At 36.2% G+C, this 72,010-nt stretch overlaps 4 non-coding genes across 4 annotated transcripts; 1 reads left to right on the forward strand and 3 right to left on the reverse strand.

Annotated features, from left to right (window-relative positions):
* Positions 1-11,419: 11,419 nt before the first annotated feature.
* Positions 11,420-11,491, reverse strand: TRNAA-UGC (transfer RNA alanine (anticodon UGC)). Its single transcript has one exon. It is a non-coding gene; the product is annotated as a tRNA-Ala (tRNA).
* Positions 11,492-23,999: 12,508 nt separating this feature from the next.
* TRNAV-UAC (transfer RNA valine (anticodon UAC)) lies at positions 24,000-24,072 on the reverse strand. The gene has a single exon. It is a non-coding gene; the product is annotated as a tRNA-Val (tRNA).
* Positions 24,073-31,845: 7,773 nt separating this feature from the next.
* On the forward strand, positions 31,846-31,918 carry TRNAK-CUU (transfer RNA lysine (anticodon CUU)). The gene has a single exon. It is a non-coding gene; the product is annotated as a tRNA-Lys (tRNA).
* Positions 31,919-36,687: 4,769 nt separating this feature from the next.
* On the reverse strand, positions 36,688-36,760 carry TRNAF-GAA (transfer RNA phenylalanine (anticodon GAA)). Its single transcript has one exon. It is a non-coding gene; the product is annotated as a tRNA-Phe (tRNA).
* Between the last annotated feature and the right edge of the window lie 35,250 nt (positions 36,761-72,010).

Below are 72,010 nucleotides of genomic sequence, written 5' to 3' on the forward strand. Positions count from 1 at the left end.
AAGATAATAATTACATTCATATCCACTGCAAACGCTGTTTTTGTTCTACTTTGACTCTTATTTTAGTACTCAGGAGAGAATAATGTTTTATGTCTTAACTTTCACCATTCTTTTACATATGGAAAGATTCGTTTACGTATCTAAATATTCCATTAAGTATGGAGAGCAAAATGACAAACAAGCATGTGCTGGCATTAATACAGTTTCGAAATATTGTATCATTAAGTATTTCAATCAATGTTGCTTTTTTATATATAATTGGTAACAAGTCTTATTATATTTAAAAGAAGAAAAACACATCTGCAAGATTTTTCCCGATTGCAAAGGTTGGCTTCGAGGTTCGAACCTGGTTTACTTTTTCCCGAAGATACCCGAAGTTGGACTTAGAAAATTTTTGCCTCGAAACAGCAATAAAGAATGCGCTCAACCTTTTTGAGACAAGGTGTACCTAAGCAACATCGACAGCGTCACTATTCATCTGCGACCACGAAAACTATGATTTCGATACTAATATTGTTCATATTTGACTACTTTTACATGTCCCTTCCCCCCTTATTACGAATGACTTCAGTGTCTCGCCTCACTGGAGCAATTTCAACAAACTTAAGTATAGCTATAAACCACCACCTGTAAAATAAATGTGCGGGTGAGATTTTTCGGAGAGAAATTCATTAGCTACTTTTCCAAAGTGGTGGCTTTATTCGCTTCCCATGCAAAAGATTGCCAAAGAGCTCAACTTTATTTGCACCACTGTGCTATGAATATAGATTTTAATGGCATTTACTTTACTGAATGCTCGCTTAGGTGTTGCTCCCGTCACAGGAAAAATGAGATACCGTACTGTTATAAATGAGTAGGGATATAAACAAATACGGAAAACTATTAGCAATGACACCACTTGAAATGAGTTTTCGCAATATCATGGGGCAGTAGTTTATTCGAATGTGAAGGAAATCATTGCATAAATTGTCCCTTCCCCTCCTTAGAAGTCTAAGCTACAATACGTATATAATAATTTTGAATTAGAAATATATGCATCGAGTTTCATATCCTTAACTTTAAGGTGTCCTGAGTTAAGTAAATGAATAAACTTCCTGCTAACGAAAGAGTAAAGCTTTGGGCTTTAGTAGTATCGGGAGTGTAATTATTCATTTCAGCGACCCCAAAAGCTATTGAATAGACACTCATATCTTTCAATTAGGAATTTTTAATTTTCACCCCTCCCATTAAACCTCCATGCCGATAATGCTAAACTTTGATGTGAACGATATAGAGGGTATCATACATAATTCATGTACTCAAAAGCTATGGATTTAACATTAATATCGTTCATTTTCGAGTATTTTTACATGTTCCTGTGTCTCCCATAATAGAACTAGAGGTGATACGGGTTTCGATTCCCGTCAGGAGTCGTGTGGTTCTGGTTCCACGTTAAGTCGTAGATGCACGTCTTGTATAGAGTAGTAGCTGAAAGACACGCTGAACTCTATATCACCTCACCTCGTGAGATATTCTACGTTTGCATAATTTCTAAACCACTTTTCTTTCTTTCAATCTCTTCCTTCCTCTTAGGACACGCATAGGCTCAAACCCAAATATTCTTCACGGTTGGAGGACGCAAGGCTACTGTACCTACCCTTATGGGACTAGGTAGTGAGTTGCGCAGTTTGAGTAGCACGCACGAACAAACCACGCTTACATTTATTATATATAAATAATAAAATCTCACATTAGGACTTACTCTGCACGTCAAACTTTTAACATATGCGACTTTTTAAATTCTGTTCTTCTTCTTCTTCTTCTTCTTCTTCTGCTTTATTATTATTATTATTATTATTATTATTATTATTATTATTATTATTATTATTATTATTATTATTATTATTGCAATAGCTATATGAAGCAATTATATCGGCAAACTTGGTTAATACACACCATTCAGCAACCGGTAGTTGTAGAAATCAGGCTTTTCCAACAGAAGTTGTTAGCTCAATCGGTAGAGCGCTAAGCCATGGATTCAAGGTTTGCGAGTTCGAGTCTAGTCTGAGTCAAACGATTTTTTTCCTGATATAATTCTTGAAATGGAAATGTTTCTCTCTTCACCTTTATCTCATAATTCTGAATAGAAATGTTTGGATGTGAAAGAAAAAGTATACTAGAATATAAGAAAAGAAAGGTAAATTACATGATACCCTTTGCAATTTTTAACTATATTTTCACCTATCTAGGACGTCTCTAAAAAGTTCAGACTTCTAGACCTCCTTTTCGCTCTCTTATGTGTCCTTTAACTAATTTCTACAGTTACTTAGTGAATCACATATACATATATTACAGATGACGTATCTCTTTCTCTTCTCTCTACATCATGTCTGGAGATGAATGTTTTGACAATAGGTTACAAACACGATTTTAAAAATTAATACGATCTGCGATATCAGTGATACATATTGTGGTGTTTAACTTAACATATAAAACAATAAATAGAAAAACTGAGAATACGAATCTTTTCGTGCACTGATGCTTCAATAACAGTGAACTGATGCTTCAAATCTGTGTCTTTACTCCCTTCACCTATGTTAATTCCCTAGTCAAAATAAAAACTCTTCAAAATTAATCACAAATTCTTATACAACCATCCCTTCTTTGGAGTACTGCGCGGTCACATACCCGTCACTGCGATGTAAAGGCACTTATGGCGACGAGGATACAAAGATAATTTAGAAACACCGTCTGTCAGATTATGCAAGACGCAGCAAAATTTTAAATATAATGCAATAAAACTGTTCAACTTGTTACCTTTACATGTACGTAATTTGGAAAACAAGCAATTTGTTAAACACATTAGTAATATATTAATAGAGTATTGTATATATAGTATTACGGAATTTGAGGAATGCATTTGTAATCAATAAAATGTAAATAGCTGGTAAAAATGTGAGGGTAAAGTTCCGTAGACGACATACTTCCTTAAAGGATTCAAACATGGTAGCAGTAATCAACTAAACCTGCAATTACCTAATCTACTACTACTATCGCTACTGTTACCATTGCTATTGCTTCTACGGATCTTCACCCAAATTTGAAAGATGTAATTCAATAGAAGGCTTAATCCTAATAATGGTAATAATGGGCTTTTTGTTTATTGATATGTGGTAGTGCCAACAATGTAAATATGAAGTATATTTATTCTGTGAAGTATATATGTAGTAATACTTCTATGAAGTATATATGTAAATATGAAGTATGTAAATATGAAGAATGCAAATTGTGTTATAACTGTTAGTAATAGTTTCAATTAGTTATTAACTGTCAATTAGTAATAGCCATAGTTTCTTTTTTTGTTACATTTCAATAATTTTTACAATTTAAATACTATTCTGGACGAAGTCTATTGCAACTATGTTGTCTAATGACTAATAAAGTATTCTATTCTATTCTATTCTATTCTATTCTATTCTATTCTAAGCATCAAATGACTCAAAGATAGACGTTCTGAGCAGAAACAAGGCTTGTTCGTTGGGAAGTAAGCTCTTAAATTTTAAGTTCGTCTGTGCTATGGTGTTTTGGTATGAAGTTCTCTCTTCTATTAATGTTTTTAGTAATGTTTTCCAACAAGAATCAGTGGACATTTAGCAGGCAGTTGATATACTTAAGAAGGCCAAGTGTCATCTAGAGAAAATGCGAAGTGATAAATGTTTCCAGACTATTTTAGTTGATGCCAAAGTAGTTGCGGATGACCTGGACATTCAACCGCAATTCGAGAATGAATCAAATCTCCGACTCAGAAAAGTCAAACGACAATTTCTATACGAGTCAATTAGTGATCCACATTTTGTGTTGAAATGTGACTTCTTTTTCTGTACATTAGAAACGATTGTTTGTTCCCTGGATGAAAGATTTCAACAACAGAAGCAGCAGCGAAATATTCGGGTTTTTGTATAACATCCCTTCCATAACAGACAAAGAGTATTTACTGAAATGTAAGGATTTACAACTATCCTTAACAAAGATCACTGCGATATTGATGGTCTTCAGCTATATCAAAAACTCTTACCTTCATTTCTTGGTTCTGAAAGTAGGAGCAAAAAGTTGCAAGTACTTACATATACTTGCAAGAACTCGCTATTGGGCTATTTCCAAACGTAACTATTGCCTTAGGAATTTCGCTAACTATACCTATAAGCACTGGCGCAAATCCCGGGGGAATGAGGGGGACATGTCCCTTCCAATCGTGGAAGTGGAGGAGGACTGTTCCCCCAATAATCGATTTGAAATGTGTTTTTTGGGGGAGAAATGTGGTGATTTGTGTCCGATTGTCACAATGGAAAGTGAGATGAAATTGACTTCCCTCCAGAATAAGCCCCAAATCTGCCCGCCTCCCAATTTTGAAGACAACTCTGCTTCCCTGATCCTCCACAGCATTGTTTTTCAACTTCATAAATATTTTGAACATCGCTTAAAAAAAAAAAAAAAAATATGGGAACAGTCTTACCTGTCTCCCCCCCCCAATGTTAAAGACAGGTTTGCGCCGCTGCCTATAAGTAGAGGTCTGCGCGGATGCGGATATCCGCGGATATATCCGCGGGTATCCGCATCAAAAAGGGTATTTGCGGATATATATCTATTTTCTGTGCGGATAGCGGGTAAAGTTGCGGATAATGTTTCCTACATTTTTTTTCTACCTAAAAAAAAAATGCTGTGAATTTTCTGATAATGGTGAAAAGAGCACTAGTAACGTTCGTTTTGAATTAAAAGTTTTAAAACCAGTTGAAAAATACTAAAATCAAAATACTAGTGTGTTTGAAGCTTGTGACTCAGTGACAGCAAAAGGACAAAAAATGACACGAGAGAGTTGTCGTTTTATTGCTGTTTTCAATATTTTTAGCAGCCGTTTTGTAGGTGAATGACATCTCTGACCTAAACAGAAAGAAACGACAGGCCCCATTGCTACTCCTCAAGTACCGCTGTAAAAAAAGAAAAATAATTGCCGCCAAAGCCCCTCTGATAAAGCTGAAAATTTTCAGACCATTCGCCTTGAAGAGGAAGAAATGTCTTCAAATGAAGTTTTTTTAGCCTGAGAGGTCAGGAACCAAAACCCTAATTTAAAACACCGCATCCCCTTCCATAAACTGAAAACTGGTCAGCAGAATTATCTTTGCCTTTTGTGACAAACTGGAGAAGCGCGTAGGTCACCGAAATAGTAAACAAATCACATCATACGCTCATGTTTTTCTCTCCCTCTCTCTTATAAAAAAAAAAGGTTCCTTTGAAGTACAGCAGATACTGAATGCACATTTGCGACCCCCAGATTTCTCTCTTCGGAGATTTGCCGCGGACCTCAATGAACATTCCGAGGGATTGAAGTTTTATAACAGCAATTGTTTCTCTGTCTCCCTTTCTTCTTGTGTGTATGTGTATATGTATGTATGTTCTGGGCCTCTGGTAAAGAAAGAAAGAACAACCAATGCGTTGTTTCTCCTACCCTAAATGTGTCCAACAATGAGTGGGGCTGCAAAGAGAAGCAGTAAATTCTAAACTTCCTCTATTACCTCTTACCGAAATTAACGGTATAGACTTCCTATTTTTTTTTTATATTCGAAGTTATTGTCACTTCTAGTTTCAGTGAAAGCGTGGTCGTGAAAGCTTGAGTTGATTTTAACGTCCCGTTCAGCAGTGAGGCTATATGGGACGTGGACCTACTGATTAACGTGGAATCCGAATCACATGAGCTCCCGCCGGGAATTGAACCCGAGTCTCCCACGCCAAAGGCGCGTACGCTAACCGCTTAGCCACGAAGGAGCTTGGTCGTGACATATTTTTTAAATTTAGTGCAATTACTGGTGTTAGTGTCAGTTCGAGATATGTGGATGTGTTTGCGGTCCTGTGATTAATTTTTATTTCTTAATAACGATTATTTCTATTTCGCCTTTGTGTTTAGAACAAATGTCCCTTTTTTATGAGTAATGATGAAGTTTAAAAGCTTAGTGACGTGCTCTAAAATTAGTCGATTGAGGGGATATTACCTACGGGGCATTATTTTGGTCCGATATCTGCATTTGAAGCTCTTGGGTAAGTACATAAATCGTTCATTAATTTCTAATTTGTATCTGCACGGTTTATATTGCATTTTATTTATCGTAGCTGGTATTTGATCACGAGGAAACTGATATAATATATTGTTTCGTTTGATTCAGAAAACTACATGTATTATAGAATATGTAAGTTGTATATATTTGCTACCTCATTATCTGCGGATGCGGATGCGGATAGAGATATTGCGGATGCGGGTGCGGATGCGGATAGAGATGCTGCGGATGCGGTACGGATGCGGATGCGACATTTTGTATCCGCGCAGACCTCTACCTATAAGTGTAGCTTCAACAGAAAGAAGTTTCTCGATGTTGAAACTTATAAAGAACTACCTACGATCAACAGCAGGAGCGCCAGTTCAATCCCCCCCAGCTACTTGGAGGCGGTTTTTTTTGGGGGGGGGGAAGGAGTGGATTTCGGTCTTTGTGCCCATTGAGACTTTTGATCCACATGTTAAGAACTATCAACCAGTGAAGTTTCAACAATATTAACCGAAAGCCACTTTCCATAAGAAAAGTTCGAGGTCCTTTCTCTAAGTATTAACTGGAAAAGACAAGTTCTTACTCAGTTTCGTAAGTGATTATCTAGCTTGAATTTACAGAGTTCAAGAAGTTATCTTTTAAAAACAGATTTGTGTGAGGCAACGTAGCAAATGGAAACTCAGTAATACTAAGGGCACTGTGGATTCCTTGTCCGGGTGATATTTCTTCCTTGCGCCGGCCCTGGATATAGATAACTTGCAATGATATTTTATTATTCTTCCCAAAAGACCTGTTTTGACTTATCTCCACGAGCACTTAACCTCAATTTCACACTGCCTTATTCAACTTCAACTTCACTGATTCAGAAATATGGGTGAACTGATGATGAAGATAATTTAAACCACACACTAGGTCTATACTGAAAAAGTGCTTTCCTACCCGGTGGATCTACCTACCGGAAATCGGTTCCTGATGGGTGCGGGAATATTTTCTCGTTCCAATCCTGTTGTGAAGTTCGCTCTGTCTCATTAAAACTAGGAATGCAATGTATATACCCGATTGCAATGAAATGAGCTGAGCGAGCTTAAACTACGTAATCAGGAAGCGTTTTTCGGTGATTATTCCTCGATGGTACATCGGATTTTTGATTTCGACCTATGTTGTCACTCAGCACGACATACTCTATCAGCATGCTAAGTTTGGTTGAGATCGGCCAAACGGTCTAGGAGGAAGCGTTTTTCGGTGATTATTCCTCGATGGTACATCGGATTTTTGATTTCGACCTATGTTGTCACTCAGCACGACATACTCTATCAGCGTGCTAAGTTTGGTTGAGATCGGCCAAACGGTCTAGGAGGAAGCGTTTTTCGGTGATTATTCCTCGATGGTACATCGGATTTTTGATTTCGACCTATGTTGTCACTCAGCACGACATACTCTATCAGCGTGCTAAGTTTGGTTGAGATCGGCCAAACGGTCTAGGAGGAAGCGTTTTTCGGTGATTATTCCTCGATGGTACATCGGATTTTTGATTTCGACCTATGTTGTCACTCAGCACGACACTCTATCAGCGTGCTAAGTTTGGTTGAGATCGGCCAAACGGTCTAGGAGGAAGCGTTTTTCGGTGATTATTCCTCGATGGTACATCGGATTTTTGATTTCGACCTATGTTGTCACTCAGCACGACATACTCTATCAGCGTGCTAAGTTTGGTTGAGATCGGCCAAACGGTCTAGGAGGAAGCGTTTTTCGGTGATTATTCCTCGATGGTACATCGGATTTTTTATTTCGACCTATGTTGTCACTCAGCACGACATACTCTATCAGCGTGCTAAGTTTGGTTGAGATCGGCCGAACGGTCTAGGAGGAGTTCGCGGACAACCAAACGGCTAACCCGAGTATAAGAGCTTCGCTTCGCTCAGCTCAATGAATACCTGAGCTTACCTAGGAAGTAAAGAGACCCGAAGTGTAGTCATGACAACATCACTTCCATGCAGTGCTGAATTTTCGTGACCCGTGATCCGTCAGACCTTTGATCCATCAGACCCGGTGACTCGGACAGACCCATGACCCGGTATGAATCAGACAGATCCAGAGACGACAAAACATTACTATATATATGAATAGTATGTATAAGGCTGTTAATATAGTACTAATTATAACAAAATTATTTCCTCTCTCTCTTTCTCTCTCACTCTTCTCACTAAATATATAATTTTTTCTTGTTGTATGCGTCTGTGTCAAAACATTCCACTGAAAGATAACTACAAGGTTCATAAGAGTATGAAGGCGTGGAAATCACAGAAAAGAAACGCTACATGTTTTTTTTATGAAGGATCACAAAAAAAATGATTGACAGAGTAAAACATTTGTGTAGTGTATAGAGATGAAGCTGAACCCGACCAGTGTTTCATTAAATCTTTCTGTACAATCTATTATTTTTCAGTTGGCCTATAGTAGAAATACGAATAAAAATGAAATTATATTTAAAGTAGTCAAGGCTGGGAATCAAAGACGTGAATATTCGAGCTGCGATAGTCATCATCGTCATAGCTATTCTGCCATTTTTGGCACGCCACTTGCCACAACTGAGAAGCTTCTATGCTCCACAGTCTTCCGCTAACTTCTTCGTCTTGATTTCTTGACAGATGATTTTTCTGCTTTGATACCATCAATCAATTGTAGTCTCTTTCGCTCTCTTCCTCTCTTTCTTGCCACCATACCCTCTCCATCACGTATCTCATGATGCAGTTCCTTCTCAGCCAATGTCTCAACCAGATTCCATTCCTCTTCTCAATAATATCTAAAATTATTATTTTCTCTCCCACCATTTCTAATATCATCTCATTCGTTTTCCGCTCGATCCAGCTCTTTCCATTTTTCTCCACAGTCACATTTCGAAAGCTTCCAGTCATTTTTCATCATTTTTGCATAATGTCCATCTTTCTGCCCCATACAGTACAATACTGGACACGATGCATTTTTTTGAGTATTTTTCTCAACTCTTCAAGGTCCCACAAAATTACTTTTCTTTTGGTTGGAGCAGTAAAAATCATTATCACTAATTCACCATAAAATAGGCCTACATCTGAAATTTCCACTGCTTCCGGACCACCAGGTATGCTTGGTAGACGTCTGATCGGGCCGGAATTTTTAGTCCGGGCTCGACCCGGTCCGTAAGTTCATAATGTGAGGCCAGACCCGAGTCCGAAATATCTGTTAATATGTATTAGCATTTAGGCTTAAGCCCCGCCCGAGCTCGTGTGATAATCAAATGAACTCGAAATAAGCCCGAATTACAGAAACTTAATCATTAACGCAAAATTGTATTTTCATTTACAGCAATCAGAGGTTTAATTTTGCAGTTGTACTTTAAAAGTTCTCCAGAAAGAATGGACCAATAAATATCGTTGTATAGTATATTTACAAAGTTATGCCCGAAAAGGCCCGAGAAATATGCTTGTATATTTAAAAAATTAAGGCCCGAAGTGATATATGCTTTGTAAGCCCGAGTTCAGCCCGCGGGCTCGACCCGAGCCTGTGCATATCTCTACTGCTAGGTCGGCAGGTCAGCAGGCCCGTAACCAACCCAAAAGCAAGGGGGGAGCAGATCCAATCATATTATAGTTCATTTGCAAGCCTACCGCGAACATTTTACGGGGGTAGTAAAAATTTAGGGGGTCCCGGGCCCTCTAGACCAGCGTTTCCCAACCGGTGTGCCGTGAATGGGCTGCTGGTGTGCCGCGAGGAAATCGAAACAAATTGTTAATTCTATAGCAATCAAATTGCAAGACAAAGGAAAAATGTATATTTGTATTTCACATTACCATGAACCTCTACTATGAATCTACTACTTTAAGTTTCATACCATGTTACTTTTCTGTACATTTTTAATATTGAAAAAATTATTTGTTATCATTGTTATGACTATTATTGCTTCTTTATTGCTGCAGACTATTTCATAACTTTTAAAATATCATTTAATCCTTTCGACAAAGCAAACATGCATACAAATCACCTACATTTGTGTTTTAAAACTAAAAGAGATTTGTTTGTTCGTTCGTTATTTAATGATCTTTCTTCTTAGTGAAAAGTTCGATACAGTTTTCGAAAAAGAAAGCTTAGTTTTAAAAACCTGAGTCCAATATTTCATTGCAATTGTTTTCTATTTTTAAATAAGAATGAAAAATAAGCATAATGATTTACCACGGGAAGAAACCAGTGATCGAGCTTTCTTCTCTGTGAGGAGATGATCAGTAATCACAGAAAAAAATACCACAGTATTTTATATTTACAAATAATAATATCTATGAGTGTGCCGCGAGAATTCAAGTTACACCCGTAGTGTGCCGCAAGTTGAAAAAGGTTGGGAAACGCTGCTCTAGACCCTTCGTGGATACGAGCATGCAGGTCAGTCCGAGACTGAGAAGTGATGCTTAAACTCGGCAGGCTCGTAGCCAGACAAGGAGAGGGCGAGATCATATTTTTGGAGGGGGGCTAACGTGAGTTCACTACATTAATTCATGCATACTAACAAACAACTGAAAGTTTCAGGGGCACTGAAAGTAGTCGTAGAGGGCCTGAGCCACCCTAGCTATGGGCCTGAGACCTGTTTGACTCGGACAAATGTTGACCCCAATAACCCTGGTTACCCATAGAATCATTGCATCGATGAGTATGGAGGCTTTATGTGTCCACACACAGCCCTTGCACCTTCATGGCCTATCTCGCAAGAGAGTGGGGATGGGCGAACTTTACCTTCACCATACTTTGCGTACATGTTCGTTTATGCAAACCGCTTGTTATTAGATAAATTAAATTAATGCCAATATGCCCGTGCTTTGCCCTGACTCACCTGTTCAACCTACTTTGTTCTGAACTTTTAACTGTGTTAACTTGTGAAAATAGGTACAGCAATATGAGAATTTCTGAAGGGCAACCCATACATATACTATTATTCTATCTCAAAAGAATAGAAGCTATTTTTTTTTTTTTTTTTTAACCTGGCACGCCATTCATTTTTCATGCCTCCATCCTTTAAACTACAAAAACATGTCGAACATGTAACGTCTGTGATGTTTGCAAAAGCTAAATTGTAAATGACCATTATAAGTGACGCTTTATTCATAATTTCATATGTTATTTCTGTCACTCACTAGATTGAAACTTTGCTCGCCTTTCACGTCCGCGAAGTTACAAACTACTGCCCTAGATTTAGGTTTTGGACCTAATTTAAACCAAAGACTCATTTCCAGTTTCTTTGTTAACAGAGATGGTGTATAATTATCAAATACATACATAAGATACTTTCATTTTTAGCTGGAAAGAAAAATATAAAAGATGAAAAATGGAGATGCCGGGGATCGAACCCGGGGCCTTTCACATGCAAAGCGAACGCTCTACCACTGAGCTACATCCCCCACGACTGTTTCCATCTCCTGCAGAGGAGTCATTATGGCGGATATGTCGTTCTTTCCTATTGGTACTGCGGCGACAAAAAGAGTTAAAAAATGTTTCTAGGTTTATCGAATAATTCAATACTTAGAACACCGAAGAAGAATAAATTCCATTTTCAATATTACTCACACTAAGTTACTTTTATATTTGTATATATAAAGCATTATTATTACTAGTGACTTTTTTTTTAACCTAAACAATTACTGAAATCTTAAACCTGAAATCTCGAACTAATTAAAAACAAATGCAAAGTAATTTCTGAAAACAAATCTCTTGTTATTTTCTCTGTGCTATTACGTTTACGTTGAGTTTCTCATGATATGTTCAGGTCCTCCAGACTTTGAGATTTACCCCCTCCTCCTGCACACACACAGAAAAAAATTATTAAATCTATGATTGGTATACTAAAAGAAAACCATGTAGAAAAGCAAAAATGTTTGGAAATATTTCTTAAATATACAAACACAGTAATACAGTACGTGATAGAGACGCGATAGATTGCGTTTAAATTTTACGTTCCTTGTTTGAAACTTCAGCTGATAAAAAGTCAAGTGTCAGAAATCTTCATTTTCAAGACATAGGCCCTATATGTAGATCATTTACAAGCCGCTGTAAAAGCCTTCAAATTCTTTGCACCAGTAAGTGTGAATGACCAACATTGACATAAATTCAGCTCTAGGTTATGATGGACCAACGGCGCCGATTTTCCAAAATTTATGTGGGTGCATATCAATGGCGGGACATGTTAGCTTATAGGCCTATGTTTTCAGGGAAGTCTCGATATTTCATTGATTTATTTTTAGTTAAAATTTTTTATAAACAGTGTTATAAAGGGCTGTGCTGTGATCAAGTAAAATATACCGGTACGATAAGAATAAGTTGGACTGCCCTAGCTCAGTTGGTAGTACGGCTGACTTAAACGCAAGAGAAACGGGTTCAAACCCGGATCCAAACAAAATCTTGCGGGTGCATCGCACCCACAAGATTATTTGTGTGGGTGCCGGAACCCCGAAGCATCCACGTAGTCGGGGCGCATGTGATGGACTAAACCACATCTACTGTTAAATACAATTAATAGAATTATGACGCCACTATTATATTAAATCATCTCGGAGACTTATTTGGACCACTGTATGAGGATTTCTATTGAAGGAGAAATAGTATTCCAAAGAGAGGAATGTTTTAATGCAGGTTCTTTAGTTATATCCATGCAAAAGACAAAAGTAAGACCCCGCTTGGTTAAAGAAATGTCTTTGCAAGAGTTATTACCTACATGATAAGTAAAATAGCAATTATATTTTTTGCTAGATTTAAATCTCTGGTACATAAATTATCTGGTAATAAATTTAATAGATTATGTATTTGCAATAAAATGTAGATAACCATATAGATTCTATGCAGCCCGGTAACCAGCCCCAAAATGTAGGGGGAGCGGTAGAAGTTAGGGGGGACCCGATCCAAACATATTATATTTCATCACCATATTATAGTTCATTTGCAAGCCTATCGTGAAAATTTTAGGGGTCCAGTAAAAATTTAGGGGGGCGTCCTCCCTTGATCCCCTTGGATGCGGGCCTGATTATATATATAAAAGTTGCAAATAGTTTTGTGGCTGATTACTGTAATTTGACTTGTTGTAATGGAATGTTACTTTGTAAAGCTTTAGATATTAAGTCCAGTTCCAACTAAAATTGTTTTGTGTGCTATTCAATTTGAGATATCACGAGTGTGTTTTGGTGTGGTGAATTAGGTGTTTTGCATAATAATAAGATTTATTATTTATAGAATTGCCAGGAGGCGTCCTATAGTATATACGATTGTCCTGTATTTTACATTCAATTTTCGTATCCTGTATGAAGGTTGTGTTGGACCACATTTGTCCTGTAGTTACTGACTAGTTCCGGTAAAGGTAGTGAATTTGCTTATTGGATAAAAAGATCGAAGATATTTCAATCAAAAATATTCTTGTAGGCCTTATGTCTGGAGAACTACATATAATGTAGCCAAACCCAAACTATCACTTGACTCAGTATGATGTGCTTATTCCGTAGAAAATAAGAAAACTCTTTTTAGGGGCTGTTCAAAAATTTTGTGGACCCTGATCCAAAAACTAATTCTTGGCCAAGATCGCAATCTTTTGATCCATTTTTTATCATTCCTAAAATTCTTGCCCAAGATTCCTAAAATTATTTTGATCCATTTTTTAAAATCGTTCCAAAATTCTTGCTTGCTGAGAGATACCAAATCAGTAGATAAATAGCCTAATGAAGACCGTTGCTAAATATAGGCCTAATTGGTGTTAGAAAGGGCCTTTGATGTTCATAAATTAATTAAACAAAATGATCAAATAATTAAGTGTACTGCTTTCTTTTTTTTTTCTTTAAATAAAAAGTGATATGACAACCTTAATTATTTACTACTTACAAATATATTTAGTAATCATTTGAACACATTTGCATGTTCTTCGTTTTTTTTTAAATAAGGAAAAACAAAACAGTAGCATTTTTATCTTTTATTTTTTTATGTTGTATTCTGTCTGTAGAGTAAAACTCTTTTGTCAACTTCGTTATTTTAAAACAGTAACGCCAGCGTCGTATTTAGGATTTTTTGTTTCGGAGACGTTGGCCTTATCCAAAATAGAAGAAATTTTGGTTCTATTATAACCAGAGCCATAGCTAGAGATTTCGGCGCCCCCCACAAACTTGACCCACGACCCACTGACCCTCCACTCACCGTGACCCACCACCCACTGACCCACCACCCACCATGACCCACTGACCCCCCCCCCGTGACTTCATATTATATTATCATACTATCGATAAGAAATGAAATTTCAGTACATTAGAAATCATACATTTAAAATGTTCAAAATGGGTGACAGCATTAATTTCCACTAATAATTGTAAACTTTTGTAATTTATTCTGTATGTGACCACACAAATACCATTTTAATTTCGATTCTTTTAATATCAGCAATTAAACGGGTTGAACTTGTTAATGATAGACTTTCTTACTCTCATGGGTCGGTGGTGTGATACTATCGGTATTGTTTTAGATGTATATGCCCCAACAGAAGATAAGGATGCCGATATAAAAGACACTTTTTGAGATAGTATGGCGGGTATTCGACCAATTTCCGCAATACTATATGAAAATTCTATTAGAGGATTTCAATGCGAAGGTAGGACTAAAGGGTGTTTTCAAACCGGTTATAAAGAAAGAAATTCTGCATAAGAAAAGTAATGACAACAGGGTTAGTTTCGTGAACTTTGGAATATCCAAAAACTTTATCGTGAAAAGAACAGAATTCCCACATCACGACGTTCATAAATACACATGAACCTACACAATCCAATTGATCACGTTTTAGTAGATAGAAGAAGGCAGCCTAGCATAATTGATGTTCGCTCGTTCAGAGAACCCGAATGTGAAACTGATCATTATCTGTTAGCAGCGATAACAAGAGAATGAGATTATCGTTGAATAAAGAGAATATTCAACATCTGAAAACGGAGAGGTTTAGTTTAAAGAAATTAGAGGAGATCTAGGCGAGAGGGGAATACCAAGTTGAAGTGTAACAGATTCTCGATTTTAGAATGCTTTGAGAGCTCTAATGTTGAGAATACGTGGGTTGAAATTATGGATAGCATTAAAATTTGAGCAAGAGAAAAATTGGGGCACACGGAAATACGTAGGAACAAATCATTATTCGAGCAAGAATGCACGAAAGCAACGGAGAAGGAAAAATAGGCGAAACTGCGTTGGCTACAAAATCCGAACGATATAACTACAGTAAATTTCGTTGATATCAGACAGGAAACTTCCAAAATGTTTAAAAGAGAGAAACGCGATTTTTTTGAAAGCTTACATTAATGAACTTGAAGTTAATAGTTAAAGAAAAAAATTGAGACACATTCAAGGGCATCAACGAATTTAAGAAAGGGTATCAACCTCGCGCGTATATATTAAAGAGAGAGGAGGGAATAATTCTCATTGATACAGATAGCACCTTGAATAGATGGAAATATTTCTTTGACGATTTGGTTAACACACTGCCAAAAGCTAATGTTCGTGGGGCAAGGAAAATGCACAGCAGAACCATAAATTTCAGAACCTAGCCGAACAGAAGCAGAAATTGCAATAAAGAAATTAAAGAAACACAAATCTCCGGGTATAGGCGAAATTCTGGCTGAGTTAATTGTAGCTATAGGGGGAAATTGTGGAACAAGATTCTCCTTATTTGGAACAAGGAGGAATTACCAGAAAAGTAAAAAGAATGAATCATTGTTCCAATTCACAAGAAAGGCAACAAAGCGGATTGTAATAATTTTTGAGGCATTTCTCTTGTTTCCAGATCCTATAAAATCCTCTCAAATATTTTATTAACAAGATTGATCACATACGCAAATGAAATTATTGGAGATTATCAGTGTGGATTTAGACGAAATCAATCAACTATGGACCAGATATTTACCATTCGACAATTACTCGAAACGAAATGGGAATGCATTACCTCGGTACATCAATTATTTATTGATTTTAGAAAGGCTTAGGATTCTATTAGGAGTTAAATATTATACAACATTCTTGCAGAATTTGGAATACCGAAAAAAAAAAAGCTAGTTAGATTAATTTAGATGTGTTTTAACAAATCCCAAAGTAAAGTCAGAGTGGAAAATTCTTGTCCACGAGCTTCGTCAAGAATGTCCTGAAACAAGGAAATGCGTTGTCGACGTTATTATTCAACTTTATTCTAGACTATGCTATAAGGAAAATCAAAGATAGCAATCAGGGTCTAGAACTGTATGGTATTCACCAGATTATGGCGTATGCTGATGATGTAAATCTGGTAGGAGAAGATAGAAGAACATTAGAAAGAAATGCAGAGATCTTATTAAACGCTTGCAGGGACATGGGTTTAGAAGTAAATGCAGAGAAAACTAAATATTTACATGGAAGTTCACTGGAATTATAGTACTGCAAATTATTATGGATGCGTCAAAGTATCAAATAATATTTTCGATAAAGTGGATGCTTTCAAATATCTAGGATCAATATTAATAGACCAAAATCATATCCACGAAGAAATTAAATGTAGACTGAAAGCAGGAAGTTTGTGTTATTATTCAGGTCAAAATCTTTTGTCGTCGCGAATTCTGTCGAGGAATTTGAAAATCAAAATATATAGAACGATAACCATGCCTGTTGCTCTGTATTTTGCGAAACATGGTCGCTTACTTTAAGGGGAGAATGCAAACTGAAAATATTTGAGAATTAAATCCTGACACAAATATTCGGACCCAAGAATACCGCCAATTGGGAATCGGGGAAACTTCATAATTTACACTCTTTACCAAACATTGTTAGGGTCATCAAATCTAGGAGGCCCAGGTGGGCAGGTCATGTAGCGATAATGGAAGAAAGCAGAAGCGCTTTCAAAGTTTTGACAGGAAATCCAATCGGAAAACGTGCATTAGGAAGACGACGTAGATGCAGATGGAAGGACAATATTAAGATGAATCTCGCAGAAATAGAAATACAAAGTAGAAACTGGATTCAGTTGGTTAAGGACAGAAGTCATTGGAGAGGTTTTATGAACCACCAGTTTCTATAGGCCATAGAGTTGGTTCTTTCACTATAAAAGAAGATATTTTTTTGAAATACAGCGAAAATTCAGAAGGTTTACGTTTTGGTTTCAATTAACAATAAGAAAGATAAAAGAGAGCACAACTGATACGTGTGCACAGAAAACATACAAGTAGTTGATGGAGAAATAATCCCAATAAATTGCTTGAAATTAGATGCATTTCATATGTCAATGGAGTTTTTTTTTTTTTTAATGTAGTGGTTAGTCTTTGAAAAATACGAAATTCGTTGGTTAAGTTCTGACCCTTTTAGCCCCTACTCTACAATTTCGAATATGTTATTCCCCTTATTTACCCTCATTTTTAATATTCCCGCGCAAACAGCAGCTTGCGTATGTTCCTTCACTCCTCTCATGTTCATACTTTCATTCTCACCATCGTGATTAATCCCATTGAGTAGAAAAGCGTGATTAACTAAGCAAACTGATCACCATCACAACGCTGAACACGTATTTCAGACTTTGACCGTTTCCGATTTTGAAAACACACCTGTGTACACTATACTCGATACCTTGTATATCACAACGTCATTAACAAATCATATACAATAACTTTCTTTAAGTAATAAGTAAAAACTTGTTGTGACTGTCATTGTAATGTTTGAGTTGCGTGCGGAGCGAGCAAGAAAATTTTTAACAAGTGTATTTCTTTGCAAATCGACAACAATATTCATTTAATAGGGCGCCATTTCTTTTAGAGGGCGCCGCGTCGTTTACTTTTTTCCGACACCTTTTCTTTCTTGTCGCTCGTTCGGCGCCCCCTCGCTATCAGCGCCCGGCGCGACCGCACCGCTCGCCCCCCTTAGCTACGGCTCTGATTATAACACTATGTATTGTATGTTGAATAATAATAATAATAATAATAATAATAATAATAATAATAATAATAATAATAATAATAATAATAATAATAATAATAATAATAAGTGTAGGTTTTTTTCGCGCCACATGAATCTCTAACCCTTTAGGCTTTTATAAATACTCCTCTGAGTAATTCGAACCATTCCTTTCCTTTATGCATCCGAAAATAGCCTCCCCAGAAAGATTTCCTTAAAGAAACCCAAAGTTAATAAAATTCAAGATTTTTTTTTTTTTTGTTAACTTCAAAAGGCTAAAGATATACTTAAAAGTTTTTGAATAGGTGACTTCAAAACTAGATTCGTCTGCTCAATACAAACTCTTAACGATTAAATGTCACGATGTTTGCTGTGAAAATTGAGATTTTTTAAAAAAATAATTGTTGTCAATTAACAATTGAATTAAAAATACTTGTAAAAGAATAATAAAAAAACGCATTGTTGTGGACGAACATGAAGAAAGGAACATTGATAGCGTATTTTAAAAATGTATAATGTATAAGGGCTAGATACTGATCGGCGCATTTCTTTCTTTCTTTTTCTTTTTTTTTTTTAAATAAGAAATTATAGAAATTGTAAGACAGGTTGCATTATGTAATTTAGTATATGCAAGTACATAGGTGCCGACTTGAAAAGAAAATATTGGGGGCTCTAAACAATGAATACATACATCATATTCAGTCGTTTTTTATAAAGTGCTTGATGAAGGTTCCCTTCTTCACCCACCCCAGATCTCGGTCCGCTCCTCCGCTGCAAAATTTGCACTGAATTGACTTTCACTTGTCACATCAGTGCTGCCAGAGTGTTAGTTGAAGCTTCAGTGCTCTATTCAACACCATTTTGAAAAATGAGTTTTCTATCGAATAACAAGGCTGTTCCTAATATTGAATTAAAGGCACGATGAAGTTTAGGACAGAAATTCTTGTTCCTCTTTGTTAATTCTTCCTCGACCGGATTATATTGGGGGGCGAGGACCCCACTTTTAAATATTTGGAGGGAAGAAGTATCCTGCCCCCCAAAGTCGGCCTCTATGTGCGAGTACATTTATGACTAGTCCTGCTGTGGCCCTGATCTACTATGAACTTCTGATGTAGGCCTAGATCGAAATTAATCTCTTGAGGAGCAAGGGTATCAAACTTTCAGAAGTAAGCATAGCTTTGAAATATTCAGTCAACTTCTTTATATTATCAAGTTTATTTTGAAATTCCAAGCAATAATACAGCGATTGAAGCGTATCTTCTCTAATCAACTCTCAGCGAACAAATGGGTATCAGGACATTTGCGGTACAATCAGAAAACGAATTTTTCTGGGACATTTGCGGTACTGTTTAAAACTTTCTCTTAGACAGTAGGGCATTTGCGGTACACACCATGGAAGGTGAACTAAAAGCATCAGTTTCACTCTCGTTAATCCAAATTAGAATGAATATAATAATAAAAGGGATGGGTATGGAGATAGCATACCCTAATATTATGTGATTCATTCTGGTTGGCTGATTTTGGATATATAAGAGGAGTTCACATGAGCCACCTAATGGAAACTATCACAGTAATCGAAACCCCTATTCATTATTAACTGTATGTAGTACTGTGTCTAAATTTTATACATTGTGTTTGTTTCAAAACTTAGGCTGTTATGTGTTTACCTCTAATGTACTAATAGAACTCTATTATAAATCATGAAAATAAATTACTAATTCATTGAACGTTAATCTTTGTTTCTTATACTTATTTTGAGTTAAATCTGACCAAAAATCCCTAAACACGCTCATAACAATGGGCAACTGTGTACAAAATGAGGACTTGTGATAAATCACTCCGCAGGTCCTAATTACAAATATCTCAATATGTTAAAAACGAAAAAAGAAGAATATTCTATTTCAACTTTGAGTAAATACTGGCAAATAGTTATTGGAAAACTTTAATGAAAGCTATAAGAGAAACAAAAAAATATACAAATATTTCTAGAAGTTTCCTTTAAATATCATGGACAGGGATTTGACCAATCAGAGATGAGAATTTGTTTACATTTTCAAGTTTTGGCCAATCACAAACATGCATTTGTTTAGATCTTTCAGGTGTGTCTACCATGTATCCTAATATATATTCACTTTCATATTCTGAAAGAAGGTTTTTAGTATGCAAAAAGCCCGAGTCTCCTGAAAAGGTCACATTATTCTCCCCTAGAACAACTTGCTGGCTACGCCAATGTTATAAAACTTAGTATTTGTGCAGCAGTTAATACTGTGTGCTTATCCACTAACTGAACATCCGAAAATATCCTCTCTTAGCTTGGAGAATAAGTTATTTCGAACAGCACCGCAAATGTCCCAGTACCACAAATGTTGATACTCGAAGTACCGCAAATGTCGATACCACAAGTGTTGCGCTTTCGAACAAATTAAATGAATTGCATAAGGATGAGTCAGATAAAGGGAGCAATGTGCTAAATTTAATTTGAAACACTTGATTTGTGAAGAATTTGACAAATATTTGTTGCACGAACATAATGCACTTTTGTCAAAACAGAGAGCTGCGGGCAAGCATCATTGTGTTCCTGTAACCAATCAGCTTCGACAATGTCAACACAAAAATTATAAGGTAAACTGTTTTCAAAATTTAAAAAAGTCCAGGTTTTAAATGAAAAGTTAGACATTTTCCGAAAAATTGTTCGGCATTCCATAATTTTGATATGATATTTCTATTAAAGGAAATCAGGACATTTAATCAGAAATTCAAATTTCGAATATCGGTAAACTTTTTTTAATTGAGATTTTTCTTTAGAACTTTTTAGTTATTTTCTTAAGGTACCCTTTATAGATTTGCAGAAGGGAATTTCCAGAGTTTATGACATTAGGCTTTTAAAAGGAGTACATTTTGAATTTACAAGAAACATTACTGGACAAATCTCGTAATGGCATAGAGGGGAAATATAATTTATACAACTAAACTACTATCATACTGATTGGAAGTTTTACATATATATATATATATATATATATATATATATATATATATATATATATATATATATATATATACAGTGGCGGCGATTGGACGTTAAAAGTGGGGGGGCAAGACATGATCTCAATATTTGTATATCAATGTTAGTTTTCCTGGTTGTTTCTAACACTGTTGGACGAAAGGTTGTATAAGTAATAGGATACTTTCTCTTTTAGTTAAAATACCGTATATTAAGTAAATTGACAAGAGCAACGCAAGTAGGTACTAGCACTTTGTACTCTTAAACAACAAAAGTGTAAGAAGAGATTTGATTCCTTCCTCATGAATATCTTAAAATTCTGTCTGGAAAATTGTGTGACAGTGGCGGATCTAGCCCCGGACCAGGGGGCCTAGGCCTGCCTGTTTTTTGAGCGACAAAAATAATTTAAGCTATTATTTATATTTTTTTGAAAGTTTATACTAAACATGATATACCTATCATAGTCTGAAGTCTGTCTCCCCCCCCCAGGTTTTTACCTTCTAGATCCGTCTCTGTTGTGTGATCAGATTATTAAGGGGCCGCGGTGGCTCAGTGGTAGAGCGTTCACCTCTGGTGCTAGGGGTCCCGGGTTCGATCCCAGTCCTCGCCAAGTGAACTTTGTGGTGGACAAACACCGTGTGCGTGGGTTTTCTCGGGGTTTTCCCGTTTCCTCCACTTTCTTCATTCCACCATTTCATTCATTACTCATCATCACCGTCTCCTTTAGCCTAACCGGCATAACCGTGGGACGTAAAACTTAAAGATTTCATTTTTTCAGATTATTTAATAAATTTGCAAAACAAATGAATAGATATGATAATTTTATTCATAGTAATGAATAATGAGGCTTGTTTTGAAACAGTTATATTGAAACTCGATTAATGAACAACTTATATTTTTAATTCCACACATGCTATTAAATGTAGACCTATGTTATTACTCTTAGAAAGAGAGTAAATACTACAAGCGTATGCTACGTCATTAAAAAAAAAAAAATACTTTTGCAGCTTCCCGAAACATGCTCGTTGCCATTCAAGGTGACCAGACATCAATTTTTAGCCGGGACAGTCAAATTTTGTAAAAGTCGTGGAATTCCTTCACTGTTTACTCGGGACTAATGCTCCAACTGAACGTGTATTTTCGCACATGAGTGTTTTGTGGACAAGTGAGAAAAAACAACTGTCTATAGATACTTTGAAAGCTGTGCTGATCAGTAAGATTAATTTTGATCAATCTTGCACCAATTTCTACAAACTGTTGAGTGCAAACAGAAAACTAAAGAAGATCCATTCATCCCAAAAATATTAGTGAAAGTTACGCTAGATGATATAGTAAGAATAACAGATATTCAATAATGAGGTAAGTAGTTTATTAGTAGTTAAAAGTATTGTTGGGTAGTACTTAAATTAGAAACGCTGTGTTATCACTCATAATTGTGTATTTTGTAAATTGACAAGAATTCTGAGTCCCAAAATGCAATCTGGAAGTCAGATATTTACCCATCTTCGTCGCCGATTTGTATGTGTCCCGTTTTTGCAAGTACAAATTCTGGTCAGTGTTCACTTCCTTGGAACACATCAAAACACAACAATAGTTAGAATCACTCCACACTCCAGTTATACAAAATAATTCTAAAACTTAGAATTATATCGAATGCAGTAAATTTATTTGTACGAGTATATACACTCGTACACCCTAAACACAGCACATAACTCTTAAACAATGTGAAAAAGAAGTTGTTTCTTATTACTCACTTTTAATTGAATATTCCTTACTATTAGAAAGAAGAAAAGACATTTTACGAACTGTCAATTTTTAATTGGCAATTAAAGAATAAGTTGTGATTTTTTTTTTTTCAAAATGTTCTTTCAATTAGTTTCAAAGCAGCTGACTAATATATCGAGCCCTCGTAAGAAGAAATGAAAGTACACTGGAATTGTTGCACTCCAATAGGTTAATTTTTGGACCATTTTCCGTGGCAATTACAACGCAATTCCTGTAGCTTTCTTAACTCCACAGGCGCAACGCCAACTGTTATATGTCACATTTTTTCTCTATGAGCCAGTAATACATACAAAAACTTTACATTTTCAGAAGAAACTATATACATTAATGGGTCACTTCAAAAAAGTGGGGGGGCAACTGCCCCCTTTTGCCCCCCCTAATCGCCGCCCATGTATATATATATATATCTTTCGTGCTTAGGACAACAGGATGCCATATTTCGTTGAAATATTTGCATTAACAACTTCATATACATACATAATTATATTATGAATCTTGAAGTAATTATCTGTACCTCAAAAAAAAAAAAAAAAAAAAAGGAAATTTACTTATTTTTCTAGCAGAATACAGGTGCTAATGCACTTTTTTGTCCACGATAGTACATTTTCTTTCCATGGATGGGTCCCATCCGAATAGAGATAAACTTCATACTTAGGCCTATAATATTGGGAATTTTGAAGGGGTGCCGGTATTTTCTTTTAGAATTGGCAACCCTTGCTGTATATAATCTATTTATTTACAATATTTTTACACTATCAGATTGGATAGCGTGCTTGATCGGGCCGATACTTTCCTTTTTTTAGCCAACGAAAGGTTATTGTACTGAGGCCCGTAGCAAGAACAGAGAGAAGTGACCATTTTTGGAATGGCTACATGAGCTAATTTTACATTTTTACATAGCGCATTTATACCAACAAACTACTAAGTTTCAGTGAGGAGGATAAGCGTACTTTTCTTTTAGAAAGAAGAGCGAAAAAGTTGCAACAGTGTTCTTGTGTTTCTTCATTTGAATCATAATTATGACTGCAAATAAAATCAAAATAAAACAAGTTGATTTGAATCGTCTTACGCGCCTGCTCTCTGGGTTTCAGTTGCAAATTAAAACTACTACCGCGTGATTTGAAGACGAATGCAATACCTTTGTCCCATAAACACTCATACTGACGATGTTGAAAAAAAAATTAAAGGGAAAAAAAAGTAACTGGTTCCGCCCAGGATCGAACTGGGGACCTTCTGCGTGTAAAGCAGACGTGATAACCACTACACTACGAAACCACAGTGAACGCATCCCCTCTCGTGTGGAAGTCCTCGCTGGGAGCTCACTATAAAAACTTTTTCACTGTTTACTGTAAATGCATGATTGTTGTAACACTATCTTATACGGACTTCTCATCAATATATCCTTTTGTTTTCCGCATGATAAAAAACCTTATTGATTTAATTTCTTTTATCGATAATCTGGCTTAATTTACTCTAACCTCATAAAGGGTAACTGACACGTGAATTTAAGTGAGTGAAAGTGTGAAGTCACTCTGTGAGCGTGACGTTAGGCAAACGACCTGATGTTAAAACGGACGTCCGCAGGATTTTATGCATAAGAGGGCAAAGTTGGTAGCCTTTCCTTTCGTTTCGTTTTTCTTTCTTTCTTTTTCTTTTTCTTTCTTTTTCTTTTTTTTTAATATTTATGGTCTTTTGGCAAGTAAGGTCCAGCTCAGGAAAGAGAAGAGAAAGGACATGGAAAGAAGTCCCGGTATTTATGGCATATTTTCAGCGAAAAGACTAACACTGCAATTTTGCTGACCACTTAATACAACAAAACAGATAAAGTAATAAGAGTAGTTGGAAACAGAAAGAAATGAATAAAATATGGGTTCTATAAGCTCTGCCGTGCCAAATCACTGTACCGTACTAATGTAAGTGAAACGAAGTCGAACATAATCCATAACCTAACACTGTGGTTCTCAATCAATGTGTCGCGAATGTTACTTATTCACTGGTATGTAACGCTCAGGTGTGTATTGTGAATAACTAACAACAACGAACCACAACGCACACAAGTATCACGTATAATTGATATATATAATTGAAAATCACTGTTTGTGACTCTAAATCTCTTGAACCGCCCGACCGATTTCAATCAAATTTGTAACATAGATTAGGTTTGAGGCTGGGCTGGTTTTAGGCTATTCACTTTGATGTTAGAACTGAGGGTTTGGGGGAGGAGGAGGAGGTATAAGAAAATAATTAAAACTTAAAAACTCCTGAACCACTCGACCTATCTTGATCAAATTTTCAACATATATGAGGATTGGGCCTTGAGTGTTTTTTTATCGTTTCACTTTGATGAGCCAACCTAGGGGGGAGGGGGAGATATATGTAAAAAAATAAAAATAAAATGACTGCCTTCGTGATTTCATCACTCTTGAACCACCCAACCGATCTCAATCAAATTTTCAACATACATAGGGTCTAAATTTGAGGGCAGGGATTACTTTAGGCCAGCGTTTCCCAACCGGTGTGCCGCGGCACACTGGTGTGCCGCGAATGGGCCGCTGGTGTGCCGCGAGGAAATGAAAACAATAATTATATAGGAACCAAATTTCAAGACAGGAAATATGTATATTTGAATTTCACATTACTATGAACCTCTTCAATGGAAAAAATACTGTAATTGTAATATATCGTACATACATTAGTACTACATAGATTGTATTTCGAAAACAGAATTTTATTAATGTTTAAAAATTGTGACGTATATTAACCATATTAATAAATTATCAGTTTCACACTGTGTTACTTATCTGCACATTTTTAATGTTAAAAAAAGTATTTATTATCATTGTTATGACAATTATTGCTTCTTTATTGTTACAGGTTATTTCGTAATCTCATTCTATCCTTTCGACAAAGCAACCACTCATACAAATTACCGCCATTCTGTTTTAAAAGTACAAGAGATTTGTTTGTTCGTTTGTAATTTAGTGATCTTCCTTAGTGAAAGGTTGGATACTGTCTTCGAAAAAGAAAGTGTATTTTTAAAAGACTGAGTCCTATATTTCATTGGAATAGTTTTCTATTTTTGAATTTGAATGAAAAAAAAGAATAATGATTTACGATGGAGGAAAACCAGTGATCGAGCTTTATTCTCTGTGGGAAGGTCAGTAATCACAGAAAAAATACGACGGTGTTTACAATTAATAATAATAATAATAATAATAATAATAATAATAATAATAATAATAATAATAATAATAATAATAATAATAATTATTATTATTATTATTATTATTATTATTATTATTATTATTATTTATTTATTTATTTATTATTATTATTATTATTATTATTATTATTATTATTATTATTATTATTATTATTATTATTATTATTATTATTATTATGAGTGTGCCGCGAGAATTCAAGTTAGACCCTTAGTGTGCCGCAAGTTGAAAAAGGTTGGGAAACGCTGCTTTAGGCTATTTACTTTGACGATGCAACGTAGGGAAGGGGAGGAGGAGAGAAATTTAAAAATGATGAAAAATGACCGATATTAGTGTTGAATTCATAGTTTTCGGGGTCGACGAGAGAAACAGTGACACTTCTGATGCTGTTTCAATCCTTGTTCAGCCCTGATAGTTGGGGAGGGGGAGGGTACAACGTAGGGGAGGGGATAAACATTTTAAAATGATCAAAAATGAGTAATATTAGTGTCGAATCCATAGTTTTAGGAGTATCTGAGATTAACAGTGACAATTCTGATGCCGTGTGCAACGGCACGTAGGAGCGGGAGGGGGAGCTATATATAATAATAATAATAATAATCGAAAATGACCAATATTGTTGTCTAATCCATAGCTTTCGGAATCATTCAGATGAATAGTGACATTTTCAATCATGTTTAAATCCAAAATCAGCCCCGCCACTTGGGGGAGAGGGAGAAATATATATATATATATATATATATATATATATATATATATATATATATATATATATATATATATATATATATATATATATATATATAAATGATCGAAAATGGCCACTATTAGAGTCAAATTTATAGTTTTCTGGGTCGCTTAGATGAACAGTGATACTTTCGATCCCGTTTAAATTCAAATTCAACCTCGCAATTTGGGGGAGGGGGAGAAGATATATTTAAAAATGATCGAAAATGATCGATATTAGTGCTGAATCCACATTTTTGGGGGTCACTGAGATGAACGGTCACACTTCCGATGTCATGGCTCGTAACGTGGGGGAGGGGGAAATATATATAAATGATCGAAAATGACCAATATTAGTGTCGAATCCATGGTTTTCGAGGTCGCCGAGATGATCAATGATCTTTCCCATGCTGTTTAAATCGATGTCATTAAAAACAAAAACAGCATCACGGATATTAAACACGTGAGATACGGAGTTGTGCATTTTAAGTTTCATTTCAACCCAGTGAAGCGGATAATAGGCCCCTATATGCTAGTGCATAATAATATAGAAAATTATTTACTGGTAATTTAATATTTAAGCCCTTACATTTAGTTCGTTGGCCTGTGCATAGGTAGGTAGGTACTCCATGAACTTTATAAAGTCCTTTCCAGTGGTCGAAGTGAGACGGTATGCGGTGGTATACCATACCGCCTCTGGTTTTTCTGTGATGAAGGCACACCGCCTCTGGTTTTTCAGTGATCAAGACATACCGTCACTGGAGAGTTGATGCTAAATACCTTTAATAAATCCATTTTATACACAGTAATTGACGAATTGCTTTGCAAGTAGAAAGATGTTATTCCTTATGTAGAAATAATTTCTAAGTAGACAACATCAAAATATTTGTTATCTTTTTCCTACCTTTTATTTTTAAAATGAGGTCTCTTCAAAGAAGGTAATCTACTTTATATTTTGATGTGCCATATTGAATAGTTTCTTATATGTGCGTATGTTCTTGCCGAGAAATAAATTTATCATTACCCGCTCATGATCCTTAAAACAGATGAAGATGAAGAATAATTGTATATTTTAAACTTTGAAATACATACTCCAACAGTGGCGTCGGAAGTATTTTTCAGCTGGGGGGGGGCAACCTGATTTTGAACTAGACTGGGGAATGTAACCAGTCTTCAAAATAGACTGGGGAATGTAACATAGGTAAGATAATATGAACATATGTTCGTAATGTACCGACAATTGGATTTGGTTGGACAATAATAATAATAATAATAATAATAATAATAATAATAATAATAATAATAATAATAATAATAATAATAATAATAATAATAATATAATGCAGATGTAAACAGTTTTGTGAGGGTTTCCATCTACGAGAAGCATCTTGACTTGCATCAAAAGATTAATTAATCCAGTGCCAGTTTTGTGCTGGATTTTGGTATGGTGCAGAAATTTTCAACCATTTAAATCACAGTTAAAAACATATAAAATAGTAAAAATTGTACTACTTACAAAAAAATGACTGTTTGTAACTACAGTTTTTACCATTTTATATACATATTTCTATCTCTGTGTAACTGTGTTGGAAATACCTACACGGACATTATTCGGACAATAGAGTTCGCTTTTCTAATGTGCTCTGAATCTGTCTATGACCTCTTTCCAGTTCTTGAACCTTTGGCGAGAAAAGTCAATTCAGCTCCTTGCATCAGTATTTTACTTGTCAAATGATATGCCTTATACAATAAAAATAAAACATATTTTTTTGACTGTATCATAATGTAACCAGGGAATGTATGAAACCATTCCGCGCGGCGTGCAGTTCGTGAAAAATTGAAATCCTTAGTCGGCTGAGTTTTATTTTCTAAAACATGAATTTCAAACGTTTGCCGCTGATCGGTTACACAAGATCTTTCATCAGGTTCTTTAGGCAAGTGCTCTGTGGGAGTGTTGGGGTAATTTTCCTGTCGCTTTGCTCAATTTGCTGCTTGGAAGTGCTCGTGGAATCCTGTACTTCAAGTGAGGCACATTGCAGAGAATTCTGAGATGCATTTTGTTGTGAATTTTCTGTACAGTACCAATGCTGGCACTGGTTGTTGGTTAAGTTTTCTTCATAAACACCAGGAAGACTCGTATCTTTCGATACTTTTTTTGTTGATGATGTTAACCATGTGTCAAGAAGGGTTCTTTTTCGGTTAGACATAAAGTAAGAAATAAAGTAAGGAACACATGTGTAGCATGTAAATTTCCTTGCATCCCAACATAAACAGCAAACGATTTAGTAACGCAAAGTTAACTCTTTTATTTCAATGTCAGACTGATTTACAGGTTTCAGCACTCTCCTACAAGGCCTAAGTGAACGTTATGTGATTTGAGTAGTTAGGGGCTTCAGGCGATCGTTAATGCGCAAACTGAGTGCTCCTTCCGAGAATTTAGTCAGTGTTTGCTTTGCTTTCTGTTGTGCTGGTAAAGCAACGATAATCACGTGAATCAAAATTTCAACTCGGTGAATAATAATTGTGCGCTGAAAAATTGTTGCTAAGGTTCACCAAGTAGTATTAGACCATCAACTTTCTGAATGGGATAAGATTTGAATTTTTATGAGCCCATCAGAAGGTTCGGCTATATCGGCCCTTCACGCGACTGGGGGATGACGTCCCTCGACGAGTACACAACCCGGGAAAGGAACAGAGGAAGAAAAGGAAGAAGTAATGAGAGAGGAAGTTACCGCCCATATAGAATATGCAATCCCAGCATTTGCCTAAGGGAAACCGTGAAATAATAACCTCAGTCACGATGGCCAGCCTCGGGGATCGAACCCCGGAGGAACACCAAAACAAACAGTATTATTACACCAACGCGGTTAGTGCACTAACTCAACTACCAACAAATATACTACGGTATATAATTTCTAAATGTTACGATATTCTTTTTAAAACATCTGTACTGTATATATTTATGCAATAGCAATTTCTGATTCCCACCCTCTTGTTTCTTTTTGTCCAAGAATGCTGTAGTTTTTTTTTTTTTTTACTTAAAATAAAAGTACTCTCGAACTCTGGTATGATTATTGCAATTATTCCATTAGCGTTACCCAATGATAATGGGGGAAAAATATTGATTCTGATATTTTGATTACATACTACTCATACATAAGTAGGTCATAGAGATAACAATTACTGCTTAAATACAGTCCTTTGCACAAACGCTATTACAATTATTGCTACTTTCTATAAGAATGAATATAGGTTACTCATTTTTCTGAAAATATTTACATCCAGTTCTGTATTTTTATTCTACTTTTTCTTTGTCCAAAAGTAATATATCATGGGCCTAAGTTTCACCTCATGCTTGCACTTTTAATATAAAAATGTTTAATAATTATTCAGGAAACATCATTACCGATATTACAATGTTGATAGTAAATGTATTCACGGAAGAACATGCGAACTCCGTTCGCCCCCTTTCACGAAATCAAGCTGTTTCGCTGTAAATTCTCTTTGGAAGTTAGGCATGTACGCAGGAATTTATTTCGGAAGGGGTCCAAATCTTTTCGAGGGTCAAAATCTAACACGAGGATAGATTATATTAATTTAAATATACAGAAAATTCAGGATTTCGGGTGAATTCCGGACTCCTAGGACCCACCTCCGCATACATCTTTGTCGGAAGTGTCTTTGCTTACGTTTGTGAACGCGTCCCCATCCTGTCCCCTCTTCAAGCAAGAACGTCCTAAATACTGTCATTCGTTAGTGCTCACAAGGAATACATATTTCCTCACTATAAACTTACTGCACTCTGCATATTGTTTGTAAGAATAATTTAAATTTATAGAAAACTAGCAGCGTTCACCCCGCTTCGCTGCGGTCACCCCGGAACGCAATAAACTTTGTTACTTAGATAATTTTTACTTTTTCGCTTTCAAATTGCAGTAAATGTTAACATTATAGCGCCTGTCATTTATGTTAACCCGCCGAGTGACACGGTCATGCGGGTTGCATATAAATACGTTTATTTTTATACCTATGATGAACTAACAAAGGATTTGTACGTTATGGACACTTGAATGGTCAATTATCTCAAGACACTGGTAATTAAAAATTAAAGTGATATGATAAAAACCATCTAGGGTCCAAATCCTAATAACCCCCCAAAAATAAAAGAAATTGGTTCAGCCGTATTAGCGTGATGAGGGAACAAAGGATTTGTACGTTCTCTTTTATAATATAGAATAAATTTAAATGTCCTGTTACGCATTTATTTAAACTATTATCTTTTTTGAACTTTGAAATCTCGCTCAACGACTCGTTTCATATTGCAGATCTACAATTACTTAAACAACAATTCTTAAAGAATTTACAGTGTTTTGAGAACGTATACCAATGGAAAGAAAGTAAATTTTCAACTCTTTTTCCTAAACCTTTCTCTCTAACATAGGGTCAGAAAAGGCACTCGGTCTCGTATCTCAAGGAGAAAGATGAATCTGCAATAGAGAATTGTTTTCACATTACCATAAAAAAAAGTTCATATAATCACTCTTGTGTGATGTTTTTATAGTCTGAAAGTGGAGGGGCAAAACGGGTATCTTGCCCTCCATGAAAATTTCAGGGGGCAGCTCCCCCCCCCCCCGGTTCCGACGCCCCTGTAGTTCAATCTTACAAAATTACCAATCAGTTGGCAACCTTAGCTGCATGCTTCGTTCAAGGCCACACAAGTCGTCTAACTTTGCATGACAACGTGAGTCACGGCAGCGTTGAACACATTCAGCCTTTCCTCACTCTGCAAGGAACGTGTTCGTATGCTCTCCTTCACACAAGGTGTGGTGAAGTACTTTTCATCGTTGATAGGTGGCAGCATAGGCAGTTCTTCAAGGACAGCCAACTAGACCGGCAGATAAAGGGATGATATTTAGTCACGGCGGCAAACTTATGGTAGAAAAACTGTCACTCAAAGAATTGGGGCGAAAAATTGTGTTTCAGTATTGTATGTTTACGTATAGAACTAATGAAAAGTCAATTAATAAGCAAATATTTGATCTTTTTCAACATATCTGCAACGTGAGACACTTCAGTCTTAATTTGGGGTGTGAGATCAACAGCCCGGCTAGCTCAGTCGGTAGAGCATGAGACTCTTAATCTCAGGGTCGTGGGTTCGAGCCCCACGCTGGGCGTTACTTTTTGTTTTCCTTAATGAGATTATTAACCACCGCGATCGTAAATACTCCGTTTTTTATTATCCTATGTATCGATGTTATGAAATAAATTTCTTAACACGTACCCTTATGTACAGAAGAAAATAAGTTTAGACTCCCAAATTATGCTATGCATAAGCGTTGGAAGTCTTGTAGGACAACTTTGACCGTCTATCGACAGGTATCAGAGCAAAAACAGTAAGAGGTATCGAGGCGCGGGTTTTTGCAATCGATTCGTTGTCCCAGGGATAGGTACCATCTCGTCCACTAACTTTCTGTTCAAATTAGCCCATTTTTCGGTTTGATCATTTATCGCTGTAGAACGAAAACGATAATAGATAACGAGAAACGGCTTTATGAAAACGATTCAGCGTCTCAAGACATCATGACTATCCACAACACTCTAACCGAAACCGGAAGTGGTTCAAATTTACTATTTCGGTTTCAATACTGATTTCCGAAGAGCAACATCTATAAATATTATGAAGATGCGAGTTTTTGCAATCGATTCAGCGTCCCAAGAATAGATTCCATCTGCTCTATTAACTCTCTTTTCAAACTTAAGGTTAACTTTAGCCATTAATAGGCTGTATGTATGCGTATGTATCAAATTGGTCATCATATCGCAATTGACAACCAAATAGGCCTATTTTAGTTTAGCGATAAGCATTTGCGATAAATTAGATCTGCGCGAGAAAAAAGGTGACCAAACTTTCTGATCTAGCTTCTGGATTCAGACCTAAAATCTTGTCTCATCTTCACAATATAAATCAAAGTAAAGCACTATATAGAAGTAATTACATAGGCCTATACTGGCCTGGAAAGGTCACAACTATAGCGTATGAAGCCATGTGCAGGAGAGTCGAATTTATAAACTCTTGTGTCCACGGTATACTTTAGGATCTCCAAGAAATTGCAGTTATTGTGTTGTGTATTACTATAACCAAATTGTCGTTGACAATAGATGAGCATTCAGCAGCGGCTACACATAATCTCATTGTTGAATGCGTGTTTATATGGCAGGATTACTCGTCAAGAGAAAAGCGTATTGTAATGCAGAAACGCACACACAGGAAATTTTTAGTACAATAAATTATTTATTTTGAAATATAGAGCTTTAAGGAAGGAGAGAGGAACCTCAATATGTTGACCTAGGCTCAAGCCTACTAACCCTAGGCGCTAATCTAGCCCTGACCACTATCATTGCCAGTAATGTGGATCCTATGGCTGGCCAGAATAATATACTTTTCACCTTTCTTTAGCTACATGGTATTGAGAAACTGATAGAATTTGCTAACATAGAAATAAGTAGGCCTACTAAACCCCTTTTGCTACATACAGATCTATGGTCGGTCACATGACGCTCGTTCAACTGGATGATGCATAGTCAGTCCATTGCCTCCCATGCGATATTATGTCTAGTTTTCTGAACCGGAGTTTGATACACTTTAATTCAGATAGCCCCCTAATTGCTTCATGATGCTGGATTAACAATGGATAATTTTAGTACTACTCCCACCGGGAGTAAAGGACTCTGCATACCGAAGTCTCGCCAGGAATTCAGTAATATTTGTAAGCATACGGGAGCAGGGATGAATTCAGGGGGTAGTCCGGGGGGAATTTCTCCCCCGAAGAAAATTTATTCCCCCCCGGAGAAACTCAAAATTTCAATCACAAAATGTAGAAATTACTTCACCCAAACTCCCCTCCCCCCGAGGAGTTCATATTCCCCCCCGGGTGAAAATGTCTGAATTCAACACTGTACGGGAGCAGGGAGCTTATAGTTTTTCTCCAGGTAGGCCTATATGCAGCGCCGTACTGGCCAGGCGGGAAACCGGGAAATTTCCCGGTGGGCCTTGGACGGTGAATTCTTTAGTGGGCCCTCCGCCTCGTGTCGTAAGTAGCAGTATATGTAATAAAAGGCACACGTCACGCACTCTTTGCATATGGGAGTAACGGAACGGAGGATGGTTACCGGCAATACAATCAGTTAATCCCAGGCCAGCGTTGCCAGCCCACGATGTTGCGAAAATAACCTTTCACATTTCATAATTCAACCCTTAAAAATTTCCTGATTTCCCACTTTGCTTTATAATTTTGCTAATATTGAAGTATTCAGCTAAATTGAAATCTCAAATGATGCCATAACTTGAAACTAAATAATAATTTACACTTTACAGCACCTTGTTTTCCGTAGAAAATATGCAGAGCCAGATTATGACCACTGGGGGCCCTGCAGCGGAAAAATACAATGGGGCCCCATAAAAATATCTATGATGGGCCCTCCCTCAACATGTTCAAAAGAGTCCATGAATTATATGCGAGTGACTCATGTCATGTATTTTAAACTTTCGTGGTGAAAATGTTTTCAGTAATTCTTAAAATTTTGAGGGCCCCATTGGTTACAGAGTCCTGAATCAAGAAGTGAAAACTCGATGGGAGTAACACTTCCGGATTTCCTTTTATTGTCGGGTGAGGGGAGGGCAGTACGTACCAGTACGTACATGTGAGTGAGCCCTCTAGAAAGTATCCTCCCGGTGGGCCCCTGGATTGCAGTACGATCCTGCCTACTGTATATGTGTGTATTAAGTGTATGTGTGTGGCACCTTATTTCTCGGTAACTACTGGCCAGATTGAACAAGTACCTCATTGTCTAACGAATAAAGATTGCTATATTTGGTGACAAAGATGGCGTAGGTCAATGAAAATTTGACCCATGAACAACTGACCCACCTTCCACCGTGACCCACGACCCACCATGAGCCACCACTCACCTTGACCCACGACCCACCAAGACCCGCGACCTTCCATCATCCACTCTGATCCACCAAAACCCATCCACTCTGAGCCACCACTCTGTATACAGAAAATGTTACAATTGGCAACGATGCACCTGAAAAGAGCAGAACCAAAAGGTTCCCTGACGGTAATGATGACATTTATTTAACGCGAAGGAAAAAATTCCAAATTGAGACATTTACTGTTATTATCGACACACTTCTTGTCGAAATCAAGAGAAGAATATCCGCATATGAACACGTCTGTTCTATTTTCCACTTTATTCCAAAATTAGGCACGGAAATACTTCATCAAGAAGATGTCCAACAATTCACTGAAGTTTACAAGGAGGACGTGAAAAATGAAAATATGTAAAGACGAAATCACTCATTTTTCTAGCTATATGATGAAAACGTAGCTTGAAGCACAAGATAAGACTGCACAAGGTATAGACATATGCATAACAATGATTTGCAATCAGTTTTACCAAATATTTTTATTACTCTTTGCCTGTATTAAACACTCCCTATTTCTAGTTGTAAGGTTGAAAGAGCATTCTCAAAGTTGTGACTCATCAAAAACCCACTACGAGTTGCGTTACTGAAAGCAAGTAAGAAGCAATTCAGTGTATGAAAGTAGGCTTACCACTTCTTCCTAAACTGAATGCAAGTCTTCCTATCTAATTTAGTATACGTGGTTTAACATGTAATTAGTGGTTCCAGATATTTTTTTTTTGTCGAAAAGACATTTATATATTCATGGAAGTGGAAGTGAAATTCCAGCAACTATGTTAGAGTTACTTTTAATGTGTATGTAATTAAAATGAACAAATCAAGGAAGATGAGTTATTCTCAATAGAAACAATAATGTGATCTGTATCCTGTTCATGGAAACTAGAATAAGGGAAGTTTGTATTGTTATTATTGTTATTGCTATTGCTATTGTTACAATATGTAGTTTTCCCTTCTATTATTTGTATTTTTAAATGCGACCTAATATACAAATTAGAGTATACCTAGGTACTAGAGTTAAATGTTATATATGTTTGTGTGCCTGTTAAATGATCTTCGTGTTTTCCACATGGCTATTAGCAAAGTGCCTCCTATCAGACTTCAACCCCGGCCCTTACTGCTCTTAAATGGGCCCTGTCGGTACGTGTAAACTCGCTATATGTGGAGATTCTTTAAATCCTTTTTCCCTCCTTATACTTGATAGATTTCAACTTCAAACAATAGGATTAATTTTACAAGTGGATAGAAAGCATATCGGATGATAAGTTTTACGAGAATCACAGTGAAACAGACGGAAGGACAGACACACAAATGCCAAATGAAGTTGAATAGCATAGAAGTTTTATTAACGCTCGCTTCGATAAATGTAAATACCTATTAAAACTATCAATGTTTTGAGTCTATGAAGGTATTTACAAACTACTAAATCTCCTTATCACAGAGAAAGCTTTCATACATTGATTTTTTAAAACACATCTTTTGAGTCCACACTGCATTATATCATTAATATCGCTAGTAACCGTAGTTTCTGATGTCTTAAACTAACCTTAAGTAGATATTTTCATATATTCTTGTACCATACTAAACAACAATTACAGACTTATTTTTTCGTTTTGTTTTTTCAAAGTTTCTCGAAGTCTAAACCCTAATTCTTGATGTCCCACACTTCTACATACAATAATATTTCACGTTTTATTAATGTTCTCAAGCTCTAGCCAAATTTGGTGAAGATAGGGTGTTTCATTAATCACGTATAACCCTTGTAATGTTTAAAGACATCACAAACGAAAGTACGATCATATTATTGCATTTTAAATTAAAATAATAGGAAGTTTCATTTTAGCTATCGTAACATGACAATGCATGCAACTACCGCTGCTATTTAAAATGAATAAACTACTTATAGACAATACTGTAATAAAATTCTTTACTAAATTTATAAGAAAAACAAAAAGTGATTGCCGGAACCCGGGATCGAACCAGGGACCTTTAGATCTTCAGTCTAACGCTCTCCCAACTGAGCTATTCCGGCGGTGGGGGTTGGGGGCTTAATAATGCTCATCTTCTCTCCTAAGGCGTTGACATGCGTTGCCAATCCGTGCCAAAAGTAGAATTTCTGAAAATATTACCGATGTTCACGGGAATTCAGTAGCATTCACTGGCTTTTTAAAGTTCGAAAACTATACACCTTTTACAAATACTGTACTTTTGCTATCATATGATTACCCTTTAACTGCAGGATTGAGTATAGCCCGCTCCCCCCAGTGGTTTTTAACGAATCATAGTGATTCTAACGATTCATATTAGTTCATAATGAATCGGAATCACATGTTATCAAGATTTAAGATGTAAATCTTGTGGTAAGGAGGCTTTAGTAGAAGTAGTAGTAGTAGTAGCAGTAGTAGTAGTAGTAGTAGAAGTAGTGGTGGTGGTAGTTAGTAGCAATACTAGTAGTAGTAGTAGTAGGAACGGGTTAGAAGCCCCGCAGGGGTTGGTTGGGTTCTGTTCTCGATATAAGTAGTAGTAGTAGTCGAAGTAGTAGTAATAGTAGTAGTAGTAGCAGCAGCAGCAGCAGCAGCAGTAGTAGTAGTAGTAGTAGTAGTAGTAGCAGCAGCAGCAGCAGCAGCAGTAGTAGTAGTAGTAGTAATAGCAGTAGTAGTTACTAACTACACTATGTTTGATATTCTGCCACTGGGAATTGAATCTGGGATATTGTGTACCAAAGGCTCTTCCGCTAGCCAATAGGCCAGGAAGAGAACTACGCCGCATAGTAGAGGTCTGCACGGGCCTGAATTTTTAGCCCATGCCCGACCCATTAACTTATAATGTGAGGCCCGACCCGTGTCCGAAATATGTTTAGCATTTAGGCCCGAGCCCGGCCCGAGCTCGTGTTATAATGAAGTGAGCCCGAAATAAACCCGAATTACAGAAACTTAATAGGCTAATTAACGGAAAATTATATTTTTATTTACAGCAATTAGAGGTTTAATTTTGCAAATATTTAATATACTTTAAAAGTCCTCCAGAAACTACGGTCCCATAAATATCGTTGTACTTACAGTATATTTACAAAGTTATATCCGAACAGGTCCGAGAAAGATGGTTGTAGCTATATTTAAAAATTTACTGTCCGAGCCCGAAGTGATATATGTTTTGTGGGCCCGAGTCCGGCCCGAGCCCGTGCAGACCTCTACCGCATAGTGAAGATTATAGACCTATAATTAATTACTGGGAACTGTAACAGGCCCGTAGCCAGACCAAAAATTTAGGGAGGGGGGCCCGGTAGAAGTTAGGGGGGGCCCGACCCAATCATATTGTACTTAATCACCATATTATAGTCCATTTGCAAGCCTACCGTGAAACTTTTAGGGGGCCAGCCAAAGTTTAGGGGGGCCTGGCCCCCCTACCCCCCGTGGATACGGGCCTGAACTGTAACACTTAATTTCTCCACTTTGATAATCTATTTTTAATCCAACATTATTATTATTATTATTATTATTATTATTATTATTATTATTATTATTATTATTATTATTATTATTATTATTATTATTATTATTATTAACCAATTCAGCTGTCATATAAAAGTAAGGGAACTTAAGAGTCTTCACTACAGCGAAATTAAACTATTGCTAATTTTAGTTTTTCTGTAATATCTTCAAAGCAAATAAAAATATTCGAAAAGCAGAAACGTAGTGAACTAGACAATACGATTTTCCATGTGATACCGTTACCACAACTCATCTATCTGCTTTCGATTTGCAACTGTAGATACATTTAGCATTTTTTGCGGGTTCTGTAAATAGCGGCATACCAAAAGCAGATAGGTGAATTATGGTAAAGGTATCACATGCAAAATCGAATTGTCTAGTTCACTACGTTTCTGCTTTTCGAATATTTTTATTTGCTTTGAAGATATTACAGAAAAACTAAAATTAGCGGTAGTTTAATTTCGCTGTAGTGAAGACCCTTAAAAAGCAAAAATGGGGAAGCCTCACTATTTCTTCGTGTTCCGTCTCGAGTACTGTATATCAGAGGTTAAATATAGGGGTAAAAGTGGATCTGAAAAGGTAGGGGAACGCATGACGTCACGCCATCCCCATGTCTATCTTCGCCCATTATAACTTCTTAGAAGTGGGGGAACGCCACATATATTTTCTTGAAGTGAGGGGACGGCATCCTTCCGCGTTCCCTTGCACTTTTACCCCTGGTTAAATAGCCAATCACAAACCCCGAACTTCACATTGAAGCAAACTTATCACGAAATGCATTCCTGCCTTCAATGTAGAAGATCCAGGTTCGATTACCAGTAGAACAACATGTTATTTGGAGCCCACGTTAAGCTATAATTTATCTCAGATAGACTTGCTGAGCAGTCTAAAGAAATAAATGGAAAAGCGTGAAAGAAGTTGGTTTGATCCTCCCTAACCCTGTTTCCCCGTAATCGAACCTGGAGTCAGACTAATAACCATTGGGTGAAAATTTTGTTCTCTGGCAGCAGCTCCAGTACCTCGCGGGTTCTCTTACAAGGAAACCATATTACATAGGGACTGAAATTGCGTAATCATCCACAACTCCCGGCTTCCAAGAACGCTGGATTACAGAAGTACGCCACTACTTCCAGCCAATAGCAATTGCTCTGGTAGGCACTTTATAGTGCAGTTAAGCTATTTTCGAACATGTTGATTGGCTAAGCGTTTTTCTCAGTGTTCTTTTACTATCATTTCGATCTTGATTGGTGAATGGGTTGTTATTGTTCGTACAACGTTTTTAGTCTGGTAGACGTTGATACTAACCCCATCTGTTAGAGTAGATACAAATTATGTCATTCTGGAGAAAAGTAACAGCTCTAGCATAGTTCTGAGTACATATATATATATATATATATATATATATATATATATATATATATATATATATATATATATATATATAGGGTTAAGTTTAGAGTTACCCCTCCGCTTTTTATAAAAATCAGGAAAATTTACAGGAGAAATGAGGTAAGAAATGATAATTTGAAGTTTTTATTTGATGTTTAGGAATGTAAGTTTGGCAGGAGAGTTATGTTTAATACGAGAAAAGATATGTTTGCCGGATGCGGAAGGTTTCAACAGTATGGTAGTTGTAAAATATGGCGAATATGGCGAACAGGTGTAACGGATGCGCAAAAATATTGAAGAAAACCTTTTAATTTTTTGTGTAACACACGAAGTACTGAAGTTAAGTGAAATGAAACAATTTTTAATTCTTTAAGCACTGTTTTTTGTATGTTACAAAGTCCAAGGGCAACTTCAGACTGGAGGGTCAACTCTAAACTTAAGCCTATATATATATATATATATATATATATATATATATATATATATATATATATATATATATATATATATATATATATATATGTGTGTGTGTGTGTGTGTGTGTGTGTGTGTGTGTGTAAATATTACACAGCTTATGCAGCGAATTGATACAAAATAAGAATGTCGTGTCATTAATTTCTTTCACTTCATCTGGAACCAAGGGCGCCCATGTTCTGGTTTCCAAGGGGGGGGGCAAGTATAAGCTACGTTTCAAATATAATTTCAAATTTTGCTGTAACTAATGTAAAAAATTCTATTGGGTTTTCGATATTCCTATGTACAATTTCCTCTTAGGGGGGGCAAGCGCACCACCTTGCCCCCCTGATGGGTGCCCTTGTCTGGAACACATTTAAAATTATTGAATTTTTAACTTTTAAATGTCTAGAAAGTATTATTAAATACAACAATAACAATAACAGTGAGACTTATTTGGAAATACTTGTACTAGTGATACATACGTATAATTGTCATGTTAAGTTCAAATTACATGCTAGATGCAATTGAAGAAAAAATAATAATTTTTATTTACATTAGTTTAACCAGAATCGTTCTTTCTATGAAACAGAACCTAAAATGCCAATGCTCAGAAATATTTTTTTAGTGACATAGTTATTCATTCATGAATCAAAGTCGAAGCGGATTTTAAAATTATGTATTTTTTTTGCAGCATACATAAACTTTCTCACCTATAACATACAGTTATCATTAGACTGCTCCATATAAGAAAAAAAAACGTTCTGATAGGTATATCTTTTTCGACTTCCAAACTATCATGTGCACAAGTAGTGTTTCTTCCAGACATGCTCTTGGGAGCAGTGTCCCTTGGAGGAGACCAAAATAATACGTCTATAATATAATAATAAATAGAATAGTACTGCTGGTACTGAAAATAATGTATGACCCTCCGAATATCAAGTGTGCCTTCTCCCCTCTTTGGAAGAATTTTTCTGAAAGATACACTGTGCATAAGTGTCGCAAGTCTTTTAAAACAGCTTTGTTCGTCCGTCTGTCGAAAGTTATCAAAATAAAAACGGTAAGAGATAATAAGTTGTAGTTTTTGTAATCGATTCAGCGCAGGTCCCGATAGTATATACAGTAGCGTAACTAGAATTTTTCTCAGGGGGGCAATGAAGGGCCCAAGAAAATTTTGAGGGGGCCATCTCCAATGAATGAATTTTTTCATATATATATATATATATCTATATATATATATATATATTAGGGATGGCCAAAATTTTCCGGAATCCGGATTCCGGAAATTTTGTTTTCCGGAATCGGAAAATTTACTTTCCGGAATTCGGAAAAATTCCGGATTTCGGAAAAAATCCGGAATTCGGAAAAATTCCGGATTTCGGAAAAAATCCGGAATCCAGAAAAATTCCGGATTTCGGAAAAATTCCGGAATTCGGAAAAATACCGGGTTTCGGAAAAAATCCGGAATTCGGAAAAATTCCGGAATCCAGAAAAAATCCGGAATTCGGAAAAATTCCGGAATTCAGAAAAATTCCGGAATTCAGAAAAAATCCGGAATTCGGAAAAATTCCGGATTTCGGAAAAATTCCGACATTCGGAAAAAATCCGGAATTTAGAAAAAAATCGGAATTTTTCCGAAATCCGGAATTTTTCCGATTTTACTTTCCGGATTCCGGAAAGTAAAAATTCTGGAATTGGCCATCCCTAGCTAGTAGCTGTTAAAAGAGAAACACAATAATTAATATATATACTGTATTAGTTTCTTGTAGTTGGATATGTCTTTATCACTTACGTAGACAATTGCTACTGCAGTTATTTACTGTTTTATAAGGAAGGTCTTATTTTCACACACAAAAAAGTCGCCGGTATGTCTCAAACATTATCGCGTTCCCACCTGCAGCTGCTCCAAAGCACTGCAAACTACTTTTTAACCAGGCGAAAGGCAGTGGAGGAAAAGAAATCTCAACAAATATTCTAATAACATTCGCTTATTGTCAACATACCTACAGTGAGCGCAGAAAGTGTTCGTACACCGTGCATACTTTATATTGAAAACAGCTAGCATGAGAACGGGAGGTGGAAAATATATATATAACCAGAATTAAGACTACACATTCATACATTTTATTTCTATATACAAGAGAAAGGCCAAACAAACACAATCACTGTTTTGTTCAGAAGAAAAGAGAGAATTCCTTTTTTGTAAACGCAAAATGTCACCGTACACTTATGCTTGAATTAGTGCTTATAAAGTATATTACGTTATTTGATATTTTGTGGGATTACCCTGTGCGTTAATGATTGTCTGTAGTCTTCGTGGCATTGATTTCACCTGTAGTAGTTCGTAGTTCTGTAGCTTCGGGACTGATTATGTCCCATTCTTCTTGAATAGCTTTTCTTAGGCCTTCTTTAGTAGAGACAGGGCCGGCGCGAGAGAGGGTCGAGCCGTGCCACCGCCCAGAGCGGCAAGTCTAATGGGCGGCAAAATTTGAAAAAGAAAAGAATACTATCAAAATATAATGCTTCGTAATAGGCTCACATGGAAAAATAAGATTGTGTTAACCTGAGAATGTAATTGAACTTACTTTACTCACATTCAAGAAAATACTCTCTCAGGAAATTCAGAGCATTCCTCCTCGTTTTCAATTATCAAACTACTAGCCACAGGTATCTCGTTCAATATTTCCCTTGCAACAGTATAGATAGGATTTTGAGCTAGAGTGCATAAGATTATCACGGTGTCTTTTTATATTTTTTTCTATTCAATAATGTTCTAACGCTCCGCTCCAAGTATGCAAAAGGTACACTCCCACTTGAGACAGGCCGTTCTAGCCTGTAGCATCCAGGGGCGGATCCAGGACGGACTTCTGGGGAGGGGCGGTGGGTTGTAATACTGCTACTTAGAGCTATTTTTAAGAGCGTCAAAAAATAAACTATATATTTTATTTATATATAAAATAAAAAAGTTTCCTCTTCTGGGGGGGCAATCGCCCGATCGCCCCCCCCTGGATCCGCCCCTGGTAGCATCTAGAGACATTTAGGTTCTAATAGCGAGTTTTTGACCAATTTACAAATTGTTCATTCCGAATATAGTAAATCGTACAGTGTATTATTTCTTGAGAAATGTCTCATCTTTTGTATAGCTAAAAAAAAGTTTATGACTTTTTTTTCTGCGTCAGTTCAACGTTAGGCCATACTAAAGGAACATATTAGTAGTCTCACTTTAAAATCATAATCCACCACAAGGTGGGAGAGCCGAATTGATGCTCTGACTCAGTTACAAATATAGGAAGTTTATGATGCCTTACTTCAAATAAGTAATGACAATAGAACCGATAGAATGGTCGTCCACGATGCTCTGTGTATAGCAAACCAGCTGAGTTACTTTTCTTTCCTTTACTCACTCGTTGTCTGATATGACTTTAAAGCATTGATAATCATGTGTTGGATGCAGTAGGATTTCTTGAAAATATATCTGGGTACTTTGAGAGGAGCAGAAATTATGCAAAGTTTAAATCTTACTTAGTTGATACGATGGACTTGGCATCAGCATTAGATACGGGTGATCCACTGATACGTAATACAGTGCAAGCTTGAAGTCGAAAGAAGAGACAGTTTCAGTACGAGGCAGAGGATGAAGCTACTGAAAACATCCACAAACAAGATACAAGATCGATTTTTATTACAAAGTTCTAGAAGTGATTGTGCTAGCTTTTAAGAGAAAGATTTGAGCAACTTAAACATCACAGCGAGTATTTCAATTTTCTTTGCGATATAAGTAATCGTAAAGATATAGCCTACCACCTGAACTTTTTGTCTGAAAAGTGTACTAAACTTACCATCATTTTAACACACGAAGAATTGAAAGATATTAACCCCAGTGATTTGAAAGACAAACTGAAAGTGTTATCCACTATAATTAAGCCTGTGAAAGTTCACAAAAAAAATAAATAAATAAATAAATAAATAAATAAATAATAATAATAATAATAATAATAATAATAATAATAATAATAATAATAATAATAATAATAATAATAATAATAATAATAATAATAATAATAATTTAGGAACATGACTTTGCTCTCAATGTTAGTATTGCACGTAGAATTTTGTTAATCTTGCCTGTAACAGTGGCAAGTGGAGAAAGAAGCTTTTGGAAACTTAAGTTTATTAGAAACTATCTACACTCTTCTATGTCTGAAACACGCTTGAGTGGTCTAGCGACGATATCAATAGAACACAAATTGGCTAAAACATTGGACTACGAGATGTGATAAAGGAATTTGCTCATATCAAAGCAAGAAAAGTTTCTTTCAATTAAGGTATGTTAAATTTATGTATGTCTATTGTGTTTTAGTACATTATAAGGCTTAAGCTAATCACTTACATTTACCATAATTATCTGATTTATTGTATTATCTTCTTGCTCCATACTAACGCCTTTTGATATAAAATAAGCCTAAAAATTAAAATTCTTAGTCATGATTAAAGTATATTTTTAAAATTTTATTTTCTGTATGCGCTGCTCTATATTACAGATATACAGCGAAATCGAGCATACTGAATATTGTGTCAGTATAGAGTCGTTTAAATATTACGTGAACATTCCAGAAAGGTAGTTCTTTTTTTTTTTTTGTTTGTTTGTTTGTTTACTTTTCCATTTTATACATGTTTTTAAATGACACTTGAACGTTATCTGTCAAAATAAGGTTTGCGGATTAAAGGGGCGGCATGTGAAAGCACCGCCCAAGGCGGCAAAATTGCTAGCGCCGGCCCTGAGTAGAGAAGCTGCGCCTTCTGATTGTTGTCTCTAGAACAGACCATAGATGTTCTATGGGGTTCATATCTGGGGATTGGGGAGGTGTGCGAAGCTGTTTCAAGGTATTATAGAGTAGCCACAATCGAGTATTTTCCGCTGTATGTTTGGAGTCGTTGTCTTGCTGAACAATAAATTGTTTTCAAGAACCATCTTCTGCGCACTAGTATGGAGATTTTCCTTTAATATGTTAATATACACTTTGTGGATCATCACTCCATCGATAAGGTGGAGACGACCCACTCCTGAGGCACTCATACAACCCCAGACGAGCACGGACCCTCCTCCGTGTGTTACTTTAGGGACGAGATTTTGAGGATTCATCTCTGTATTCACCTTGCGCCATACAATACGCCTCCCATTGGACTCGATAAAGTTAAATTTACTTTCGTCCGAAAATATGACCCTATTCCAGAAAGAAGCCTGATCCCTTATCTTTATACTCTTTTTCAAACTTTAGTCTCTTTATACGATTTGTCTTGTTCACCCAGAACATTTTCCTGGCTATCCGACCATGATACCTTGCAAATATTCCGCACTGTACTGGCTGATACTTTAACACAGCGTGTTTCCAGATCCGTTGCCAATTGCACAGCACTATTTTTTTGAACCTTTTTTCTTTCCCTAATAATGTAACGTTTATCTTGTTCACTCAACACTCTTGGTCTTCCATTTTTTTTTTTTTTTTTTTTTTTCGCACAGTGATAGAAACATTATACATCGCAATTATTGTTTGTACTGTTGAACGAGGCCTGTCTGCAAGGTTTGCTATCTTTCTCAAAGACTTACCCTTCTTATGCAATTTAATAATTACTTTTCTTGTCTCCTCATTTGTTTCTGTTCGGTTGCTTCCCACTTTGACAGCCCACCGTGCAGTTTTTTCACTTCTATTCACAACTAAACTCATTCTGTTACTCGTCATGCTATACAGAGATGTATACCCAGGTGAATACTAGTGAACCCCAGTTGTGGTATCTTTGTTTCGTATTCGTACGTCAGGTGTACAATCACATTTTGCGTCTACTCTATACACTTTCTACGGAATTTATTTACTTTCTGACCATTAAATTTGTCTTTGTGGTTCTTTATTGATATATTCATAAAGCTTAGTTTTCATTATTCATATTGTGTGTGTTATTACACTTCTTAAATTTTCTGTTTCTTTTTCGCAGGCATTCTCGTTTCAATAGCATAGGTGTACGAACACTTTCTGCGCTCACTGTATGTACAGTAAATACAAATTTATAATTTTTGACTTTACGAAGTGTACAATGTAATTGTTCAATAATTAACATAAGCAGGCATTCATTAATTTATATTAATATAATAATTAATAAAACTAATAAGCGGGTGATTGATGACTCAGTGGTAGAGTTTTCATCTATGGTATTCTAACCCAGGACATGTGGGTTTTCGATGGCTAATTTTGTGTTCGAAAATTTTCCCGGTGGAAGGCCTACCTTTCTTATATTTGTTCAATCATCACTCATTAACGAATTTAGTTTATCAAAACTCTATAGCCATATATTCATTCTGTCCGTCAGTGAAGCAAACAGTCTCAAGAACTATCTGATGGATTACCAATCAATTTTGGCCATGATGTACAGAGTCAATAGTTAAGAATCGAGTTCCCTGATAAATGTAATATTCAAACCGGAAGCGGTACAAATCAACCATTTCCGGTTTTAACGTTAATCATTATATAGTAAATATGGTAATAGATAGCGAGAAGCGGTTTCCAGTAATCGACATATATATAACATTCATGTAGATAGAATGTTACCCAATTTGTGCATCTGCTGAAAATAATGAGCTTAGGTATTTAGAGAGCATTTTCCGCTTTAGAAAATGTGTGCTTGGTAAAGAATGTAGAGAATTAGCTGAGTCAGGCATGTAGCTAGAATATGGTAATAGGAAGGGGAAGGGGTCTGTCACGAAATACTGTGGTTATTTACCAGGGGCTCAATCATTCTAAACTATTCTATTGGCAATATGTATTGGTTCGTTTAGCCAAGATTTCTAATGGGGGGATGATATGAAATACTGTGGTTACACACCAGAGGCTCGATCAATCTAAATATTTTACTGACAACATACCCATATTGATTGGTTAGGACAATAAAATGAGGATATATTAGTAAGTATTTTAATAAGAAGCTATGAAGAAATCTCGAGTAAAAGAATATAAAAAAGTATTGAAAAAGATATAGTTTTCCGAGGTCATTCGAACGGTGTCGAGAATTTTGCGTCTGGGAAATTTGCGCCCTACCTCAAGAACAGGGAAAATTGCGCCTGCGATGTACCTCCACCGGGAAGTTGAGCCCTGCGAAATAAAAGAACCTATTGGAGCTTACGCATTTTCTCGGAGGGGCTGACATTACAGCATAAACAATCCTTCCCCCACAACCATGCCATTTGTGATTTATTTTCATTGTGGCTATATAAGGGGAGAATAAACTTCAATATAAGCCAAAAGAACACAACGGATCAACGCAATCACTGCTTCTTCCAGAGATGATTTTGGGGGAACACTGGCCTCCCCAGAGCTCTCAGAGTGCCCCCTCGGAGGAGACCAAAATAATACGTCTATAATATAATAATAAATAGAATAGTACCAGCAGTGACCCCCTCCGGAATACTAAGTGTGCCCCCCGGAAATTTTTTTTCTGAAAGAACGACTGAACGCAATTGTGTGTTTGAATTCCAGCAAGTAAACACACTGTACATAGTTTTCTTGATAATATTACTGAACTGATTTTACATTCACTTTACATTTTCTTTTCTATATTTTGTCCTGAAAAGCCAAACAACTCGCAAGGATTGTGAACAGAGATATCTGGGTAGAGCCAAACAGCCTTTTGTAGATTAAATTATACTCTTTGATTATATTAATAATTATATATCAGTCATTTATACTTTTTTGTAAATTTTGTAGTATAATGAAAAATTGTATTTGTATGGATTACCCTTTAGTGAACTAAAATTGTATTTTTTTCATTTGTTCGGAATATTATAACGGATGGAGTAACTCACTGAGACGATGATAGGCAAGCCTAGTTCAAGTGTGAGTGGAAGTTACTTTACACAATACAAAAATAAGTTGAATTGTAGGGCGCTAACATCCCAGTGCAAATATATAGCCGGCGCATTTTCCCCTCTTTTTGGGGTAGGGCGCAAACATCCCAGTGCAAATATATTGCGAGCGCATTTTTTCCTATTTTTGTGGTAGGGCGCAAGTTTCCTGGGCGCAAAATTCTCTCATTCAAGGAAAATATAGTGTCCGTGAAGTTGACAAGCCACTTATGTCAGACTCCATTTCGACTTTAAACGTCGCTAGTGCTACGTTAGTGTTCGATAGTGACGCAAATCGTTAGTACTTCACAGATAACGTGTGCTTTTTAAATAATGGATATAGGTCTTCTAACTGCATGCCAACACGCCCACTTCTAAGAATCATCTCAAAAATGAGGTTAACCGTTAGAGCAAGTAAGTGCTCATTAGTGCCATTAACATTAATGCCTCCATCGTACGGCCCTTTGAGTAATGATAATAGCACGCTCTTTGCTGGTCTCAATGCGTCCCTATATTCTCGCGAACATTCTGACGTGCCCAAGTTAGTTACTTTTTTTTTTTTGCAACTATTATTTATCTGTTATTGTTTATTGCTAGTCTGCAGAGTAGTCCTTACATTAATATGCCATTGTCCTTGATAATCATTGCGTATTTACAAGCAGTTTGTTATTACTGTTAGAAGATATCAAAAAACAACAGATAAAATCTACTACTTAACGGTTCACATTTTTCTTTTACAGTACATAAACGATTAATAATAATAATAATAATAATAATAATAATAATAATAATAATAATAATAATAATAATAATAATAATAATAATAATAATAATAATAATAATAAGACTATTCCAGCATAAAAGTTATCAATTGCATCCCACTGGCAACAAGCGACGCATATTTTAACTTCACAAAAATTAGTTTCTCACGATTTTCTGGAAAACTACGTATGATAAAATCTTCATTATGTCAAGTTGTTTATCTCAGTGTGATATATGTCTTACCTCTGGACAATATCACAGTAAAACAAAAATTAAATATTAGAAGTACATCGTACTTTTGGACTACATCTCATTAACCATGGGAAGATTGAGTAGTGTATACTTTAGGATGTAAGTTTCAGCTTAACTTGCATCATACATTCTTAGGATTACAAAAAGCAAATTTGTTCGTTTGCGTTTGAACAAAATTCTTAGGATTACAAAAAGAAAAAATATTTTTTCCGAATTCCGGAATTTTTCCGAAATCCGGATTTTTTCCGAATTCCGGAATTTTTCCGAAATCCGGAATTTTTCCGAATTCCGGAATTTTTCCGAAATCCGGAATTTTTCCGAATTCCGGATTTTTTCCGAATTCCGGAATTTTTCCGAATTCCGGATTTTTTCTAAATTCCGGAATTTTTCCGAAATCCGGAATTTTTCTAAATTCCGGAATTTTTCCGAATTCCGGATTTTTTCTAAATTCCGGAATTTTTCCGAATTCCGGATTTTTTCCGAAATCCGGAATTTTTCCGAAATCCGGAATTTTTCCGAAATCCGGAATTTTCCTAAATTCCGGAATTTTTCCGAATTCCGGATTTTTTCCGAAATCCGGAATTTTTCCGAATTCCGGAATTTTCCGATTTTACTTTCCGGATTCCGGAAAGTAAAAATTCCGGAATTGGCCATCCCTATATATATATATATATATATATATATATATATATATATATATATATATATATATATATATATATATATGTGTGTGTGTGTGTGTGTGGGTGGGTGTGGGTGTGGGTGGGTGGGTGTTTTCAAGGTATTTTTTTCACCTTTGTTGTTCATGATTTTACTCTTTTACGGTGAAAAAGTATGAATTTACTACTTCAAACAACTAGGATACATTAATACAATTGATTTCCAATATAAATAAGTAGTAATTTAATCGCTGCATTTAAAATATGTGTGGCTGGTAGATTTAAGTGGAAGCAGAGAAATACACTTTTACATGTCAAGAAAATAACTTAGAGGTTCATGCCTCTACTTAAAAGATGATCTTTCTATTCTTGTGGGCAGCAGCAAACTTACCATCAACTTCTTCAAGATCTAACGATTTAGCAATTTTCTTCAATATAAAGTAATCCTAAGTTTTTCAACATATCATCAGTCATTTAATTGCCTATATATCTTTAATCTTTTCAAACATGAGAATGGCTTTCACATGTAGCTCTAGAAACTGATATAGGTAGTCGCAGAGATTATATCTAACTTGTTGGTTTCTAGGAATGCGTTTTTGTAGACGCAAAGATCACCAAGGAATCAACTTTGGTTTTCTCTCGTCTTCATACAACTTAATTGTGTTTGGGAGGATTTTGAGTTTATATTTAAATATTTCCAGATCACTTTCATAATACTGGGCCATATGCTCCACAGTGTTGTAATTTAGGAAGTTTTCACCTTTTGAATGTAGAGTGGTGATTGATCTAATGATTTTGCTACATGATCCAAAGCGTTTTTCCGTCTCAGTGATTGCTTTATCAATAGTAGGCAGAAAAAAATGTCTCTTAGTATATTATCTTTAGAAAATTCGTTTTCTGCCTCCAATGAAGGAAGAGATTAATCCAAAATGAATTTGTGATATTTCGATGGGGAATGTCTAATTCGTTTCCACGAGGAACCCCTGTAGCCTATCTTGTTTCCGGCTCTGGAATTTCAGGACCATTTTCTATGCATATCCACAAATATTCTTGATAAATTTGTTCGAATGTTGTTCGTTGAGAGTCATATTCTCCAGACCACATTTTCGACAGCGTTTGAACTAGTGAATCTACAAGAATCAAACCTTCCGACATGTCTGCATCTACTTAAAAGGCGAAGCTCAAAGTTACAGCATGGCAGTAGTAATATTAAATTTTACCCGAAAACATTCCATCTCGTATAGATGACATTTATTTCCCGGATGGAATGACGGAAGTAAATAAATATCACAAGTTCCAGATTTGGTTTAATACCGCATAATAATATAAATAGTTGTTTGGTAGATAAACTTTATTATTAATAATAATAATAAAGTAAAATGTGATGTACGAGGACAAAAGTGCTTACGAGACAAACGTCGCACAGAAACAGGAACTGAACTCTAACAGGACAGTAATTTGCCGTTGCACCCCACTTTAAATTATAAGGCTTGCTCTTGAAGCTTAAGTTTCACTCTAAAGTAAACTGCCAATAGTATTCTTAATATTTCAGAAAAATGTCAAAATTTCACGCTCTAAAAAAATGGTAGCCTAATCAGTGACGAAACTAGACATTTGGTGCCCAGGGCAAATTTTGCGATTAGTACCCCTTTCATCTACATTCACACCAATAAACACACACATTAGTTTGCTGGCGCCCGGTCAACTGCCCCGATTCCAGGATCTTGTTTTGATCTGGCTGTAGTTCAATTACTTTTGGTTACTTTTACCCTTGAGCTCTAAAACTGAGTAATGAATGTGCCTTTACGTTATTAAAATGATGAAGTGAGCACTCTTTGAAGCAAAAAGAGGAAATATGTTTTTTCTTTCCCTAATATCAAACAGTGTTAGAACAGAATTTAAATCGGGACTCCTTACAGCAAAAGAATTATACGTGGTCCTTTACTTTCTTTCGTTTGTTTACCTTCACTACTTTTTAGAATTTGACGCGAATTCAAATACACAAACACTTCACACCCACACCGAATGGCCAAAACTCAGCGGTAGAACATCAGCTTAAGATTCGGAAGATGGTGTGATTGATCCCTCGTAGATAAACATTTCAACTGAAGAGATTATCAAGATTCTTCCTCGGTGGCCCTATTGACTTACTTCCCTTATTTCTATCCTCTGAGTCTCGGATGTTTCAAAGCCTTAAAATAAATTCAAATGTAGTTGAAATAACGCTACTATCCTGTAGTCGATGCTAAATTAATATTGTAAGTTTTGAGACTAGATTTGAAGGAGGGGCATTAATTAGTATATCCTATTGAAAATCCATGTCACCACTGATTTACTGTTCTGCATAATTCCTACAATGTAATTTTCCCAGAAATACTTAATGCTTAATTTTCTCAGAAATGCATATTTTGACGCAGAATTAATATAAATCTGTGATAAAAATTGGTATTCACTGACTGAACTTACTGAATGGAATATCTGTAGACCAGTCCCACAAACATCAGATAACAGGATGATAAAACCTGGTCATGGGGGTAACTACACTTTTACACAAAACAGCATTACTACCGCGACCAAGTTGTATCATCTCGGTATCTTACCTGATGGTTAGTAATCAGGAGATTGTAGCACTGTCTCTGTGATAAATTTCGGAATTTCTCTAGTAGTACCAGTTTTGGGTTTAAGCTACAATTAAAATAGTTTAAAAGAAAATACTTCTGAAAAATTTATTTATAAAGAATCACTGATTTTTGTTAGCCTCATTTCCCCGGCTTTAGTTAGTAGAATTGGTCCACCAAGCGCTGACTCCGTTTTCCTTGGAGATCGCTAGTATCGCTTATTAACATCGCAGCAGAAGGTTTCTACTTAGTTGCCACGGCCAAGAGCGTTAGGAAATTAGACGTACTAGAGACAAGACCAGAAGGTAGACGAGAAGGAGAACCAGTACCAGTAGCAAATAGTAGGTGTTGGTACTATTCAGTATCTTAATTTTCTCGAACTATTGGCATACGAACAGCAGAGAGAATGACAGAAATAATAAAAACTTCTGCTCGCTTCTTTTACTGTATATTAAACAAGACCTCTTGATATTATTTGATAATAATAATAATAATAATAATAATAATAATAATAATAATACCAAATTATTTAATGGATGCTATGCATTTGTTCTATGTCGCCATAATCGATGGAAATTAATTACTGATACTGATAATTAATCGAAAGAAGAAGTGTACGAAGACTTCTTTCGTCCAACACAAGTGTAATGTTTCACTGCAGTGCATGCTATTTGTAAGTAAGAATCTCTTATTTTAGTATGACTTTCAACATTGAAGCAAATCAGAATGCAGACTGATTTTTTTTTTGTTCTTTGTCGAAAACAAAGAAGACAACCAGATAAGGGACAGAGGTTAAAAGGAACGTTCAGATACTGAGGTCAATGCATGCACCTTACAGATTTCGATAAATTAGATCTTGCTGTACTACAAACAAAAACGAGCCTGAAGATTTTTGCTCGGAACGCAGACTATTGCAACATACGATATTCTGCAGTTGGTAACTTTGTTGTCGAGATATGTTTCGGTAGTAGTTTAACTTGCGGCCACTATTAACTCACCGTTTGTCGACCTATAGCAGCATCACTCTGTGTGGGGGGCCGCTAGGGGGGCCAAGATTTTGAGCAAGGGGACCTGGCCCCCCAGGCCCCCCCCTTGACTCCGCCACTGAGCATATACCAGGTTATCATAAAATAAGTATCGCTGTTCAGAGAACTCTGGAGACGTAACCACTCGACAGAATTCAACCAAACTTGGTAGGAGTATATTTTGGACCATGCAGAAGCGATTCGTGTAGAAAACAAAATTAGTTACAATTTTCGCTACCAGAGGTAATTGTGGCGCTGTATAGTGCCAAGTAAGTGCAGCGTGGAAGAAAAACGACACTAGTGATGCCAAATAATAAGAAAAGCTGTAATTACCTCTTCTTGGGTTTTGTGCCATTGATTACCAATGCTATTAATACGACCCCGTGGTCAGTGGCATATTTGGGGGAGGGGACTTTTGGGCTGAAGTGTCCCTTTAAAATTCTTGGATATCTTGCAAAAATGAAGTTAAATGTTAGTCTTTTCTATGCTCATAAACTGTAATCTGTCCCCAAAATTCCAGGAAAAAATAGTGTCAAATCTCGCCTCCAGAGGCTATTGTGTTGCTATTCAATGTTAAGTACGGTAAGTGTGGTATGGAAAACAAATGATATTATTGATGTTTAATGAAAGAAAGGCCGTGATTATGCTACAAGTGCGACGCGTGGCATTGATTTGTACTCCTATTAATAACCCAGTGGTGTAATAATATGTTATGAGAGATATGATGGTGATGTGGGTTTCTGCCCGAAGGCAGGTCTTTGTCGTGAAGGTCCCTTGGTAAGGGGAAGTCATGGTGACTTGTATCATATGAAGTGATGATGACGTTCTAAGAACGAGACCTACTTGTTAACATGGGATCCGACTGACGTGTGTCCACCGGGAATCGACCCCGAACCCCTTTATAACAAGGAGAAGTGTGGGAAGAAGAAAGAAGCAAAATATCAGACATTAGCAAGGTCAGAGTAGTTCACTTCTGGCACATAGTGGTGCTCGAACTCGTATCACTGAAACACATGCAGAAGTGAGTAAGCACCTGGGTTGTTGTGTAGTTCAAGACCAGGTTACGAATGAGCTACCAAAAGAGCAAGCATCATGCTGATGTTGCCAGAAAGAGAGTGAAACTTTACAATATGTTGAACAATATTGCTGGTACCATTCGTGTACATCGCCGACGAAAGAGGTTACGTCGTGGTCCCATTACACCATGTCTCTTAAAATAATAATGAGAAAGTTTGAGGAGACCGTCATGTTAGGGTTGAGACCAGGAATAGGTAGTACAATGTAACACAGGAAGAAGTTCAAAATGTTGGTACTGCCGTCGTGGAGAAATCCGTGAGTAACAGTGGCGTGGTAAGTGCGAAGACAGTATCAAAACATCTGGAAATACTCTATTCAACCGCATGGGAAATTCTTCGCAAAGTGCTGCTTTGGTATCCTTACAAGGGAATAATAGAACGTCAATTGCGTCCCGCAGATACCGATGCTCGTATGACACTTACTACGTACATTGACATTTCGTGCACGCATCGAAGTGAACAATGCTTGGCAGTGGAATATTCTATGGAGTGATGACGCTCACTTTTACCTTCACGGGACTGTGAACACCCACAACTAACATATATGGGCTAGCGAAAACTTGTATGAAATACACGATTCACCTAAAGTTGCTGCGTAGTGTGCAGCGCCACAGTGCCACAATTACCTCTGGTTGCGATAATTGGAACAATTTTTTTAAAACACGAATCGCTTCTGCATGGTCCAAAATATACTCCTACCAAATTTGGTTGAGTTCAGTGGAGTGGTTACGTCTCTAGAGTTCTCTGAACAGTGATACTTATTTTATGATAACCTGGTATTTTAATCACTCTCTACCTAGCCATAAGAGCAAAATACACGGTTCTGATTGGTTGGAGTTGTTCGTTTCTTGCCACGTAGCATATATATAGCACAAATTAAACACTAATTGCTGTCGGTCCTCGTAGCCGAGTATGTTAGCGACCGGGCTAATAATGAAAATCGTTTTTGGCGTGCGTTGAAGCCCGGCCCAAGCACAGTTGTTTTTTATTTTTATTTTTTTAGATTTTCATAAAATAAGATGAAAATAATATTCATTTGCCCTTGTACGTAACATGTAATGCATAAATTGTGCATTTTCCACCATTTACCTAGACATTTCTGTTAGGTCTTATAAACAATGACTTTACAAACCAACAGGAGAGTAAGAACTGGGGCCCCCGCGAAGCGATGGGTTGTAGGCGGTAGTGGAGAGTTAGAGAGACAAGCCGGTCGTGATGTAATGTCACGTGGTAATTAATCCACTTCGCACACATAGGAATGCACGCGAGACGCGAGAAGTCTCGTCTCGTCTCGCGTCTCGTCTCGCATTTGCGAGACGAGACACGAGACGAGAGTGAAAATTTTATGCGAGACGCGAGACGAGACGCTTAGACGAGACTCGGTTAAATCTCGCACGAGAAGTCTCGCGAGACTTCTCGCAGTTTCGCAACATTTATGAATTACATTTAATTGTATATTTAGTGATTTTACATTTATTGAGTTTTCTAAGTTGAGCGTTAATGTCTCCAGGAACAAAAAGTGATTGGGGCAATAGACATTTTATGAGATTTATTATTATTCAAGGTTGATTTTCAGAATTAAAGCCTTCTTTAGTTTCTAAAAAAGAAAAAGCTTTGTAAATTGGAAATCTATTACAGCATCGATTTAGGACTTTATTTTGCGATACAAACACATATACGCGGGCGCGCACGAGTACATGAACTTCTGTTTTTGGTCTGAAAAGCGAATAAGACTCCCTATTGCTGCGAAATGTTGTATTTCTGTTGTTTCTGTGTTTTTCACATTACTACTAGCGATTAATGCTGGGGGATGGCGGGGAAATCTCCTCTCGTCAAAGTTTATCCCCGGTCCGGCTCGCAGAAATAACATGATATTTTTACATGAAATAAGTATTTTCTTTCTATATATTTATCAAAAACACCCCCCTCTAGTTCGGAAGTTTAATTCAAACACTGGTTTGGTAGGATGGCCCTATAGGTTTGATGGGAGATGGTAGGAATGGCCCTATATCTGACAATAATTTTATTTTCTAGATCTTTCAACACTATATAAGTTGAAAGCGAAAGTTGATAAAATGCGATAATGCAACATTGCTATAAGCGCGAACGAACCGAGAGAATTGGGTCGTATTGTGTTGTGAGGAGTTCTTTTGTTGTCTACAAGCGCTTTTGGTAGTATAAAAACATCTTTATAATGGAAAATCACCCTTCAGGGAAACGACTAAAACGTGTGAATGTTGATAGTGGCGACGATATTTTAGAAGAGCCAAATATTGCTGGAGACCTCTAAGCTGGAAAACAATGTTGGATCCAGCAACTATTTATGCTGGTTTTGCTGTAAATTATGCTATTAATTTGACGAAAATTAATGGTCCAGCAATCAAATTCCAGCACAACTTTTCTTTTAATTTGGAGCGGAGGGGACACAAGTTCGGATACCATGTTGTTTGGATAACAGCATAGGTTCCGTCTCCTTATGATGTTATGAACATTCATCCCATGGAAAGCAATGGCAAACCACCATGGATTCACCTTGCCAAGGGACTTTTAGGTCAAATACCTGACTTCGGACAGAATATCACATCATCATTCATTAACAGCCATCAAATAACACATTGCAAAATTTTGACCCAGAATATATGAGAGACTGCGAGACCATGCGAGAAAGTCTCGCGCGAGACGCGAGATGAGACTCAAAATTTTATGCGAGACTCGAGACGAGACTTCACATTTGCGAGACGAGACGAGACCAATATTTGAGGCTGCGATACGAGACGAGACTTTCCATTTCTCGTCTCGTCTCGTCTCGCGTGCATCCCTACGCGCACACAACTTTATTGATAAAAAAGTTATTTACTTACGTTACGAAACATACCTGAGCGAGAGTCAGCGAGCAAAAGGGGTTAAAAGCCCCTCAGGGCTCGTTTTATTCCATCTTAATCCCTATGATAATATCAAGTGATATTACATTACACGGGTTGTGAAACTTCGACGTAAATCTAACCTCACCTACTTCCTTGTGACCAACTTTAAAACAGTTGGCTAGAGTAGTGCGTGAAAAATATATGCATCTCTATAATAGGATCCACCTTTTCCGTTAACTCACTATTCGAACCGGAAGTGGTTCAAATTACTCATTTCCATTTCAGTCTTTATCATCATAGAACGAAAACGCTAACAGATAGCTTTTTTTGTAAACGATTCAGCTTCTAAAGGCAACGTACTATGACTACCTAGAATATTCCACTAAAACCGGAAGTGGTTAAAATTTATTATTACTTCCAGTTTCAATACTGATTTCTACAGAGGAAAAATGGTAGGAAATATCGAGATGCGGTTATCTTCAATCGATTCATTATTCCAAAAATATGTTTTAGTATTTTGTTGATTAACAATTTATTCAAACTAGAATTAATTCAAATGAATGATTTCCGGATTTCCGGTTTGAATGACAGTGATTGCCGCAGATCAAAAATGGTAATATATAGTGGAAAGCCGTTTTCTGCAAACATTCCATTGATTCGAGGGAGCATATTGTCACAATCTACAACACTCTACTAAAACCAGAAGTAGTTGAAATTTACTATTACTTCCGGTTTCAATATTGATTTTCATAGAGCAGAAACAGTAAGAGACATCAAAATATGGGTTTTTCCAAGTGATTAAGTGTCTCAAGAATAGGTTCCACCTTCTCCGTTAACCCTTTATTCAAACCGGAAGTGCTTCAAATTAACCATTTCCGGTTTCAGCTTTTATTGCAATAAAATAAAATTGTATTAAATAGCAACTAAGGGTTTTTTTTTTGCATAAGATATTGGGTTTCAGAAGAACATACTATCAGAAATCACAACACTCTATAATACCGGAAGTGATTGGTATTGAAGCAGTTCTGGTTTCAATGTTATGTTCCATAGAACCAAAACAGTAAGAGATAGTGAGTAATGGCTGTTTGATTTCTCGCTCTTAATGATTGCGTCCGAGAAATAAGTTCTATCCTTGATGTTATTCATCTACTGCAACCTGTAGTTATAGATGTATACTTCAGCTTAAGCATTGAATTCCCATAGTTCACTGTAGTTCCACACTGTGAAACGAAAGTCACATAAAAAAAAAATAATAATAAAATAACCACCACTAACTGGTTCAAGAGAATTAGAATGAGGGAGGAAATGGAATAACGTCGAAAATATCCACGGATCCGATGGTGTGCACCACCAACTCGCATGGCCTGCGATCAAGCTAGGAATCCTTCGTACCAATTGAGCCTTCCCCTCCCCCAAAGGAAATGTCCAGCTTATATGACATTAAAATATAGTGTATGGAAAGCTGTTTGTAGATGCTTCGACAATGAATTTCTGTTACTGGTTCATCAGACCACTTTGATGTCTTCCTGAGGAATCACTGCATGAGTTCATGAAATCCTCTTTGCGTAGTTGTATATTTCTTGACAAGTTCTCAAGAGATCTTCTCAACACAAATACCAGTCGAATACAATCTAAATCCAAATCCAATTACTCCGAGTGTTATTTTACCCGCCTTTTAATATTGCAGAATATCTTACACTTTTTTTTTTTTTTTTTAGAGAGAGAGAAAAAAATGTCCGTTTAAGGGAGGGAGCAAGGTTAAAGTATTTGGGGCTACACTGGGGGTTGTATATTGATTTATACGGTAATTTATCTTAGCTCCAGGAGGGCAGTTACGTAACTGTGAGACAGAGCTTCCCGTAAGTATGTCAGGAAAGCGAAGAAACACTGCTTTGACCTGTTTTTGTGATTCCTTTTTTTACATTTCATTTTTCTTCTATTTTTCTTTTCTTTCTTTCATTTTTTTTTTTTTTGTACTTAATGACTAGGGTGGGCCGAAAAAAACCTTTTTTTTTTTAGAATTTCGATTGGCCGGGTTGCGGAAAAGTTGCCTCGTATTAGTGGTAGTCAACACACAAAATTTGGATTCTTTTTGGTAGCCCCTTCCTTTGCCTCATCGGACTTGAATATTTTTATAGCGGCAGCTATGCAATCCGCACGATACAACGAAGAAAATTGTTTTGCACAGCTATAACCTTTGGTTCTTTTTCGCATTGAAGCGCTCTGAGGCCGAAAATAAAACGCAAAGTAAAAGTGAGATGCGACATTGTTCCTATGTGGTTAAAAATTATAATCAATTAGACGAAGAAATTGTATTGATGTTTTCAAAATACATTATGAATATAGGTCATGAAAAATTGTTGATAAACCTTCCCTTGTATCTCTTAGCTCGTCTTGGCACATATAATCCGAAACTCCCAAGAACCCACCACGAGGAGGTGGCTGCAAATTGAGTTCCGCCCGTCCGCCCACTTGCTTCCGTTTTTTGGCTCATTTACATTTGATAGTCCTGCTGGGAATTCAATTTTTGCATTTTTCTTCGAGACTCTAATTTTGCCATAAAGCATTCTCTTCGATCCGCTCCAGACACTAATGCTGACGCTTCTGTAACTAGTTTTATCATCCTCTCCACCGCTTGCATATGGCGCGAAAAACATCTAATTTCCTCAGAAGCTGTAGCCACCGTTATAATATTTTCTTCTATCTGGCACGAAGAAAATTTTCTTGTTAATGGTGGCTTGGTGATATCCGTTGAGAAACAATCGATCATCTCATGATATTTACTTGCGTTACTTTACTTTCGGAACAAATTCACGTAGACTTGATCTCTTTCTTTGTCGATACTTTTTTTTTTTTTTAATTCTTCTTCCTCCTAAAACTTGGAGGTCTGGTTCCTGTCGGTGATCATTGCCAACAACAAGTTTTGCGGATGGGCAAAGTAAGCGCTGCAGCTAATCACTATACAGGATTCTTCTTAATTCCTCTGCAAGAAAGGCTGCAGATCGAGCGAGTAGCCACAAATGTCGCGTCCCGTTGGTGAGAGAGAGAAGAATTTCGCTTTATTTCAAACCAAACTTGTGTAAATACTTTGCTGCCATACTGTGCAAGCCAACAAAATGCTTCTTCGAGATCTTCGGTGCAAACATATAATCGGAGAATGCAAGAAGCTGTCATCAGCCATCAGGGCATGGCAATTGGTCCAGGCTTTTCCTTCAGAATGTCTGGCGGAGACAAACCTCCTGAAACGGCTCGACAAATGTCCAAAAAGTATTGCTGATCATTACTCAAATCTTTTAACACCATTTTGTCAGGTCAGGCCAGCGTCGAAACACACAGGCCGCTAGACTGTGTATAAAATTATGTTTCCGACTTATTATAAAACAATGCTTTATGTATTATTATTATAGTCGTGTACTATGTTGTAGGTAATATATTTTCTATTATAGCACAGCCGATTTCAAAATTACTTCATATTGGATTACTTGTTTAAAATTTTCTTTATAATATAAACAGGTCTAAAAGAAATTATTCACGATATACGTGAAAAAGCTGCAATGGAAGGTTGACAACATATTTTCACGCTGTATATGAAAAACATGAATTGAAACATAAAAATACAATTTTTCGTCTAATTGATTATTATTTTTAACCACATAGGAACACTATTGCATCTCACTTTTATCTTGCGTTTTATATTCAGCCTCAGAGTGCTTCAATGTGAAAAGGAACGAAAGGTTAGCTGTGCAGCACAATTTTCTTCATAGTGTCGTGCGGGTTGCATAGCTGCCGCTATAAAAATATTCAAGTCCGATGAGGCAAAAGAAGGGGTTGACCAAAAAAATTCAAATTTTCTGTGTAGACTGTTGTCCAAATCCAAATCCAAATCCAAATTTTCTGCTGAGGACCTATGGACCTTTAAAGTTCATTTTTTTATGTTTTTGGCAGTCTATAACTCCGAACGGAAGCATTTGTGCACCCAGGATGGTCTATACTTTTTGTCTTATTTTGGTGTTAGGAGTCAGCTCTCAAACGTTGTCGGTGTTGTTTTGAAACACCCTGTATAAAATCCAATAATATATATTTTATTCAATTAGAGTTCCCTCGTAGCTAACATACGCGTCTTCGGCGCAGGAGTCCTGGGTCCGACTTCCAGCACGAGCTCATGTGGTTCGGATTCCATGTTACGCTGTAGATCTATGTCTCATACAGCCCCGCTACTGAACGGGACGCCAAACTACAATACAACTCAACCAATCAATCTAATAACTCAAGAAAACTACTGACATTAACGTTGTCTTTAAAGGAAACATCTTCCTTGTTGTGCTCCTTCGTGGCTAAGCTGTTTGCGTACGCGTCTTTGGCGTGGAAGGCCTGGGTTCGATTGCCGGCGGGAACTCATGTGGTTCGGATTCACGTTAATCAGTAGGTCCCGTCTCATATAGCCTCGCTGCTTAAATGGACGTTAAACTCAAAGTCAACTCATCTTCCTTGTTGCTTCTCATTAGGTTTCTCAATTTCATTTTCTCTTGCTTGCTCCAAGAGAGTAGATAAACACAACGAGAACGTTTATTGGTCCCTCGTAGCTTTATGGTTAGCATACGCATTATGGTTAGGGGATACTTGGGTTCAATTCCCTGAGAGAGCTAATTTGATTAGCATTCCGCGTAAAGCTATAGGTCCATGTCTCCTATATAGCCTTGATGCTGAAAAGAAATGCTGAACTCCAGACCTATTAAAAAGAACGTCCCAACATAAGTTAGAATTAGGAAGGTTTTGACACCTGGTATGTATTCTTCGGCTTTTAAAAAATATGTGTGCTCCGCTCGATTCCGTTTATTACGACTGCCTTCATTCAATTCCATTTGCTGCATTTTATCTATGATCTCATTTAGGAGTTGCCATTGGTATAAAATTGCACTGAAATGATAGGCATTCTCGTTGCTATATTACATGCCACTTTCTGCGTTTCTTTAACGCGCATTTTGATGAAAAGATTAAAATGAATTTAAAATAAGGCATCTCTTAAATATACTTAAATATTATTTGTCATATTAACCCCTCAAACTTGCATTCAAATCCATACTCTCTTACCCCACTGGTGGGATACCTGGTTCGATACCAGCTTCCGTTAAATGATCTTTGTGATAGACACACTGTGTCTCGGAGTTCTCCTGTTTCCTCTCACTTTTGTCATTTCACTATAATCATCCATCTCATCATCACCTTAGCCTCGGTGTACAAATCGAGTGACGTTAAACTATAAAAATGTTCGTTATTTTAATGTATGTATATATATTTTTTGTTTATTCTCTAATTTTATGCCTACTGCAGAATATTCTAAATCATTGTTGATAAAATTAGTTTCTGTTCTTGTGCTTAATGTCGTCGTTGCTAAGAGAAGAAAAATTCAGTGGTGCGACTTAGGTATTATCGAAACACGTATATAGAAAGTGCTCTTAAATAAATATGGAGGATTGGTTTCGAAGTTCTATTATTGCAAAATGCGAAGCTCATTTTCCTTACATGGACGATGCTCTTGATACCATCAGTTGTGATAGGAGGTGTACCGAATACCAAAGTAAGGACAGTATTGGTAATTTTATATGGAGTTTCAAGTTCGACGAGGAAGTAGTCACAAAATATTCCATATTCACTCTGTGAGCGTACGCTGTATTCTGGATTTCTCCACAAGAAATATCTGTGACTGGAATACTTCTTTATGCTAATATTCGGTCTGATTTGAGATCTTTTGTTGAAATGCATCGACTGGATGCCAGTGACGACTGTCTCGGTTTACACTGAAATGAATCTTCGAGTTCGTTAATTACAGATGAAGCAGGTGACGCTGTTGAAGAAATTGATTAATTACTTTCGAACAACACCTTCTTATACTTTCTGTACGCTTCTAACTTTCTTACCACCCTTGCCTGAGTTGCCTCAGATGATAGCAGAACTGAAACAACTAAAGAAAGCTTTCTAGATGTTATTCCAGAATCAGAACTAGACGGGATAATCTTCGACACAGATTCAGACACGTCAGAAAATAAGAAATCATGGTGGAGCTATTTTTTCTGCTGCTTCAATGGTTGTTTCTAATCAAGGATTAATGTGCTTTTATGTATTTGGAGCATCTATTTCATCTACAAAGGTCAGTTAACAGGGAAGACTTCAGCAACTGACATCTCCAGCTGACACACTAAACTTGAAGCCCGTGAATCAAAAATACCTGTATATGCCACTATTTACGTATTTAGTAAACAAGAAAGGAAGAAAATTTCCATTGTAGATGCAGTGCCTTGGCTCATATTACTGAAGATAATGTTTTGGTAGAAAAATAATGAATCTAATTTTACACAATTCGAATTACATTAAACACTACGAAATAGTGAACGAAAAACAATATAATTGAGATAGACAAGTTGTCAACTATGAAGATCGGCTTTCTCCTGTGAAATTTTGAATCTTCCTCGATTAACGTTCGTTTGAAAAAGAAGAGCTTTCCTTATGAATTTGAGTCACCACATGTGGAACTACATTGTATTCCTTCATATTGTACTAATGTCCTAATATATTGTAAAGAAGCGAAGCATTGTTGTAACTTGTGTGTAATGTATTTTTGAAATGTAATTGTAAAGAAGTTGTTGAAAAGCATTGCAAACACATGTGACAATTCATTCGCAATTAGGAAAGCGATTTCAGTTTGGAAAAAACATTTCCTTTGGGAAGTTGAGTGACGATAAGATCACTTTGGAGAAACCAATGGAATTAAAGGCTGCTGATGCATGGAAAGAAGGTTCTCAATTTAAAATATACATCTAATTTTTAACTAGGCATGTTTGGACTTTATTGAAAAGAAAAAAGGAAATGAAAATTAATTACTGCCGTTTTTTCTATCACAGAAAGAGTTTTAGAGAACAGGTGAAATACTTTTAGTACATTTAGATGGGAAATATAAAACCCCAATGCCACAATGATATTATGAAGATACAGAGCAAGAAATTACAGATATGAAAAAATATAAGCTATTTATGCATTATGATCTTATGAATCCGTTAAGTAATGGATATTCTATACATCAAATATTTTTCGAGAATGAGCCGCTAAAATGAATTATTTTTGAAAATTTATAAGGGGAAATTTATGTTTAATTAAGATAAAAGATTTCTTCTAACTTGTGTGAAGGGAAGGAGCTTAAGATACTAATCGCATTGCCTCTTTGTATAGCTAGGCTAATACGTTGTACTAAAAATTGTTGGCTTCTGGCGTCGCCTGATTTAGTAATCAAATTGGAACCCAGTTCTTTCAAAAATTTGTGAGCTTCTTTGCTGAAAACCCCCATAGTTTCAGTTACAAAAGCAACGAAAAGATGCTCTTCTTTCAGTTTAGAATATTTGGAGTGTTTTCTCTTGCAGGCCACTTCAGCTGCACTACCTGCTTCGTTTTGTGTTGATGTCAAAAGGCAAATAAGATGGTGCAAAGGTATCCACGCATGTGACATCTCATATCAACCGTTGACCCATTTTCCATGGAGTTAGGGTAATTCCATCTGGCCGCTTTCCATCTTCTCGAAACATTCCTGGTGGTTCCAAAATGCTTGGAAAATCAATGCTCGCCAGTGTTCGTTTTATTATGTTGTTCAATTCACCATGGCGTACTAATCTTCCTCCACTTTTAGTACAACTTAGTGCGTGTAACCCTTTTTCATCCATTCTGCTTTGGCGTGTACAGGTAAATGTAGGGCAGATATTTACCCCCAGACGCAAAGCTACACACATTACTGCCGTTTTCCCAAGATATCTTCTAAGGATATTCCTCGAAAAATTTGTAACTTCTCGCTTTGGAATAGAAACAATAATAAATAACCATCCGTTGTTCAACCTGAGTTCTGACTTATTTATATCAATGGCGGCGATTGGACGTTAAAAGTGGGAGGCAAGACATGATCTGAATATTTGTATATCAATGTTAATTTTACTGGTTGTTTCTAACACTTTATTTGACGAAAGGTTGTATAACTAATAGGATGCTATCTTTTCCACTTAAAATACCGTATATCGTATTTCATATTTTATTAAGTAAACTGACAAGAGCAACGCAAGTAGCTACCAGGCCCGTATCCAGGGAAGATCTAGGGGTGGCCGGACCCCCCTAAATTTTTGCTGGTCCCCTAAAATTTTCACGGTAGGCTTGCAAATGAACTATAATATGGTTGGATCGCTCCCTTCCTACATTTTTGGGCTGGCTACCGCCTGGTAGGCCAGTAGCCCTTTGTACTCTTAAACAACGAAAGTGTAAGAACAGATTTGATTCCTTGCTCATGAGCATCTTAAAATTCTGCTTAACAAATTTGCAAAACAAATAAATAGAAAGGATAATATTAATCATAGTAATGAATAATGAGTCTTGTTTTGTAGAAGTTATATTGAAATTGAGGGTTAATGAACAACTTCCACACATGCCATTAAATGTATGTTATTATTCTTAGAAAATGAAAGACAGTAAATACTACAAGCATATGCTACGACATTTAAAGAAATATGCAATTGACATATTAGTTGCATTGAATTAAAATTAAAACAATTCCCGTAGTTTTCTTTACTCCACGGGAACACAAGTAACCAATACGTACTCACGCAACGGCAAATATTATATGGCACCATTGTTTTCTATGAACCAGTAATATATACAAAAACTTTACATTTCCAAATGAAACTAATACATTAAGGGGCACTTCAAAAAAAGTAGGGTGCAACTGCCCCCTCTTGCCCCCTTGATCAGAGAGACTACTAAATTTCTACCACTTTTCAAAATTAAATTTAAAAGGAATTAAGAAATTGCATTAATTAAAAATAACACTGATAGTTCCAAATGCAATTAAAGTCACTGTAACTAGTTCAAAAAATTCCTTACAAGATAACGATAAATCTGGAAACTAGAGTGAACAGTAAAGAACAAAGAAGAACACAAATCAATATAATTTGGTAAAGTATTGAATGTCAAACGTCAGTTAACCTTAGCCAAACAGCTTTAAATCTTTTAATGAAACAAAAACTCAAGAAGAACTATTTTTTTTACATACCAATCAGTAAAAATCCGATTAAAATACATTGTCAAGAAGTGTGAAAGAGAAAGTTGGTATCAATTTTGTGATGAATTTTCAGGAAGAGCTTCATCAACAAAAATGTGGAAATTTTCCCAAAAACAATACGAAAACGTCCAAAATGTAAATAACAAAATAGTAACTCATATTAAACATCAGAATTGGATTGAGGAATTCCACCAACTGCTTACGCCTCCTTCAATAAACAATTCACACAAATATATAAATTTCTCACAAATATTTCAAAGAATGAGAAATAGTTTTTGAAAATATCAAACATAATTCATTACTGGGCATAGACAAAATAAATTACGCTCATTATAAAATTTATCAATAGAAGGAAAGGAATGATTATTATTATACTTTAACTACATAGGGCATTCTTCTCTAATTTCACAAGTACGGAAAAAGTTCCTAATTGTACTCCAGAAACAACAAAGGTGTTAGGAAACCCGAAAACTACAGACCCATAGCATTACTAACATGTTACAAATTTTTGGAAAACTTAAATCTAAATAAACTTTTTGATATTTACAAAATAAACAAAATTTTCCACCTAATATAACTGGTTTTAAGAAATCTGTATCTACATACGATGCCTTGGATATGGCTTAAATATACAACCTCCTTTCTCTCCAGCAAATTTTTACTAGTTGTAAGATTGATATTTAAAAAAGCGTATAATTCAGTAATTTTAGACATACTATTTCAAAAAATGCATAAGTTTCAGATTTCTCCTAAAATAATAACGATAATTTATAATGTTTTATCAGAAACAGAAAGAATTTATCAAAATCATCGATTATTATAGCAACTGAAGAACTTCTACAGGGCAGTAGACTCAGCCCAGCACCATTTAATATTCACATTCTTGATTTGATGAGTAACTTGATGAGAAATAAAATCCAAATACAAAATTTTGCAGATAACTTAATAATAACAGAAGAAACAGGTAATATCGAGAAGGATGAAAGAAACTTAATTAAAACTTTGAATCAACTAATACATTATTCATTCCAGAATGGTTTTGAAATAATTTGGAGGAAAACAAAATTTATAATATTCACAAGAAAAAATAAACCAAAATATCAACAATGAGTACGTAGGGGAAAAAATTAATAACCTTTCAATTAAATACTTAGGTTTATTCCTTGTCACAAATATAAAGTGGAAAACACATCTAAATTTTCTACTTTCTGAACTAGATAAATATAAGAGTATCTTATCAGATTGAAGGGGGAAAAAAATAGAATGTATTTCTAGAAAATCTACTAAAAATTTTAAAACAATGTATAAATGCGAAACTATTGTACGGAGTTATCTTATATTCACAAAATTTAACTTATTTTTACAATAAACTCGATCAAGTACAATATGAAACACTCAAAATTATCGTTTTACAACCAAATTTTTGCATAAAGAATGCAATAATGAAAGAAACAAGCATGTATCAATTCCAATATAAGATTCAAAAATTAGTGTAAAACTTTGTTTTATCTAGACTGGGTAAACAAAAATCAGAAGTCATACACAAATTAAATTCAGTAAATAAACTCGGAAAGCAAGGGAAAATATCTAACAAAAATAAACTGCTATAGATTGCAAAAGTTTTCTCTAGTTTACAGGCAATACGCTCTCATATATACAAAATCCCTCTTTTAACATCCTTCACTTGATACTATTCTATTAACTTTCTATTAACTATTCTAGTACCATTTCACCTATTATTCCTCAATATATAAAAACAGAAAATGAAACAATTCGGAACAAAACTTATTATGCTATTTGGAAATCTCACATAGATAAGTTATGTCAAAACTGTGTCCTCATTTTCACTGATGCATGAAATATGCAAAATAAAAAGGTAGTATTCATCCCTTCGAGAAACATTTTGATGAAATATAAATTACCAACTTCCATGTCAATATTCGAGGGAGAATCCTTTGCTAACAGACAAGCTTTGATATATATTGAAAATAATTTCATAAGATCTACGTTATTTGTACAGATGCCCTAAGTGCATCAACAGCATTATCAGATATACATTAGCACACCTAAATATCATGGTTTATCTTGAATATTACATTGTTATATGAGATATTGTTAGCAAATCAAATAAATATTCAGTTGATTTTCACAAAGGCCCACATTGGAATGAAATAATAATAATAATAATACATCACAGACTTAGCTGCTATGATTGCATGTGAAGAAGGCAAAGCTTATCCAATAAAGGTACCGCATTACAAATAATAATAATTAAAAAAATATCAATCTCTGGAAACAACAAAATCGTTGAAGAAATGGAAAACACTGGAAACCCAAAATAAGCATTAAGAAATTGTTAAAAATTGGACGAGAGCAAAAACTATCTTATATTAAAGAATCTTATTCCTTACGGCCTTAATTCCTACAAACTCTACCAGACTGGAAAAAAGAACACATACAGTGCGACAAAGAACCAGGACTCTAGGTCATGTAATATTTTCATGAGACCTTTTTGTTTTTTGTTTTTTTAAAAAGCAACAAGAACTATTCATAATATTACATAGTCGGCTAGGATATGGTCCTTTTTCAATTAAGCAATTATTGGCTGAAGAGAACTGGATTATAATTAAACATGAATTGAATCTTCTACATTGAGCACGAATCAATCTATAGAAAAAATAGAGAGATAGATGGAGAAATAACCAAAGTTAAATCTATTCATATGAGGGAAACACCCAAACAAGAAAACATAAAATAATCTTAACATATACATATATTTTCATTAGAGAAGAAGATGACAGCATAAACTGAAACGCTCTGGGATAAAATAGGAAAACAAGAAAGAAAAAAAAACAGGTTGTAGCTAATCAGAGCAACAGATGGTGCCAAACAAAACACCCATAACAGATGAAGAAGGGAGGAAGTTAAGAAACAAATCATGGGTGAATATTAGCCTAGTACACCATTGTCGGACTGGTAATGCTGTAATAATACTGTAATGTATAATTGTGAAAGTACTTAATATAGGTAATAGAGAGAGTTACGGTTCGAATGAAAGTACGGCAACAAATGAGTTACGGTATTCAGGTAGTAACCACCTGTGTAAGTATGATCCTGAATAAATAATTTAATAAGGTAATATCGAGCAGTTGCTATAGCACCTTTGGTGCATAGCTGTTTCATTTGTAAATATTTTTGTAATTAAATTAGTATTTAATATAATTTTAGTATTGTTTTAGTGGTATGAAAAATCCTTGGCCAAGGTACTTATGTATATAGTGCTAATTTTTTGCTTTGTTTTTATATATTTTAAAATGTTAAGAATCTTGTGTAAATGAATTCTTGTTATGCCTCTAACATTTTTTTTTATTTTTAGCAGTTTTAGAAAGTTACAAAATGAGCTCTGGACTTGACTCCCCTATACGCCGTGGGAAGCTTCACTTTCTATTTTTCGTTTTTTTTTTTTTTTTTTTTTTTTTTTTACAGGGAAGAAGGGGGAAATTGTGTGGAAAGCTGACCACTTGGCGAGAGGCTTGAGACTATATAAATCAACCCACCCCTTCTTCCAGGATTCACTTCTTATAAGATTTTCTTCGGGGACTCTCTTGTTCCGGTAAGAGGGTTGTCTCTATGTCCAGACATAGGTGAATGAAGTTCTCTTTTTTTTTTTTTTTAAGAATTTTTGGACGGAGCGGGCGGAATGAGCTGCTCCTGATAGTTTTGAGCAGGTTTCTAAGTGATGAAGCCTGCGACTTCGTAAACAATAGCTAGATCATTATTTTTTTTAGGGACATAGGCCAGAGTAGCCCGAAATGAGGGTTTCTCTTTAGATTTTAATGCTGGCACTGGTTCTGTCTGAGAGAATGACTTGGGCAGTTACCTTTTCGGTGCTTGCCGGGATGAGAATTTTAATGAGGTTCTCGGATGATTTTAAGGGCTCGGGAATTCACGAAGGCTGGAGTGAGGCTTGAGTTCCTGTTCGAGTCCATAATAATAATTTAAGGTTCTTTAGAGAAATTAGAGGAACTTGTTAGGAGACAGCAGGCCTAATAGTGGAGGTCTCTGCCTTTAGGAGAGCTTGCGGTTACAGAGCGAGTAACCTCATGGTACAGATATTTTAACTAGTCAATAAAGAGATATTCCAGGGCAATTTCAGGTTTTTATTTAAACTGATACTCTTTTGTCGACCTTAGTTTATGTTTATAAATTTTTCCTTGATAGGCTGGAGAAGCGACGAAGGGGGAGGCATTCCTCCCATAATCTATGAATCTTGGCTTCTTTTTTTTCTTTTTTTTTACTTGTTTATTACTTTGACATACCCCTAGAGAGCTAAAGAAGCAAGATTCCCGCTTAATACTCTCTTCCAACCTACCTTGTTACTTCTGTGGATAAAAGGTGGCGGATTGATAGGAAGGAAGAGAGAGGGCGGGCTAAGGAATAGCATAGAAGTGTGGGCTCTTTTCCGGGATTATAACCTCGCAGTTGTAATTAAGATTTAAAGATATATTTTCTTCTTTCGTTTCTTGTTTGTGGGTTTTAGTGTCCTTCGATTAATTGATATTTGGTTGTTTTCTTTAGCCTATGATTTTAAGGTCAGGTAGAACAAGAGGGCAGAAAATGGCGAGTCAGATTGATCTAAGCGCCTTAAGCTCCGAGTTAGGCTTGGAAGGAGACGAGAATACTAGTACAGAAAAATTGTTAGAAGCTATTAGGAGGCTGAAAGTTAACAGCTCACGTGGAAGCGATGAGAGCGCCTCCGAATGCAGATGTCGGCGCAATTTAGATCTGCCGGAGCTTAAACTGGCACCTCCCACGTTTTCTGGTAAGAAAGGGGAGTTACCTTTTGAGTTTTTAGACGGGATAACTGAGTATGCGAAACAAAAGAATATTAGTTTGGATGATTTACTCGAGTTCGTTATTCCCAGAGTTTTGACAGATAATGCGCATCACTGGTATAATTTCAAAAAGCCGTTCGACAATTTTAGTAATTTTAAAGATAGTTTATTGCAAGAATTCTTTAGTTTCACCTATGAATCAGAAATAGAGTCGTTAATTAACTCTAGGGTCCAATCACCAGACGAAACTCTGTCATTCTTTATCAGAGAGATGGCCGTTTTGTTCTCTCGTGTAAAAGATCCTTTGCCTGAGAAACAACAAGTAGCGAAAATTGTTGAGAAGGCACATCCGAGTTACAAGAAGTTTCTTTTCGAAAAGAGCTTTGATACGTTGAAGGAATTAGAACGGGAATCCTTGAAGATTCAGTCCCTTCTATTGTCTGAATTCACGTACACCCAGAAGTATAGCATTCAGGAAAGCAAGTCAATTAAGCATTCAGTCGCAGCGCTTACTGGGTTTGAAAAAGCAAAGGAAAACGAAAATGGAATACCACCAGTTACGTTAAAAGCTCTGGACCCTGGGTTCGTTCGCCGGACTTCTGAAATAAGCGCTTCCGGTAAGAAGGAAGTAAACAAGGAAGGAAAGGGGGAGGAGAAGAAGCAGATTCAATGCTTTTCATGTGGTAACTATGGTCACCGTCGTAAACAATGTTTTAAAGCACAGAGAGAACGAAGAGACGAGAAGAAGGTTTCAGCTTCTGTTAGGAAAGTCACCCCTTTAAACCAAAGAAACCGGGAACCGTTTTTGTATGGTTACGTACAGCGAAATAAGACTTTCATGTACCTGGACAGTGGCAGCTTTATTAGTTTGGTAGATGA

The sequence above is a fragment of the Thermobia domestica genome, chromosome 3 (genome assembly GCF_964235325.1).
Source record: "Thermobia domestica chromosome 3, izTheDome1.hap1.1, whole genome shotgun sequence".
Classification (NCBI taxonomy): Eukaryota; Metazoa; Arthropoda; class Insecta; order Zygentoma; family Lepismatidae; genus Thermobia; species Thermobia domestica.